At 30.5% G+C, this 72,089-nt stretch overlaps 2 protein-coding genes and 2 long non-coding RNA genes across 37 annotated transcripts in view; 2 read left to right on the top strand and 2 right to left on the bottom strand.

Moving 5' to 3' along the window:
* LOC114185539 (uncharacterized) overlaps window positions 1-12,382 on the top strand; it is a 21,635-nt gene extending 9,253 nt beyond the window's left edge. Inside the window, exons 1-6 of one of the 8 annotated variants that reach the window (XR_014995372.1) lie at window positions 8,068-8,166; window positions 8,311-8,539; window positions 8,634-8,753; window positions 11,279-11,485; window positions 11,567-11,766; window positions 12,176-12,382. Coding sequence is in view for 5 of the 8 variants with exons in the window: in XM_028073327.2 (XP_027929128.1) it covers window positions 8,157-8,166; window positions 11,279-11,485; window positions 11,567-11,766 (417 nt within the window). In the remaining 3 variants the exon portion in view is untranslated. The other 7 variants (XR_014995373.1, XR_014995371.1, XM_085673948.1 and 4 more) reach the window with 7 other exon arrangements.
* Window positions 12,383-17,562: 5,180 nt separating this feature from the next.
* On the bottom strand, window positions 17,563-22,630 carry LOC114184234 (uncharacterized). 6 transcript variants are annotated; one of them, XR_003604558.2, is made up of 8 exons: window positions 20,093-22,627; window positions 19,785-20,000; window positions 19,583-19,642; window positions 19,220-19,302; window positions 18,892-18,980; window positions 18,658-18,806; window positions 18,392-18,465; window positions 17,563-17,733 (listed from the first exon to the last, which is right to left on the bottom strand). It is a non-coding gene; the product is annotated as an uncharacterized LOC114184234 (long non-coding RNA). The 6 variants fall into 6 exon arrangements; XR_003604560.2 differs by having other exon boundaries at window positions 19,785-19,997; window positions 20,206-22,627; XR_003604559.2 differs by having other exon boundaries at window positions 20,206-22,626.
* Window positions 22,631-44,500: 21,870 nt separating this feature from the next.
* On the bottom strand, window positions 44,501-50,509 carry LOC114184886 (uncharacterized). Of its 20 annotated transcripts, none has more exons than XR_014994763.1 (8): window positions 50,316-50,509; window positions 48,930-49,036; window positions 47,753-47,825; window positions 47,250-47,298; window positions 46,896-47,041; window positions 46,748-46,810; window positions 45,914-46,646; window positions 44,501-45,210 (listed from the first exon to the last, which is right to left on the bottom strand). It is a non-coding gene; the product is annotated as an uncharacterized LOC114184886 (long non-coding RNA). The 20 variants fall into 20 exon arrangements; XR_014994753.1 differs by having other exon boundaries at window positions 47,250-47,349; window positions 50,316-50,508; XR_014994749.1 differs by having other exon boundaries at window positions 45,914-45,996; window positions 46,504-46,646; window positions 47,250-47,349; window positions 48,930-50,502.
* Window positions 50,510-63,089: 12,580 nt separating this feature from the next.
* LOC114183330 (uncharacterized) lies at window positions 63,090-70,840 on the top strand. 3 transcript variants are annotated; one of them, XM_028070308.2, is made up of 4 exons: window positions 63,091-63,287; window positions 69,110-69,307; window positions 69,394-69,642; window positions 70,546-70,840. In XM_028070308.2, the coding sequence occupies exons 1-3, from the start codon at window positions 63,152-63,154 to the stop codon at window positions 69,627-69,629; spliced, it is 570 nt and encodes a 189-aa protein (XP_027926109.1). In that variant the 5' UTR covers window positions 63,091-63,151; the 3' UTR covers window positions 69,630-69,642; window positions 70,546-70,840. The 3 variants fall into 3 exon arrangements, with proteins under 3 accessions (XP_085530068.1, XP_027926109.1, XP_027926108.1); XM_028070307.2 differs by having other exon boundaries at window positions 63,093-63,287; window positions 70,534-70,840; XM_085673942.1 differs by lacking the exon at window positions 70,546-70,840 and having other exon boundaries at window positions 63,090-63,287; window positions 69,394-69,645.
* The last annotated feature ends 1,249 nt before the right edge of the window (window positions 70,841-72,089 follow it).

The raw sequence follows: 72,089 nt of genomic DNA, 5'->3' as shown, positions 1-72,089 counted from the left end.
TCAATTGAATCAGTAACAAGACTTGCATTATTATCCATCTAGATTGTTGTTAGGCATTATAATCATTAGGAAACAAATCTCAAAATTTAAGTAGACCACAATAGAGTTCAAACTTGAGTTTCATACTACACAAATCTGAGACAAACCAGAAATTTAAACTTCATTTATTGCTCAAATTTTCTGAGTCAACATCCTTCCTTCAGTTTATTATGAAACATTATTATACAAGAATAAATAAGAAACAGAGTCCTCCATATATGAATCACAATATAAGATGTGTGATAAAGTAAAAAAGTAGAAGTTGATCTTGCCTGAATTACAAATTTTCTAAAAACCCACAGAAGTATTAAGCAAAAAAGCTAGATAGGGATATTGCTATACAAAAATGACGCATCTCTTAAAATAATGAGATCTTTAACTATCTCTCATTTTCCTACCTGAAAATGAGATGATATACAAAAGTTAGAAATAATATTTATTTACTCTTTATTTATAAGAGATTGGGACAACAATGATGATTATTTAATAGAAAACTAAAATGAGTATAATTCCACTCGCTGCAAAATATTAATTCATGAACATGTATATTGGTACAAAGATTGTCTTTTCATGAATTACATTGACTTGACACAATCTACGCAGAAAAATGAATAACTCTAGCTTCACATTGTTAATATGCTTTAAAATTTTGAAAATAGTCTATCTTATCAAATTATATGCAAAATGATAGCAGAGACCTGTTAGGAATCCAAGTGTGAATCTAAGTCCCACATTGACCAGAATTGAGAAAGTAGAGCACTATATAAGGATCAAGGCCCATAAACCTATCGCCTTAAGGTTTTGGGTTGAGAGTGGTGTCAGTGTCTTATGTGGTTTGGCTCAGATCTCATTGGTGTTGTTCTCCCCAGTGAAACCCCCTTTGTAAAACCTGACAAGTGATTGTTAGGAATCCAAGTGTGAGTCTAAGTCCCATATTGACCAGAAATGAGAAAGTAGAGCACCATATAAGGATCAAGGCCCATAAACCCATTGCCTTAAGGTTTTGGGTTGAGAGTGGTGTCAGTGTCTTATATGGTTAGGCTCAGGTCTCATTGGTGTTGTATCTCCCTAGTGAAACCCCCTCCTTATAAACCTGACAAGTGGTATCAGAGCAGATGGTTAATACCGGCTCAAACCGGCTCAAACGAGTGCAGTACCAATATGGTCCTAGTATCGAAAGTCTTCCTGACAGTGTGAGTCAGGTAAGCATGTCCCGTTAAGAAGAACGACGGTACAGAAAAGGGCAGAAAAAGGAGTACTCCTGGTTGGGCAGCTTCCGTTGGAGGGGGCGTGTACCAGTGTGGTTGAAGGGACTCACCCTTGAGGGGGAGATTGTTAGGAATTCAAGTGTGAGTCTAAGTCCCACATTGACCAAAAATGAGAAAGTAGAGCACTATATAAGAATAAAGACCCATAAACCCATTGCCTTAAGGTTTTGGGTTGAGAGTGGTGTCAATGCCTTATGTGGTTGGGCTCAGTTCTCATTGGTGTGTTGTATCTCCCCAGTGAAACCCCCTCTGTAAAACCTAACAAGTGGTATCAGAGCCGATGGTTAAAACCGGCTCAGACGAGTGCAGTACCAGTATGGTCCTAGTATCGAAAGTCTTCCTGGCAAGGGTCCCAGATAAGGGTTCCAGGTAAAGCGTGTCCCGTTAAGAAGAATGGCGGTACAGAAAAGGACAGAAAATGAGTACTCGTGGTTGGGAATGCTTCCGCTGGAGGGCGAGTGTACCAATGTGGTTGAAGGGACTCACCCTTGAGGGGGAGATTGTTAGGAATCCAAGTGTGAGTCTAAGTCCCACATTGACCAGAATTGAGAAAGTAGAGCACTATATAAGGATCAAGGCCCATAAACCCATCACCTTAAGGTTTTGGGTTGAGAGTGGTGTCAGTGCCTTATATGGTTGGGCTCAGATCTCATTGGTGTTGTTCTCCCCAGTGAAACCCCCTCTCTGTAAAACCTGACAAGACCTATTATGAGATGTCTAAATAAGACAGGCATTTAGTATATAATAGATTGAGATGGGCGAATTACCTTCTCAATCGTCCCTACTCATATTGATGTTTAAAATACTATTAAAACTATAAGAGAAAGATTTTAGAGTAAATAGAAACTTAGTTTACACAGGAAGCTTTTCGATCCAAGACTATTGAATCCAAAGTGTTCCTTAAGATTCCCAACGTGGTTTTTAAGAACAGATGAAGATGGAAGGTGAATGTGATGGAAAAGAGAGAGGAGGATTAGGGTGATGTAGTCGTATGAAGAAGAAGAAAAACATAATATAGGTTAGGATTTTGCTTTTTCTCCTCATCAATACTTCCTATATTATAATATTATATTATACACTTCTTTTGTCACACGTCACATTTTTTATTATTATTATGCATATATATATATATATATATATATATATATATATATATATATATATATATATATAGTACACACAGGCGTTATCACGACTGTGTATACACATTTTATAGAATTGGTGATAATAGTATAATGTTATTAAGTTAATATATAAAATAAATTTATATTTATTAAAAATGAAGTGAAATATTAAAAATAAAGTGAAATGAATAGAGAAATTAATTGTTGACGAATAAAAAAAGAAAAAAATATAAACAGTTTTATAGAAAATAGGTAAAATTAACCGTTAATTTTAAAAAATTTAATAAATAATTATATTATAAAGGGTAGAATAGGTATTATGAGATGTAGACAACAAAGAGAGAATCTTCTTTATATATTGTTTTATATATATATATATATATATATATATATATATATATATATATATATATATTAAAAATTAATATATTTTTAGTACTTGAAAATATGACGTTTATTTAAATTAAAACAATCAGATAAAAGGTAGCTCATTGAAAACTGTAATGTTTTAAAAAAATTAAACAATTAGAAATGAATAAAATGATAGCATTTACACGTATTTTTACATGTATATGGGCCTTGTACATATGCGAGGTATATATAATGAGATTAGCCATCTCATATGAAGAGTGAAAATATACAATTATATGTATAATATTTATATATAATATTGATAAACATATATATTATATTTATATGAGACACATTAGATGATTATTTTTAAATAAATGATGAGTAAATATGAATATATAATACATAAAAAATAGTAGAAGTTTAATGTTAAAATTATTATTGAAATTCGGTAAATTCGGTAAAATTAACAAAACTTTTGATAAAATATTCTTATAAGTTAGACAATCTTACTCTCTATCAAAACTCTACGTTCCAATATTAATTTTCATTAACTTTATTATTTTTAATTGTCACACTATTTTTTTAGGTTGAAAACATTAATGGTTCACTTTCTTCATTTTATTTTATTTATGTAACAATTGAACTAATTAATTAAAAGTATATTAAAAAAATTATAACGAAAACTCAATTAAATGTCATTTACCCTTCAGTATCATAGTGTAAAATCATAATACCAATACTATCTATTAATTAATATCAAATAATAATATGATATTTCATAATCTATATATAAATAAATGTTATTATAGAAGTACACGGTGCATACCACTTAACACCACTTAAGTCTATTTAGTTCGGTCTTATATTGCTTCTTCCATCACCTTAATCACCTTAATACCTCGACTTGGATCACAAGCCCCCATTAGCTCGGCAACTATTCTTCTTTGTCACTGCTTTATATACTTTTAACACTTCCATTATCTCTCAGTCATGGGCTATCATAATTTGCTTCTTTTTGTTTCATTTGAACATCACAATTACCTCTCTTACTTTGTAAGCTACGTATCATGCAATTGAGAAATTATTACATGTTGATCTCGTATTATATATTTGAATGAGTCCTGTTTCTTTATTTTTATCAATTTTTACAATTAGATTTCTATGATAATATTGAAAGTTGTTAATTATCATTGTAGGCATGAATTATGATATGTTTAAAACTCAGCTGAAAGAGTAAGGAGTCATATAAATGATCTAGAAAGAATATTGAATTGCGATATCTGGGCCATGAAAATGCTCATGAAAGGTCTTACCGAAAAGATGGAATCAATTCATTCTGAGCATTCCGAACTAATCAAATCTTTGAGACAAAAAAATGAGAAACGGTTGTCAGGTAATTTTATTTAAAAAATTAAATTTTTTATTTTTTGTGTGTGTGTTTTTTTTTTCAGATGTTGAATAAATGAAGACGGAAAGAGGAATGCTGTGTGAGGAAATGAAGGACAGTTTATTAAAACTGGAAACTGAGATGAAGACGGGGAGAGAAATGACATACAAATTCTTACGCCCTTCGGCAAGATAGTGAGTATGTAAAGTTGGTGTGTTAGAATAAAAGATTTCATTCATCTTTGATATGCCTATCCCACAGTGTTTTAGATCAATTATTATTTTTTATTTATAATAATGATTATTTTAGTAAACAATAATTTTTTATTTTGTAAATTAGTATCTAAATTTATTATTATAGTAATTAATAATTTTAATCATTAAAATTGATTATTAATGAAACATTTTCTTTACAATGTAACTTAGTTATAAGTAACTTAAGATTGCCAAATCTAGTAAGAAAGAAAAGAATGGGCTAGACTCTTTTTATAGTAAAGAAATATAAAGAATGTATTTTGATTTTAATGAAGTTAGAGAAACAAATATATTAAGAAAAATCTAACTATAGTATATATCATATATTAAAATGTGAAGTGATATGTTATTTATTTATTAACTTTTAAATAAAAAATTGAATGTTTTGTCTTTATAAACCTTTTATTGCATGTTAAATATTTGTATTCGCGGGATAAATCATAGATCACTAGAAAGAAAGTGAATCTTTGATATGAAAGTTAAAATTACAAGTTTTAGTAGTTCAAAATCGTAACAAATAAAATTTTTGACGATTTATAAAATTTTCAGAATTACACATATGAAAAACAGTTTGTGATAAAAAAAAATTAATTCTCAATATTGTTGTTAGAAAAGATAAAAAATTGTAGTAAAATCGCTATAAAATTTATTTTTATTTTATGATATTTTATGATATTTTTAGAGTTAAAAACCATCATAGAATATACATGTTTTTTTTATTTTATGATATTTTATAATATTTTTAGAGTTAAAAACCATCATAGAATATAAATGTTTTGATGGTTAAAAATCACTATAAAATATATCATATTTTAACAATTAAAAAACACAAAATAATGCTTAAAATATTTTTAAATTTTTTAAAATTCTAGAAATATTTATTATTTTTCATTCATATGATAACCAATATTTTAATTATCTATTTTATTTAAAATTATTCTTTATTTATTTATTTATTACAGAAAATATCCTACTTTTCACTTATCATCTGTACGATGATCAATAAATGAATATCACTGATCTTATATGCTACACTTAGATGATAATCAACAAACAGAAACAAAGAGTATTGATATTCTTGAATATCGTAATGGATGTTGGACAATTAAGAAATGAGTCTTCTTTCAAAGAATATCCGCCCCTAGTCCATACCCATGTCTGGAAAACTTCTAACATTGTTATCCTGATGATAAATTATCATAAACACAGTTACACTAACTCTAAATGATTTATGTCAAAGCAAATGGGAAAGAGAAAACGAATTATACATAAATCATTTTATACTATGTAATATGGTTAGTATTTATTTTACAATTCACAAGCGTGATAGTTAGAACACGTAATCATTTATGTGATTTTTCGGCTATCTGCTTTGACATACAAGAAATTGAATTGTACAGGATAGTAACTTCTAGTTCTCTCAAACAACAACTATGATAGTTTGAAATACATCTCATCAGAAATTACAAATTAAAAAGAGTTTAGCATTTATTGTAACAAAATTAGAAATCAAAAAGTTATTTTAACACACAAAAGAAAATCATGTAAAACATAACATTCATATGAAATTAAAGAGAGAGCATATTCACTTAGTGAGGATTTGTTTATAATAAGTGACAAGAATAAATCTTATACAATTTAAATGTAGCGTAAAAGGTCACATTTACTAATGGTTTAATCCTGACTATTTATGTTAGGTCCAATATTTTTTTCTCAAATAATAAAATACTATTTACTTTATATCATTTGTTTTAGTTTTCGGGACTGACAAAACTACAGAGAGGCACAGAGGATGTACCTGTGTCCACAAAAGTAACACTAGTACGGCAGGAAAAAGTTCTAAACATATGTGTGCACATAAACCATATCTTTGTGAAAGTGGTTTAAATTCAAAGTTCTCATATTGCAACTAGAAAGTAAGATTATGTTCGATACATTAATCACTTGCAGTTGGGAAGTGAAATCATGTCTCGTGAAGGGTTAAGAAAAACAATTATCAAATGTTTAAGATTTGTCATTAGATACAAAATTTCTAAATGATCAATAGTGAACTTTTGAAATTTAATGAAGTTATAAAAGGTGTAAAAATATGTAATACTCTTATTGTCCAATTTACCAAATTCAACTACTCATTCAACGTAGGATATCATATGAAGTTTTCAGTACATCGTAAGTTGAATGAGTCATCTCTAAGTTATTAAAGGTTAAGCTCTGAATTTAGACAGTGCTATGCAAGATGTAGTATGAAATACACTTGGTAACAAATATGTACAAATAAAAACAACATTCACTGATAGAATTTTCAATATTTTATGAAAAATATCTTGTATTAAAATGCTAGTCATTAACCAGATCAATCTTTCAATAACTGTGAGCCACTTTGAAGAACTGATAAAAAAATACATGTAACAAAAATCAATTAATTTCTCAATCGTTAATGGAGAAAAAAAAAGACAATTATAGATTATAAAAAATATGTACAACTCAAGTCTATCGTTAAAATTAGAGATAATAAAATGGGTCAAACCAACGGATCAATTCGTATAGAAAATAATGGATTAGATCAGAGTTTTTAACTAGTCAGCTTGTCAGAAGCCACTTCGTTCGGTTCATGAACCTATCGGGCCAACCCGTACGTAAAGGCATGCCAACCCGCAGTCTGTTCTCAAATTGAAAAAAAAATAATGTTATATATTATCGTTAAGGATGACAAAATGGACCGAGCATGACGGACTGGCCCGCTAGTCCAACTCAAAAAGCACGGGCTAGGCTAAGAACTTCAACCCGTCAATCCGAGACATCCAGTATCAAGAAACCAGTTTTCATGTCCAAACTCTTCCTCACTAGTTGTCACCATCAGCACTACAGGTTCCTATAGTAATGTATTTTTAGTAGGGTTAAATATGTTTTTGATCCCTTAAATTTCAGTGAATTTTGAAATTAGTTAATTTCAAAACTTTGAACCAATTTAATCTTTCATCTTTCGAAAATGAATAAAAAAAAAGAAGTTTCATGTATGGAGCATGCCCATAAAGCTTCGCAATTTCACAGGGAAAAAAAAAAGTAAAAAAACGGGATTGGTTGAATTTTAAAAGTTTGACCAAAATATAGATAAGAAGATTTAGCTTGTATAAATCTTTATTAGTTTGATACTCATTATATAAACTGTTCTAGTATAATAAGGATATATAGGTATTTCTGTGTGAAAATTCGTTAATCTAATTTTAATTTTGTTTTCTATTTAATATATGTATCTATAGTAGATACATAAGTTAAAAAAATTCATGTATTTTGGTATGATAATGATTTTAATTCAATAATGTATATATTAAAAAAAAACATAAAAATAATTATTTTTTTATTAAAATTCATCTATCAAACTAATCTTCTTTGTACTATTTTTATTTAAATTGAATATTTCAGTTATACAAAAGAGAAAATTAGATTCCTGTCTGTCTCCTTTTAAATCCTTGGTTTGTAAATAATTGTTTGGCGCTATTGGGATCCATGCCATGGCCTAGGACATAATTAGGACATAATTAGAGTGACGTTGATTTCAATTTAATTAGCCTGTTTGTCATTTTGAGATTAATATGAAGGTTGAACTTTGAGTCTTTTATTAAAATAGAAAGGGACCATCACAATGTAAAGCACATCAAACACAGAAACTCGCATAAGACTATATGAGTAACATTTTTTCTCTCGTAATGATTGAGAGAACCTTGGCATAATGATATCGGGTAAGGATTGAAATTTCGGAAATAGTCTCTTAGGGAATAAAATTGTGCATATTTAGCCTTCATTCATTACTGTTTTTTGTTTTTTTTATCATGTGAATTGAAATTTGGCTCCTATTTTACTATATTTACACCCTTATGCCCCAGACAAAAATACTCCCCATTCTCCACTCACAGAGGGCGCATGACCTCTCATCATGTTAATTCTCTTCTTCCCCGTTAACAACCAGAACATGCAGATGCTGCTGATTCTTGATATTTCTTTCCTAATTTATCATCACAACACCATTTTCTCTCCTAACTCCTCCCTTCCTCCTTCTCTAATTGGTGGACGATTGGCGGACGATTCCGACCGCCACGACCACCGCCAAGACAGGTTTGTTCGTAATTTCCGTTCTGGTTTCTTTCTCCTGTAACCTAAATTCCTATTTTCGTAATCCTAGATTTCTGATTTTGTGATTTCCGACCAGGACGACCCATTTTGTGAATATAATTGTTGTAGCTGCTGACATTAATCGCTGTTCATCCTTCCATCTTCCCCCAATTTCAATTTCGTAGCTACTGCCATTAATTGCTCATTTGGATTGGAGGTAACCGGTAACCATATCGATCCATTGCTTTTAATTGAGATGAACGATTGGTCTGGATTGTTTGTTGATGTTTGTGTAGTAAAATGTTGTTGGATTGTGTGGAGAAAGAATCTAAGTGTAGGAAATCATGGAGAGGGGCGAGGGCTAGAATTTCAGAACTGAGGCCTTGGAAGACACAAGGCCTCTTGAACACTTAGACTTTTCTTGTTATTCTTTTCCCTATTTTCCTATAACAATCCAGGACTGGAATAATTTCATCTGTTTATAAGTAATACACTCCTCTCTATTTTCCTTCATAATTTTTCAAGCACTGAACATACAGAGAACCATTAAAAACATACCACTGAAATATTCTTCAAGTAACTTGTATCACCCCATATATAGTTAATACTTTGTAACATGACTAAAAGATTATACTTAATGCCACATCATGATATTCTCTCAACATTTATGTAGTGAACAAATAACATAGTAGCCACTAGCCATATATAATGTACAAAACTAAGTTCAACAACAGAGAAGAGTATAGCTTTACTTTTTCACTTCTTTTTTTCACTTCTTTTATCATGTGTACAAATCAAAGAATATTTTGATACTGACAACAAATAAATTGACAACAAATAAATAGGCAGAACATGGCTACTAGTGAGAATATAATCACACATTGTTTCATCAATCATCTAAACAATGTGGCAAATAGGAAACATGTATAAGCATAGTTGACACAATATATATTGATATTAACTTCATATCAATAAATATACCTATAAAGAAAATCCATCTCCCGAACTTCCTTTAGTATCAACACTTTCTGTTATGGAAACATGTTGCTATACATATATGATTCTCAGATAATGTGGAAATAGCATTTAACATTAAAAAAAAATCCAATCTAATTCATTCTAATCGAATATACCACATCAAAAGTACTCAGTGGAAGAAAGCCTACAAAAAGAAACCAAACCTTGATTCCTTGGAACAGATAAATATTTCTGGCATGAATGCTCATATAATATTTCTCCAAAGAACCCTTTTGCTGCCCCATCCGATTTTGCAATTAAGCCACTGAGATGGAGAGTGAAAAATGCTTGCTTACTAAGCACTTTACCTACACTTCTTTCACCTTCCACAAAGCCAACCACGCAACAATCCGAATAAACTTGCTCAGCGCCCAAATTTTTGCAGCATCATAGAGCTTGATCCCCTTAGTTTCCATTCTCCTGAAACAAGAAGAATACTTAATATTAAGTTGGGAGACCAGAACCAGAGCTCCGGTCACAGAAAAACAGAAATTAAAAAAGAGAAAACTGTCTGAATGAGAAGCGAGCATACATAATTACTGATAACCAAGAAACATACTCACATACTCATAAATTGCTTTTCTCAGTGTGTTTATGGATTGTTATGTTATTGTGTATGATGAGTCAATTGTGTTGTGTTATTGTGTATGTTTCATGATTGAATTGATTTGTAATCTGAGTATGGTATGGCAGAATCTTTTAAGCTCGTGATTTACATTTTGGATTGAAATGAGTCAATTGCTTTTCATTTAGTTCATTTATTTTGAAGTTGTCTGCATAATTTTTAAATATGTTATACCGGCTGTCAATTTGCCAATTTTCATTACAAATGCTTGTTTGATCTTTTCTTATTGTGAGACTCTGCTTTTTTTTTTTCTTGGTCTTATTGTGAATCAGTGAGTATATAGGCATGGTGATTTAATAAGTGGTTGCTGAAAGCATTTAAAAAAATCAAGTAATCAAGTAAGCGGTAGTTTTAGTTAATTAAACTTAGCATGATATATAGCTTTTAAGTTTAAAGAATAGGGGTTGAAAATGATGGGTTGTAGAGTAAATTGGAGAGACAAAGAAGAAGGTATGAATCCAATCCAAAACACAAGAAAAAGGATTTTATCTTAGTGGGCTTGGGTGTTTAGGATAATGTGGAGGATATTAATATTTTGTTCGAAGTTTGATTAACATGCAGTTGCAATCTATCATATTTTATGAGTCAATTCTATCAGAATTTTATCTCCAAAGTGCATCAATCCCCATCATCTTGTTATTAATGAGAACAAACGGAAGAGAGGTATGACATTTTGTTCAAAGTGTACTGCTACTTTCCTGCTAATATTGTTGACTTTGGTTTGGTTCTAAAAATTATGAAAAAAGAATATATTTATTATTTGTGATGCTTCCGTGATTGCATTTCCATGTCCTCTCTTCATTACAACATTATGATTATGATGAGTATCAAGTGTAAGTGGTACTGGTACTGGTGCCTAGGGATGGAGATTGTTCTGTGGAACCTTTTTAGACAACTAGTGTGCATGGTGAGGATATAACGGGGCATTTTCTTCGCCCCCTTCTCACGCTCACCAGATAACGTTCAATTCATATAGGTAGCAGAAACTAATTAGTTCTGTACTAGGTTACTGTTATAAATTTTTTGGGTAACATGTGTCAAGCATATAATCATACCATTTAAGAATTGAGGTTACTAAAATTGTCAATTATCATTGATAGGCATGGATTATGATAAATTTAAAACCCAGCAGAAAGAGCATACTAATCATATGGATGCTCTTGAAGAAAACTATCTATACGATCGCCGGGTCATGAATTTGCTCTCTAAAGACATTAGAGAGGAGATGGAAAAATTTCAGTGTAAGCATTCCAAAAACTTAGAAGCTTTGATGCAAGAAAATGAGGAAGGGCTGTCAGTGTTGTCAGGTAATTTTATTTATTTTTATTAAAAAAAAAAGAATTGAAATTTTTTATTTATTTGCTTTTATTTATTTTTTTTTTTTTCAGAGAAAGAAATGTTGGATATGGAAAGGGAGAAAATGGATAAAACCTTCAAAAAGCTGAAAATTTGTAGAATGGAAAGAGAACCGAAGTTGGAGCGAATGAAGGATCATATTTCAGAGCTAGAAATGGGTGTGGAAACGGTATACATGGATAATGAAGTTATGATCAGAGATTTATCCGAAAAGATTGAAAACTTGGAGTAGGTATGTGATGTTTGTAATTAGTCCTGAGTTATTTGATTTGCAAATTTATAGCTGCAATGTAGGCTGATTGATTGGAGCTGGTTTGTAGGACATTGCATACTTGTTTGTTTTATAATTTGGCGTGAACTAGGCTTGGATGTGTGGGATCATGATTTGATATATAGGCTGCAGTTATTGGTAATACACTAGTATGGCCACCTATCCACACACTTGACACCTTTGCACTTTGTCATGGTGATCTAGTGTAACCGTTTTACAAATACATACATTTTCTGTGGTGGTATAGTATGGAATATGGAATTTAATTTGCATTTGACCTGGTATTATATAGGTGAAATATTATCTTTCCTTTGCTGCATATTGAATTTATATGTATTTTCTGTATTCTTTTAATTATTTTTGTGAGCAGAGGAGGGCTGAGGCTGCATGGATATGGTGGAGTGTTCAAGTCATGACTACGTTACTTTTAATTACATTTTAATTGAATTTATATGTATTTTCTGTATTTTTCAATTTATAGTCTTTGATTTTGAACAATGATTACGAGTTGTTTAGTTTTTTTAACCATGAGCATGGTCTAATAAATAGTTTCTGTATCACCAGCTTTTTTTTCCTACCTAAGGCAGTCTATTTTTACAATTTAATTGTGTTTACTTGTTAAGGTTGGCTGGTCCGTACAATGTTTATATCTTTTATTTAGTTTCCTAATAAGCTGACAAGTGTATTTAATTATATTTTAAAATCTCATTAACAAATATTAAGGAATGTCTCCCGAACATTAAACTTATTTTTCTCCTCTTCATTAATAAATATATATACTTAATAATTATAATTATTCCAATATGAAAACAGTACTACAATGATTCTTTTTTCTCTTCATTAATTCATATTTAATAGTTATAAATGAAATTTTTCTTATTAAAACACTCCCACTCTAAAAAATCATTTTTTAATGATAACTCTTATTTTACTTTATAAAAAAATATATTATAGATAGATATATTTAGATGTACTTATTTATAACATTAGTATTGTAACTGATATTATTTATAGTAATTAAGTTCTAAATTTTAATGCAATATTACAAGTTTTATACAAAAAATTTTAATATTTATTTATGTTTCATTAATTTTTTTAATGATTTAAATTTACTTTTTAAAATATTAATTAATTTTTCATATAAATAGTCGTATACTTATTTATAATACTTATTTATAATACATATTGAATAGAAGTAGAATACATATTGAATATAAAGTAAAATAAATTTAAATATAGTTACATTTAAATGTTAGTATGTGTTTTATTATTTATTACACACCTGTTTATGAAAAATTAATTGAAATTTTAAAGAATTAAAATTTATATTTTTCAAAATTCTAAATTTGATTATTAAAAAATTAATTAAAATATAAAGAAATATTAGAATCGCTTATATATTTTATAAACATATAACAATGTAATATATATATATATATATATATATATATATATAAATACATATAATTAAATTTTAAAATAATAATAATGTAAAGACATCTAATTAAAAATGCATATATCTTTTTAAAATAAAGTAAAATCTTTAGTAAAAATAATTACTTCAATCTAATAATAAAGAGGAAACACATTTCTCCCTAGATATGATTTTCTTATTTAGAATTAAGTGTGCCACTTTAAATTAAAATAAAGTGGAAAGCTATGGTTAGTCACTTGTAAATTAAACTAGGTGAACCTTCTTTGGTCTTCTCTTCATTTCTACGTTTTTCTACATCTGTAAATTAAACTTTATTTATTTTAATAAATAAACCTAGTTGGAAGCTACTATCACAATTCAGAAGCTTTCAAATGCATATTTATTGACAAAAGGAAACATTGTTACAACTAAAATTGGTTTTATTAATTAACAGATAATTTTTATCAACAAAACTCACTATCACATGTAAGATCTACTTTTATGCCTTTCACGTTATTATAATTTGTTTGTCTATTTTGTGGGATCACATAACACTCATTAAGAATAATTAATATACATTAAATTTTATAATTATTTATAATATAAAATAAATTTTAACTTTAACTAAGTTTTGACCCGTACACGTGTCATTGATTTTTCCTTTTTATTTAAACATGATTTTTATATATAATTATTTAATGAATTAATATTTGATTGTTAGCTAATTTTATTATTTAATTATTATTTTAGTATTGATTTATTTTTTTAGAAATAAAATATAAAATGCTAATACAGAATGCCTTTTCAGATGTCAAAATAAAATTTTTGGATTGTATAAAAATTTATCTGTGAGGTTATATATAGTGTGTAAAAGCATTTTTCAAGATTTATTATGGAATTTTAAATATAATATTTAAGTTAATAATTAAATGATATCATAAAGTTAAAACTTTTGAATTTGGTATATATTTTTATAATAATAATCATTTAACTTTAAATAAGTAATATTTTTTATTATTGATTTCTTATTAATGTAATAGATCATATTGATCTTAGTAGTCATTTACATTACGGTACTTTGTTTATTTATTTTTGATTAATAAGAATAACATTAATTGATGGGAAGCTAGAAGTTGGAACGTTTAAATATTTTAGTATTTAGAATATCTTTAATTAGTTATTATTGTTTGGTTAAAATTGAATTATTAATGTTTAGTAGACCAATATTAAATAAAAAATGTGTTTGTTAAGGTATTATTGTACGGGTTAATTTTTTTTTCTGTTTTCTTTTAAACTTAGATTAAGAAAATTATTATAATTATTATTAATTTTAAATAAATAATTTATTTATATAATTATATTTAAATGTTATAATTGTTTATAATTATATTTATATAAATATATATAATATTTAAAAAATGATAATAACTTTTAATTATACTAATAATAAGTCTACTATTAATATTAATAATACCAATATTAAAACAATATTATTCTATATTATCATGAGCATAGATATAAATATTTAAACCAATATTTAAAATGAACTGTGTATGTGAAATTATAAAAATATTAAGTTAAAAATAAATTATTCTAATCAATATCCCGTATAAAATAAATATAAGATAGAATTGATTTTAAAATTTGTTAACAAAATAATATATATAAAAATTTAAACCAATATTTAAAATAAATTGTTGATGTAGAATAATTAATATATATATATATATATATATATATATATATATATATATATTGTAGTGGATCTCGTACAAAATAATAATAATAATAGTATGAAAAAATTAAATAATTAGTCACAGGTATTATTTTAACAAATTAATTAAAAATAAATAACATTATTTTATAATAATATTATCACAAAATGCGTTTAAAATATCAAATAAACTTCATAAAATTTGATAAAAATGACTAAATCCATGTATTTCTAAAGATGAATGACTAAATTGATATAAAGTTTTGAAGAGGGACTAATTCCAAAATTCACTGAAACTTGAGGGACCAAAAATATATTTAACCCAAAAATTAATTATATTATCTTACATTAAAAATAGTTTTAACATCAATACTAATAATAATAATAATAATACTAATACTTTATATTTTATATTAGTACTAATAATAATAATAATAAAAATAATAATAATGATAATAATGTAAGGATATTGTACAACATAAATTAACACAACTAAAGTTGAGCTTAAAATTTGTCAATAAAAAACACATACAATATATATTCATTGCTAATCTAAATTGTAAACATAATATGCATTAAAGTTTTTCTGAAAATAATAATAATAATAATAATAATAATAATAATAATAATAATAATAATAATAATAATAATAGAACAATGTAGACATATTGTGATTGACATTAATATCATAGTGTACACATATGATAAATTATGATCTCGTACAAAAAAAAAAAAATAATAATAATAATAATAATAAGAATACCATAATGTAAGTATATAGTATATAAGACTATGGATCCCGTATAAAGTAAATACATAATCAAGTCAAGATTAAGCTTAAAAATTGTCAATAAAAACATGTATAAATACAAAAAACTTTAAACAATATTTATATATATATATATATATAATTTTCTTTCATAATTATCTATTCCTAATTTACTATTTACAATATAATTATTTATCCATTCTTTAAAGAGTAACAATTATTTTTGCATAATAATAAATAAATTTATAAAAAAATCTTCAAAAATTAATCATATATTTATTAATTGCAAGATATAAATTTAAAAGATTTCAAAACGTTTGAAATACATAAAATTCATTCATAATTAAAGAATTCAAAGTAATTAATAAAATTAATTAGTCAATTATTAAAAGTAAATAGAAACAAATCTTATAATTATGGATCGTAAAAATAAATGTTTTAATCCTTAAAAATATTTTCTCAAAATAAAATAATTATTTTTTAAAGTAATAAAATATAAAATATTTGTAATAAATATTATTTTAAAATTTGTTGATTAATAATTAAGTGAATGATTTAAAATAAAATATATTTATTCAAATAACATTAACAAAAATAATAAAAATTATAATATTATCAATATTATCGATTACCAATAAAAACTACATTCATAATTAAATAAAATTAAAATAATTAATGAAATAACCTAATTAATAAAAAAAATAAAAATTAATTATATAATTATTAATTGCAACTGTATATATTTAAAAGGTTTCAAAATGTATGGAATTAAAAACAATCCATCCATAATTAAAAAATTAAAATCAATTAATAAAATTAATTGATCAAATATTAACAAAAATTAGAAAAAAAATCATATAATTATGGATCGTAAAAATAAATGCTTTATTAAAAATATTCTAAACCATGTTTCAAATTAAAATAATTATATTTCAAGTAATAGAATATGTAATAAATATTTTCAATATTTGTTGACTAATAATGAAAAACATAATTCAAAATAAAAAATACTAATTAATTCAAATAATAATAACAAAAATAATAGCAAGTATAATAGTATAATCATTGCAACATATAAAATTTAAAAGATTTCAAAACCTTTACAATAAAAAAACTCCATTCATAATTATAAAATAAAAAGCAATTAATAAAATTAATTTGTCAATTATTAAAAAAATAAATAGAAACAAATCATATAATTATAGATGTAAAAAATAAATCTTTAAATCTTTAAAAATATTCTCAATCATGTTTTAAAATAGAATAATTATTACTTTGAAATAACAAAATATTTTCAATAAATATTAATTCAAAATTTGTTGACTAATAATTAAATGAATGATTTAAAATAAAATATATTTATTGATTGAAATAATAATAACAATTATAATAGTATTATTAATTACCAATAAAAATTCCCTCCATAATTAAAGAAATTTAATATAATTAATGAAATCAACTAATTTAATAAAAGATTTAGAAATTAATCATATATTTATTAATCGTAACCGTATTTTCAAAACGTACAGAATAAAAATCAATTCATTCATAATTAGAAAATTAAAAGCAATTAATAAAATTAATTGATCAATTATTAAAAAATTTAAAAACAAATCATATAATTATGAATTATATAAATAAATATTTTAATATTTTCAAATTATTCTCAATCATGTTTCAGAATAAAATCATTATTATTTTGGAAAGTCTAAATTTATATACATTTAAAAGAGAAATTACTATATACAACTGTCATTTAGTACGAAGGGCAAAAAATCATAAAGTAGAAGAGATCAATATTTTTTCAATCAACCTAATTTGAATTAAAATGGTAAGTTGCTTTTATTAAACTAAAACATCAATCTCAATTTTTACTATTTTTCTTCTTAACAATAATTTTCTTTTTTTACAAATGACTACTTTACTTACCAATAAGATTTCATAATATTTCAACACTTCTACTCCTTCTAAGTATGACTTCAATCTCTTCGTCAGTATAGCTTTTGCCTTTAAAACCTTGAATGGTGGCCTCTACACAAATAAATATCTCAAGTTCAGCATTAGCAACAAACAAAAAACAAATATGACACCCTTAAACCAACTCACCGCGATTATAGTGTCTGCATATTTTTTAGGTAATCAAGGTTCACATGCTCCATTTAGTAACTCAATCATTATTAACTCAACTTGAAAATGAATGACAATGGAAAAAGAAAAAGATATCATTTAACTAAGCTAAGAAATTTAACGTTTAAAGAACTGTTTAATAGTATATAGATACAAATAAAGTAAATAAAACGAAAGAATCACTGAAAAATTGAGATACATGGATATAAGGAAATAGAATAAGTTAATGTTTAGTGATACAAGAATAGATGACCAAAGGTTAGTGGGGATTTAAGTGGAAACTTGCTACCCTAAACACAAGGAACCTATGAAAGCTGTAAAATGATTAAACAAATGAATTTCAAGAAACTTTGAATCAGGAAGAATTAACATTGCATTAGAAAGCCAGAAACCAATGGATAACAAATAGGGATAACAAAACTCAATATTATCACATCAAAACTATTGCCCTGAATCCAAACGATAAAGAAATCATAATGTTCAGTGATGATGCAAATGAGGTATGACAAAAACTGGAGAATTTGTGAAAGCTAGTTCACTAAAATTAAGATTGAAAAATAACCTGATTGAGGCAACGTGTAACCCTTTTACAACATCTGGATATTTAATAACTCCAATTGGTTTATTGATAATCCCCTGAAAGCAACGCAACCTTGAAGTTATACATGCAAAATTGTCCCAAACTACAAACTCGATGAAATGGCTCTAAGTAACCACAAAATAACAACTAATAATCCCTTTATCCTGATAATAAACACAAGGCAGATTGATTAGTCAAGATAGATATTCAAGGTACAAAAAACAAACCATGGTCACTCAGATCGTTACCATTCTTTTGATTAGTCAAGATAGATATTCAAGGTATACTTGATTGGCATATATCATTTAGGTAGAGCTTGAGCATTTAGAGAGAGGAGTTTTTGCCTTCTAGAGTGCATACACTTCAGGACTATTCTTTATCGGCCCGTGGTATTTGTCTAAGAAAAATATAGCAATAGCAATGTGACATTAGATCTCAATACACACAAATATATACAAAGAAACAATTCAAATTGTTCAAACCTTGCTCCACCCTAGTCTGAACTACATCAGTAATTTGTTATCTCAAAAAAGGCCAGCTTTAATGCAGGAACCACCTCCCCAAAGATTACCTGCATAAGACGTATGAAAGATGATTGTCAACATGGAACTATAACACAATAAACAAAAATGATGTGAGACAGAAGTACGCCTATTATGATTAAAATAATAATATTAAAAGAGAAAAGTCATTGAGAAAGGTAGTTAAAAAGAAAACAAATGAAAATATCAATGCCTACCCTTTTCAAATTTATAAACACGAACACACACATTTATATCAAAGAAAATCAAGATACATTAGACTCGTTACCTTATCTGCAGAGAGTGCATCAGTGTAGACATTGCACAACCATAGTCCCTATTAGCAAGAATCTCAGGACCAAATCCATCAACCTATAAAATACAAGAATATAAGAAAGTCAATGGACATGCCAAATTAAATATATCAATACATAAAGAAAGAGTCATCTCACGAGTGATAACAATATGACCAAGTCCAAGCTTTGGAAATAGCCTTACAGAATCTAAGATGGGGAAAAAAAGTTGAAAACGAATTTGAATGACAATATTACAAATAAATCAATTACAAAATAATTCCACACTCATCCATTTTCGACATAGTCTGCTTTATCCAAATCTAATATAAAAAAAATAAAGAAACACCAAACTTAACTTTGCATAGGTCTTAAACATGAGAGAATTAGAAGCAGGTGCTATTCTCCACTCTTCAGATCTATAGCAACATTCAAAAATTCCATATATAAGAAACACAAATTATTGAGTTCAGATTTCATAATAAGAAACAATATATAAATAAAAAAGAAAAAGGTAGGGTTTATTTGAAGAATACACTGTCAGTGTCAGATGAGAACAACCTGATAATGGTCTGGTAATGGTGGTAATGGTACAGGAAGGTTAAGATTGTCCTCCGTCGTCGTAGTAGTGGTGGAGGTTGGAAGTGAACAGTCTAGTCCATGGTCTCAAAACCTAACAGAACATTCTCTCACAATATATGTGGAAAATGCCAAATGGAAAGCACAAAATGAAATTTGTAGAAGGCTTTGGGTGTACTCGTTTTCTGTACTGAACTTCTATCCACCAATCGAAAAATGTAAAAAAACAACCAGAACAACCATCAAACCAAAACAATGGCAAAGGAAAATGGAAACAAACAATCAATCACCTGACGAAGAAGAACAAAACCTTAACAGCAAAAGCCAAAAGAAGAAATATAAATCTAAGGTTTTAGAAATATGAGCGGGAGAAAAACAGGGAATGTTCGAGATTTCATCTTACCAAACCACAACAAAATATAACAATTCAGAGCTGGATAGAAGAGTCCTTGACAATCACAGCAAAAGCAATCGGCCCTTGCTATACGTGCATTTTTCCAATCTTCCACTTCTTCCCACGTGCTATTGTCCCCAATCTTCATTCTTCAACAAAGGGAACTCGAGAGAAAAACCACTTTCATTTAGCTTGTGTTTGTTTTTAAAAGTGAGTTTGATGGAGTGAATTTAAATAGATTTTAAGGGAAAGAGAGATGAAAAATTGATTATTTGGATTAAGAGAAAGATCTTGAGATTTGAAATAGAATAAGAGCAAAATTTATGAAAATGATGTGATGAATATAATAGACTAAAAATGACAATTTAATTGATAAAAATATTAGATTATTATTTTATCCTTACATATAAAAATAATTTAACTTAAATTATAAATAATGTAAATTATATCATAATCATATGTGAGTTGCAAGATTGGTGGAAATTAATTAATTAAATAATTAATTAATTAATAAATGCGGGTGGTGGAAACTTTGTTGTCACTAAATGTTAATTGGTATGGTGTGGAAAAGTACTAGTTCAAGTGGTTGAGAGTACTTAATTGTGTGAGAGGACTTAGGTTTAAGTTTCATGTGTGTTAATTGATTTATTATTTTTGTGATAATATATTTGTGGTTATTTTATTTTTGAGAGGAGAACGAATTGAGAGAGTGAGTAGTGATTTTGAGTGCACAAAGGAACACTCATTTTCCCAACTTTAAGCAAGGATTCCAGGTTAGGGGAAGTTGTCCTTGTGCATTTAAATTAACTGATATGTGTTATGATTCTGGGTCACTGCTGTTCTCAATTAATTTTTTCCCGTGTGGATATAAAATTTTAAAAGTTTCAAAATTTTTCCATATTTTAGAGAAATGGTTTGATAATAAATGAAGTATTTATTCTTGTATTGTTTAATTTTATTTATTTTAAGTAATATCCTTTAGACCCTATGTATATAAAGTCGTTGCTGAACTCTCTCTTTTATTGTTGAATGTGATAGTGATGAGAATTTATATTGATAAAATAAATAATGAAATCTTATTGTTGAATGTGATAGTGATGAGAATTTATATTGATAAAAGCAAAATTTCTCACTTGAATAATGAATTGCATAGATCAATGCCAACATTATAAATTAAAGAAAAGACATTAAAAGTTAAAGATCTACTAACCAATATGTTACTCACAAGTCCCAAGCCAGTTAGAGAAAATGCTCAACATTAAATTAACTTTGTTGAAAGGAACATGAAAGTAGGAGCTGCAATAAGTAGAAATTAGAGACAAAATAGACAATTCCCAAATGTAAAAATCCTTATGAGTAGGAATTGAAAGTTTATGAAAGAGAAAAATGGTCAACATTAGAACAAGTGTGACCTGAACAGAACACCATATAGTGAGCGGAAGGACCTTTCAAACCGTAAACCCTAAATCGTTTTTGGCTCAGACATATATCATGTGCCCAAAATGGTACACAATTCAAAAAATATGACTGTAAGCAAAGAAAAATAGAAGAAAATTATTTGTTCTCCTTACACACTTATTCATTTAACCTGATTGAACATATGGATTAAGAATGTTAAGTAACATGATTGAAAATACAAAGAGAAAGAAAAGTAACAAAACTAATCGTAAAATAAATTAATATTAAGAAGACATGGCTCTGAAGAGGGTCAATACAGAATGATACAACTTACAGCTGACCCAAAAAGACAACAAAACAATGTTGGAGAGATCCCTTAAAAATACACAAAAAACATCTTCTCTAATAAATGCCTCAACATGTTTAGTAACGCAAAGTCTACATTAAAATTACATAGCAGCATAGATTGCCCTAGATATAAATTCCTCCTTCTCCATAACATACAATAAGGCAATGACTTATATGAGCTATTGCCTATTGGCTAACAAAACCAAAAGGAACAAAATTTACTATTTATATAAAATCAACCAGTGAAATATTGCCGCTGAGTATATTATTTTGAAGATTATCTAGCAATGACAAACAGTCATGTTATATAACATGAAGAGCTATATACTTTCGTAGACATAAAATTAAGAAAGCGAGAAAACCTAATCAAAGGCAAAATATGGTGGTGAGAGATGAGTGAAACTATTAAAAGTGTAGAAGACGGAAACCATTTCAATCCTAATTGCTATAAATAACAATGGCAGAAAAAAAAAAGCATAACAAAACATGAGAGAGTGACATTGAGACCCAAACTAGTAGAGGAAGAAGAGCATATCAAAATCAGCGGTGACGAACTGAACCCGCAACGAGAGCTGAGCAAAACCAACTACCACGAAGTGACAAGAGATGAGCCAGCGGCCAAGAATAATGAAAGTGACGAGAGATGACCCAACGACCACGAAAGGTGAAAGTGCCGAGAAATGAGCGAGTGAAAAGAACTCAAGAGAGGAAAGAAGTAATACTCAAGAAAAGAAACAAATATACTCGAAATTATAAAATACATTTTCTAATCGAAAATGACGTTACACTTACATTTTCGTATTGAAATGGTATCATTAATTTATCTACAGTAACATTTCTTTCAAATTATTACAATATTACAACTTATATTATTTTAGTAATATATTTTAAAAAATATTACTACATCAAATCAAATTTATATATAATAATATTTTTAGTACATAAAACTAATAAATATTGTAATAAATGTTATTATATAATTATTAATATAAATTAATAATTTATAATAATATTTTTTTAAATATAATTTATTATATGTTATAATAGTATTTATTTGAAAAAGATCCCTATAATTTATAAAATTGATCTATAACATTTTTAATAATTAGGATAAAAGAATGTTATTAAAAGTAAAAGAAGTGTAATGATTTTTAGTTACATTTTTTAAAATGTTACAATATTATTTGTTAATATTATTTATGGTAACATTTAAAAAAAATGTAACAATAGTATATAAATATATATCTATATATATATATATAAATATTTTTAATAAATATAACCAAAACAAATGTCACTATAGTTAATATAGGTTGTTGTATAGGGATTGTCCGTAACTTTCTTATAACCCTGAAAGATTATCAAAATCTCTCTAGACAAGTGCTTAGACTGATTATTTCATAGAATTAAGTTATTTAACACATTTACTACTCTCTTAACCGTCTTTTAGTAATTATAATAATGATTTATTTTGAATGAAAATATAATGATTATTAAATACACAAAATATTATAAAAAATATTGAGGGACACTTGAGAGTCATTAGGTGAATTAGAGATTAATCTGTCAAAATCCATGCAAGCATTAAAGTATGATACATTTTTCTTATATCAAATATGTGAGGGGACTTTTGAGTATTTGCTTAAAGGATTTGAACTCTTACACCCTCATTTTGATCCACTGCATGTATTCATTTTTTTTTATCTTCCCCGTTTTTAATTTAATTAAAACTATTTTACATCAATCAGCAAAGATATTTATATTTCTATATTTAAAAATAAAAAAGGAGATTAAATAATAAGGCAAGTTGTGAAGCGTGGGAGTGTTGGAGTAAGATTTACACACTATACTTTGCTTATATATGCAACCTGCAGCAGCTTTATACGACCTGTGGCAATATGCAGGTAGAGCAAAACAGCACAAACCCATATGATACCATTGCAGTTGTTACTTTCACATATCAAATAAGATATCACAATATTTGCATCGACCTCTCTTATCTAGTTTTGGTTCTAGTTGAATGAAATGAATCCAAGTTTTTGATCGATTTTTCCATCTTTCATAAGAAGGGGGTCTCATATTTGCAAAGCCACACTAACATTGATGGAGTAGAAAGTACATGCTCAATTAGTTTTGAAACGGAACAATCATCTTCGTGTATTAATGGCATATTTAGAAAAATGTTGCAATGTTGACCGACCAAGAATACAACTAGAAAGATATCATATCATATCAAATCAAATACGGTATTCCTAGTAGCTGAGAGGCTATAACAGTCCACCTGTGAATTGGTTCGTTTGTTGAAAATTGTACCATAAATGGTTTGCAGCAGTTATGATATCCATCAATATCTATAATAGTTTCTAAACAAGAATGTATAACTAGAGATATGTGATAACCTTATCTAATAATTTCTCTGAAATAAGTACATGTGTTTGTTATTATAATAGCCTGTAATTATGGTTACTGCTGCTCATATGCATGAAAATAGTCTTAATAAAGGACAACTAGTAAGTAATGAAATAAGTATACTGTTTTTGTTTATACTAATATCTAGTTTTTTGGTTTCAAACAAGCGCAAGAGTTTATCATTTTATTATAGCAGCATGAAATTTGGATATCTTTTTTAAGAACTGTTTGGTATAAGAGAAAGACACTAAGATTTAGTAACATCAATTTGTCACTTAAACCTTGTGTTTTCCAATCCTCATTTCATGGTGCAAAGGGAGCAATATAGCATTTTAAACATAACACGTCAAAATTTTCAATTCCAAAAATCTGTCATTAATTGAGATTCGGTCTAAATATACACTTTTGTAAGGAAGTCAGTTTAACTAAAAAGTAAACAAAGTTAAGAATTTAATTTGTGTCTGATTTAGTGATCATTAAGTACCTATTTCCAAGGATACCATGAAGTTGTATGATGAGTTTTTCTTCCTCAAGAAGACCTGAAAAAAGGAGAGTTAGAAGGCATGTGACCAATTATTCTTTTTTGACAATATTCTAAGCAAATTCAAAATAAATTTGCATGTAAAGAAAAGCTTCCAAATGCACGAGTGAATTGGCACTTGCCTACATCAATGTAACAAACCTTGTAAAAATAAAGACCAAGTTTTAAGTTAAGAACACAAAAAGAATAAGATAAAATCAATAGAGAAGTATTAGTAAAGAAAATGGCCATTAATATGCATTTTACAATTAATTAAACTTGACTTGAATACATGCTTACTTCGGAAGAAAGTAAAAAAAAAAAAGCATTGTAAACAATATTACATGATTAAAAGGGAAAAAAACAAAAAAAACCAATATATATTAATGTATACTTTTATATTACTTTTCACACTTTTATATTACAAACACTAGTGTAGATATGTGATTTTAGATCAGCATATTAGATCGGTTGTGGCGCAACCGAGCTAATATATGGTGCGGGGGCATTTTTGAAAATAAAACGAGCAATATTAGATCGATTATAAGGGGAACCGATCTAATGCGTAAATATTACATCGGTTATGCAATGAAACTGATCTAATATTGCTTTTTTAAATTTTAAAAAAAAATCAGCATGGTGTATTAGATCGGTTATTTTCAGAACCGTCTAATATGTGGGTTTCTGAAACGTGCAAAACCCTTTTCTCTCTTCTTTCTTCTCGCACCTCACTGTTTCAAACCACCTTTGTTCTCGCCGCGAGCCTTGTAGACCACCATCGCGCCGTTGAGCCCTGGAGACCACCATCGCACCATTCTCGCACCTTCGAACCACCGCAGTTCAGGCAATATTGAGAACCACCGAAGGTTCTTCGCTTCCCGCCGTTCACCTCCACGGGAACCCTGATTTTCTTCTTCCTCCCTCGCCTCCTCCACCACGAACCATTGTTGAAGCCGCACATCGACCTCCATCGTTCTTGCCGCACTGGAGCACTACCGTTCGCCACAATTCGTCGTTCTCACGCCGTGCTCGTGCTTGCGTCGTCCTCGCTGCCCCTTTAGGGTTCGCCACAGTTCAATCATTGGTGCTCCATTCGCCACAGTGAAAGGTGCTCCGCTCAGTGGAAGGTGCTCTGCTCAGTGGAAGCCACTGTCGTCGCTGCTTCTGTAAGCCTCCAATTTCTTCTTCGCAGTCTCTTTGGTCAAAAGAAGTTGCATCTTCTTCTTCGTAGCAATTACTCCACCGAGCCATCATTGTTGCATTGAAAGAGGTTAGTTCGTATGCTTGTTCTTGTTTGTATTTGAAATTGAAATTGAAATTGTTGGCTGGTTTGTTTGAAATTTAGATTGAAACTATTGGCTGCTGCTCTTGATCATTTTTATCGTCGTCAAAGCAAACTTTATATTACAATTGAAATTGTTGGTTGCCCTTGTTTGAATATCAAACTTATATCATGTTTAATATTCTACTATATATAATATTCTACTAAATATGCACCACTGCTAATAATAATGATTTTACAGGACAGCGAAAGTGACATTCTTGAATGATTTGTAAAGTTTCGATGTACATATGTGTATATGAAGCATGTTAATACTCTGGCACACCAATTCATGATCTCTTAAATACAGATTAGTTAACTTCTAACAAAGTTAATGCAGACACAATCTATATTTTTGTTTCACATTGATTTTTTTAGCAAATTGGGCCATGACTATTAGTTTTTTAGGCAAATTTTTAAAAAGAAACTGTGAAACTTAACCATGAAAAGCACACCAGATGGAACTATATTCTCATCTTTATTTCAAAGTTTGGTTCTGTTGGATTACACTGTTAGAATTAATTGACGAATTAATTCTATTAGCGACTCATATGAAATATTATGATGGCCCAATTGTGATTTAATAAAATTTAAAGACTTATTGGTTATTATTATGGAAAGCGATAATAAAATAAAATAAAGATAAAAAAAAAAACCAACTTGATGAACGTTGGTTTATAAAAGAGATTGGGGTTTTGTCTTTGGCCATAAGGTTCTTTTCACAGTAATCCCATCAAGAACGTGTGAGAAGAGAAAAGAAAGGCAAAGAGATAGATTGGGAAACGGTGGTTGAAGAGCACACAAAAAATTACAAATTGAAGAACGCATATTCACAGTCACTAGTGCATATTTGACATTTTACTTCGCCTTATAGGCCTCGGTTATAGCGGAACCGAAGCCTATAATGAGGCGGTGTCATTTTTGCAATTTTGTCCAACTATATTACCTCGGGTCTCTGAAAACCGGTGCAATAAAGGGACTTTAGGCCTCGGTTAAAAAAGAATCAAAGCCTATAAGGCAGCTCAGTAAGCAAAATCTTAAAATTGCCACCAGCGTCAATTTAGGGACCGAAGCAGTTAAGGGACTTTTGGCCTCGGTTATTAATTGAATCGAGACCATAAAGCCTATTAAATTCCCAAATCGCGAAACCCTTTCACTCTTTGCGCACAAAACCCTCTTCGCTCTCTCTGCCACCACCATTGTCCAGCTCTGCCGTCGACCAGTTGCAGCTGCTATCCGTCGCGCGTCATCGCCTTTGTCGCGCCATCCATTGTAGCTGATTAATCGTCGCCTCTCGCTACCAGTGAGTTTGAAAAATGGGTTTCCCTTCGCGTTTTTTTTTTTTTGCGTTTTTGATTCGTTTGTGTTGTTGCTTTGGGGTTCACAGATCTAGGGTTCAAAACACACCATTGCCCTGTCACAAAGAGACACCGATGTTGCAACTGTGTGGGGTGAGTGTGAATCTGAGTCTTTAATTGTTGTTGTGAACCTAGTGGTTATGACTCCTGTGAATGAGGTAGGAACAAATTTGACGAATTTTGTTGTGATTGTTGCTGCATTGGAACCTTTGGTTGTTGCAGCATGTGTGCATAGTGATGACTTGTGTGTCTCCCAGTGATTAGCCAGCCATTACGACGAAAAACTATCGCGTCTCCCGGCGATCATCGCTACTGCAAGAGCTCCAGATTTTTTACAGAATGGCTTCGATTCACATTAGAACCGAGGCAGAAGAGTAGATGTATGGCTTCGATTCACACCCGAGGCCAAAAGCCATCCCCTTTTGGCCTCGTTCTAATATGCCTCGGTTCTAGAACCGGAGCAGAATATAAAAAACAACCGGGGCCAAAAGTCCTTACTGCACTGGTGAGTATCTCCCATGGATCAAGGTTAGTGCTCTATTATGTTTTATCGTGTGAGAATCCTAAATTCTAAAGATCCTTAATTGTTTTACATGTGGTATCAGAGCAAAGGTTGTAGGATTTATGATTCTCCTATTATGTGATGTTTCTCCTTTATAATGTTTTCCCCTAATGTTATAAACCCTAATTTAATTTTATCCCCAATCTTAATGAACCCTAATTATTAATTGAGGGTTTATATTCATGATGCCTATTAATCGAGGGGTTTAATTTTATGAACGATGTTGCTGCCATTAAAATATTGCATCTTGCTGCTACCATTAATTGGAATTGTATGCGTGTTTTTACTGTGACGTGTTTTTATTTTAATTGGCATTGAATGAAAGTATAAAACCGTTAGCTGTGAACGTGTGAAAGTGCTTTCTATTTTAATTTGGAATGAAGTAATGAATGGCATAAAAATTGTTACTGTGTGAATGAACATGCCAATTGGAGGTGAATGTGTTTTTGAAAACTGACGCACAAACGTGAGTGAGTTGGTTGCTTTTGGTAAATGGAATAAATGCTTTTATTATTAAATTGAATGGAAATCATTCTCCAGTGACGCAAAGTGAAAAAGTAGAGTAATGTTTTTATTGGTTTACGTCACCAAAATTAATGAGGATGCTATATAAAGTTTATAGCAATTAAATGTGTAATTATTTATTTGAAATCAAGTATGATAAATTTTGTTAGTCATCAAAGTGGTCAAAATTTTAAAGTTTTGTGATTTTAAATTATTAATGTTTTTATTTCAATTACCCATATTATGGATGCTAAATTATGAATAATTGGTTAATGGGTTAATTGAAATTCATTAATTATAAGGCATTTAAGGATCACCCAAAGGTTGATTAATTGTTCACATAATTAATGAACATGATTGTAGATAATTTTGTATGTGTCACTAGTTTTATTTATATACCCAAAGGTAGTAGGTGATTCTAGTTGATGCATATTTTAATAATCAATTATGTTATAATATGCTTAACACCATTATGTTTATGTTTGTGTATTATTGGATCTCTAAAAGGAGAACATTAGTATGCATAGAATGATTGTTTATGTCTGAATCTGTATTTACGTTTAATTTATGACTCAAAGCATTAATATTAGGCATGTGTTAATTGCAGTATCTGCTCTGGTATCTTTACACTCGCATGCTACGTCTGTTCCAGTCTTTAATGGGTTGAATTTTCCTGACTGGAGTGAACAAGTCCAATTTCACTTAGGTGTGTTAGATCTTGATCTAGTTTTTCAAGTTGAAAAGCAGGCTGCTATCACGGATGCCAATAGCAATGAAGAGAAGACCCATTACAAAGTTTGGGAAGGTCAAACAAACTTAGCTTAATGTTTATGAGAATGACCATAGCAAGCAATATTAAGTCAGCTATTCCCAAAACCGATAACGCAAAAGAATTTATGAAATTTGTGGAAGAGCACTCCCAAACTGCTAATAAATCTCTCGCTAGGACATTGATGAGTACATTGACCACCATGAAGTTTGACGGTTCGTGTACTATGCATGAGCATGTGATCGAAATGACAAATATCGTAGCAAGACTTAAGTCTCTAGGAATGACATTGGATGAAGGTTTTCTCGTGCAGTTCATTCTAAACTCATTACCGTCTGAGTATGGTCCGTTCCAGATGAACTACAACACCATGAAAGATAAGTGGAATGTGCATGAATTGCACAGTATGCTAGTTTAGGAGGAGACTCGACTGAAGAACTTAGGAAGCCACTCTATTCAATATGTGAAGAATCAAGGAGCTGTCGAAAAGAAAGTTACTAAGAAACATGGAAAGGGTAAAGGACCACTGAAGATTGACGAGTCCTCAACCAAAATCCAAAAGAAAAATGACAAATGTCATTTCTACGGGAAGTCTGGACATTTCCAGAATGACTGCATAAAACATAGAGCTTGGTTCGAAAAGAAAGGTGAGCATAATGCTTACGTATGTTTTGAATCAAACTTAACTGAGGTTTCCCATAATACGTGGTGGATTGATTCTGGATGTACGACTCATGTTTCTAATGTGATGTAGGGATTTCTTACAACCTGAACCATAAACTCAAATGAGAAGTTCGTCTTCATGGGGAATAACGAGAAAATTCTAGTGGAAGCGGTCGGGACTTATCGTTTAATCCTCGACACTAGATATCACTTAGATCTTATGGATATTTTTTATGTACCTAGTATCACTAGGAATTTAATTTCTTTGTCTAAGCTTGATGTTGCTGGATACTCTTTTAAGTTTAGGAATGGTTGTTTCAGTTTGTTTAAGCGTACTTTTATGATTGGATCTGGTACACTTTATGATGGTTTATATAAATTGAATTTGGATAATTTATATGCTGAAACTCATATGACTTTGCATCACAATGTTGGCACTAAACATAGTTTAGTGGATGAACGATCTGCTTACTTGTGGCATTAATGTTTGAGACATATTTTCAAAGAAAGAATGCAAAGATTAGTAAAGAATGAAATCCTTATGGATTTGGATTTTACTGATTTGAATGTGTGTGTGGATTGTATTAAAGGCAAACAAACAAAACACACAAAGAAAGGAGCCACGAGAAGCACTCAGCTTCTTGAAATCATACACACTGATATATGTGGTCCGTTTGATGTAAATTCTTTCAATAAAGAGAAGTAATTCATCACCTTAATTGATGATTTTTCGCGTTATAGACATGTCTATCTACTGCATTATAAATCCCAATCAGTGAATGCCTTGAAAGTTTATATAAATGAAGTGCAAAGGCAATTAGACAGAAAGGTGAAAATTATAAGGTCTAATAGAGGTGGTGAGTATTATGGAAGATATGATGAAAGTGGACAACACCCTGGTCCATTCGTTAAGTTCCTTAAGAAACGTGGTATTTGTGCTCAATACATAATGCCAGGCACACCACAACAAAATGGTGTATCATAAAGGCGTAATCGAACCTTACTGGATATGGTTAGGAGTATGTTAAGTAATTCATGTTTACATGTATAATTGTGGATGTATACTTTAAAGACTGCAATGTATTTGTTGAACAGGGTTCCTAGTATTTGTGGACGAGTAGGAAACCCAGTTTGAGACACCTGCATGTTTGGGGTTGTCAGGCAGAAGTAAGAATATACAATCCGCAAGAAAAGAAACTGGATGAAAGAACAATCAGTGGATATTTCACTGGTTATCCAGAAAAATCAAAAGGGTATATGTTTTACTGTCCTACCCATAGTACAAGAATCGTTGAAATTGGAAATGCTCGGTTCATTGAGAATGGTGAAACCAGTGGGAGTGAAGCTTCATGAAATGTAGAGATTAAGGAAGTTAGAGTACAAGTTCCTATAACTAGTACTTCTTTATCAAGAGTTGTTGTTCCACATGTTGTAGAAACTCACAACAATCAAGAAAAACAACAAATTAATGATCCCGAGGTTAACAATGAACCAATAGTAGAACAACCACAAGAAATAGTATTAAGAAGATCTCACAGAGATAGAAAGTATGTTATTTCGAACGATTATGTGGTTTATCTATAAGAGACAGAAAATGACTTAAGTATTGATAATGATCTAATTTCTTTTTCGGAAGCCATTAATGGTGATAATTCTGATAAGTGGTTAGATGCCATGAAAGATAAGCTTAAATCAATAGCACATAATGATGTATGGGACCTTGTGGAATTGCCAGAAGGATGCAAGAGAGTTGGGTGTAAATGGGTCTTTAAGACTAAGCGTGACTCTCAAGGCAATATTGAACGTTACAAGGCCCGACTTGTTGCCAAAGGTTTTACTTAGAAAGATGGCATTGACTATAAGGAAACATTTTCGTCCGTTTCTAGGAAAGATTCTTTTAGAATTATCATGGCATTAGTAGCTCATTATGATCTTGAGTTGCATCAAATTGATGTTAAAACTGCTTTTCTGAATGGGAATTTAGAAGATGATGCCTATATGGACCAACCAGTGGGGTTCGCTGAAGAAGGAAAGGAACACATGGTAAGAGATCGATATATGGACTTAAGCAAGCTTCTCGTCAATGGTATCTTAAGTTCAATGATACTATTGTGTCCTTTGGATTTAAGGACAACACTGTTGATCGGTGTATATGTCTGAAGGTCAGTGGAAGTAAGTTTATATTTCTAATTCTGTATGTTGATGATATCTTGCTTGCGACTAATGATCTTGGTCTATTAAGTGAGACTAAGAGGTTTCTCTCTAATAACTTTGAAACGAAAGATATGGGTGAGGAATAGAAATATTTCGTGATAGATCACAAGGACTGTTAGGTTTGTCTCAGAATGCATATATTAATAAAGTTTTAGAGAGATTCAAAATGGATAAATGTTCAGCATCTCCCGTTTCAATACAGAAAGGAGACAAGTTTAGTCTCATGCAATGTCCAAAGAATGATTTGGAACGGAAACAAATGGAAAATATTCATTATGCATCTATTGTTGGGAGTTTGATGTATGCTCAAACATGTACGGGGCCAGATATTAGCTTTGCAGTTGGTATGCTTGGTAGATACCAAAGTAGTCCAGGACTGGAGCATTGGAAAGCTAAAAGAAAGTTTTAAACCCACAAGGAACAAAGAATCACATGCTTACTTATAGAAAAACTAATCACTTTGAGGTGATAGGTTATACAAATTCAGACTTTGACTGTTGTGTGGATACAAGAAAGTCTACATTTGGTTATATGTATCTTTTAGCCGGAGGAGTGATTTCATGGAAACTGAATTTGTGGCATGCTTTGAGGCCACAGTTCAGGCTAATTGGTTGCAAAACTTTATTTCAGGACTTGGAGTAGTCGACAGTATTTTCAAGCCGCTGAAAATTTATTGTGATAATTCCACAGTAGTCTTCTTTTCTAAAAACGACAAGTATTCCAAAGGTGCTAAGCATATGGAGTTGAAATACTTTGTCGTTAAAAAAGAAGTTCAGAAACGTAGAGTGTCAATAGAATATATTAGCACAGATCTTATGATTGCTAACCCTTTAACAAAAGGGTTACCAGCCAAATTGTATGCTGACCATGTAAAGAATATGGGCATTAGGTCTACTAGTGAATGTTAAATGTTAATTGTTAATGTTATTAATGTTTATGTGACACTCTGATCTCCCTAATGTATAAATTTCTGAAATCTGTGTTTTCTTCTTTATGTTTGTGCATGCAAATTATGATGAAGAAAATAAATTATGTTATGTTATTACTTTGTAAAATGACATTATGTTTGAACCTATTATGGACTTCTCGTTTTAAGGTCATATTAAGGAGAAATGGATGATATAGTAGTACATTGAAGGGATCATGTCGACCGAATGATGTGTGACCGCATGACTCTTATTATTTCTGTATCTTTAATTATGAATAATGATGGAACCAATTTATGCAAGGTCTTTTAATGCGGATTATGTTTATGTATTAAATCACATAATGTTATGACATCATATGAATCAAGTGGGAGAATGTTAGAATTAATTGACGAATTAATTCTATTAGTGACTCGTTTAAAATATTATGATGGTCCAATTGTGATTTAATAAAATTTAAAGACTTATTGGTTATTATTATGGGAAGTGATAATAAAATAAAATAAAGATAAAATAAAAACCAACTTGATGGACGTTGATTAATAAAAGGGATTGGGGTTCTGTCTCTAGCTATAAGATTCTTTTCACAATAATCTCATCAAGAACATGTGAGAAGAGAAAAGAAAGGCAAAGAGATAGATTGGGAAACAGTGGTTGAAGAGCACACAAAAAATTACAAATTGAAGAACGCATATTCACAGTATCTCCCATGGATCAAGGTTAGTGCTCTATTATGTTTTATCGTGTGAGAATCCTAAATTTTAAAGATCCTTAATTGTTTTACATACACTGCTAAGTGCTTTCTCACTCTATGTGTGAGTGCCTCACAGCCTGAGCCGTGAAAGTGCAGAAAGAAAGGAAGAGAAAACAGGTGGTAGAAGAATTTGTACAAGAAATTAAAACATATAAACAATTTATCAAATTTTTTAGCTTCATTGGAAAACTACACATTTACCAGAAGAGATACACATTCAAAAAATTAAGGAGAGAAGAAAAAAGAAAATAGATCAAGGGCTAGCAACGTTGTCGTCAGTGTTGATGTCAATCTTGATCTTAATCTCCAGGAATCCCTAAACACAACAGTGTCATTTGTTCTCTAAAACAAAATCAAACAAATGAATGAATCAAACTTAAAACTAGATAAAATGAACGGAGGAAAAACGAGAAACATTATTGGAATAGAGAAGAGAGAAGAGATTCAAATACCTTGGATCAATCAACCACAGCAAAAGAAGACAAAAGAAATTTAGGGGTCAGAGAATTGAAATCTTGGAATAGAGAGATTGAGAATATTACGATTGAGATAAATTTGGATAAAAGCCTGATCCAATTTTAAAATTTGGATTTTCCATAGTTTAAAATCTATAAATGTAAAATAAAAATCTGATCTAAAAAATATATAATGATATAAAGTAGAAAACAGAATTTATAAAATAGTTTTGTAGTGGACCAGCTCAGTTTAGAATTGGACCAGATTGGGTAAACCAATTTTTTTGCCCACCCTTAATGTTTGGATAGAATTTAGACTTTATTAAAAATATAATTTGTGAAGGTTTTGAAATTAAATATCGTATTATATTTGATATAGCGATTAGTGTTGCGTTGTTGGCGCAATCTGTGATTAACGGCAAGGGCAATGAGGGAATAAAGAAAAGAACAGAAGATATTGCTGCAATGAAAAGGTTGGTTAAGCAAAACGAAGAAGACTACTACTTTTTGTGTTTTTTGACGGAAAAGCCCAAAGGCATAGGGTGGAAAAAGCAACAGAAAAATGTGAGTGTTGAAAAAATAGGAGACACAAGTATGGAGAGAAGGAATAATTTCAGCATACTTAACAATGACCCAATCAAATTTCAATTGGAAAATATTAGGAAAGTGATTTTTAATAATTAAATTTTGACAATTTTTTTACAACTTTGAGATGCCTTCTCGGTTTATAAAAAAATTGTCAAAATTTTACAACTTCCCTTTCGATTTAATATTTTGCACGTTGAAACCCTCTCCTTAGCATGCACACCACTGCTTTGTTCATCATTGTTGGTTTGCTCGTCGCACCTGCTTGGGTAACCACGATGTTATTTTTTTCAAGTCGCTGAGGCGGGTCTACATGCTGCCACCGCTAGTCTGCTCGTTGTCGCTTCTGATCTTATTACCATCGGTGCTACTTGTCGTCAACAAAAGATTTTTCTTTGTGATGCAGGACTAACGTAGGGAACCCTAGGTACATTTTATAATTTTAATTTTTTTATAAATTATATTCAATTTTGAGATGGAATTTTTATAATGCAAGGAACCTTCGACATGTTTGTATGATAACTTGTAGATGGAATCTCATGAAGAAAACCAATTTTGAAGAGAAAGATACAAAGGCATGGCAAAAGGTTGATAAGAGAAAATCTCAAAAAGTTGGGGTAGATGAAGATTAACGAATAATGAGCTTTCTGAATACTTTTTTTCACTTTGATGACATATATTAGACCACTTGTTGAAACAATCGATGTAAAAATATTAAACTTATTACGGCACTAATGTTTAAAATTAAAATTGGATTGAGTCAACTACTTATATATTAAGAAAGAAATATCACCATAATTATTTGTTCAATGTTTCTTAAAAAATTATAAATATTATGGGATAAACAATATTATTTATCATGTATTTCTTATGTATTTAAGTTTGATTGAATTTATTATTTGTGAAATTTGTGAATTTATTGTAATTAAGTCTATTAAATAAAACTTAACATAATATAATGTTCTAACTCAATCCTAATTCAAATAAAATTTAACCCAACCCATAAATTGTAATCCTGATAGGGTGGGTTTGCAATTTTGTGTAATAAGTGTAAACAATTTAAAATTCTCAATCATTCATCAAACATTTATATAACAAAAGGATATCAAATAAGAATTATCTATTAACAATTTTTAAGAAGACTCGGATTTAATAGGTTTAGTCAAAGATTAACATATGACTCATTCTAAGCTTCCAAGGTATGTAATCATTGACTTCATAAGACAGGATAAGTTTAAGAAATACAAGACTAGGCACATATATGTGTTCCAGATATGTATTAATTTTTCCTCAATTTTACAACGTAAAATTTTAATGTACTTGATTTAGACACTGAATAAAGTTAGACATCTTTGTTAAACATAGGTGTATTTACTTTATACATACATTCAAATAAAGGTTCACACATTATCAAACATCGTGACCATAACTGATTACGTATCATATAAGCATTATATAATCATTCCAATAACATTTAAATTAGTATAACATCATTTATATCTATAACATCACATCACACCTTGAACTGAGCTGAATAATTAATGAAAATTTAAAAATATTGTTAGATCTAGATATATATTTAGACGAGATGATTTCTTTCTTATTTTAAGGAGAAACAACTTGCTTGAATGAGTACACCATCATTTGAACAACTTTACCATCATTTGAACAACAATTTATTGTTTAAGCGAGAAAATAATAGAGACATAGACCTAGATCTTTGTCTCATTTTTTTTCTGAAGCAGGAATATATTGTTTAAATGAAACCGTACAAAGAACTTTATACATTAACTTAAAACATCACCAAAACCCACCAACAACATATTTTATTTGCTTAAACATTCTTAACAAGTTCAAAATACCAAATACCAAAATACGAATCATCTTCCAAGAATTTTTACTCAGAAAGGTCATTTAAAGCTCAATACAACATTCAATGACATTATATCTTCAATTAAAAACACATGTCAAACAAATATTACAAAATATAAGCATCCTACCAAGTTTCAAAACTCAATAACAAGTGACTTTCTCTTCCAACATGCACAACCAACCATGGTCGTTCAACATTTCAAAGTCAACTACAAAATTGTCATTAAAATCTAAAATTTCACACATGCATAAATTTAAGAATTTGGAAAAAGAAAGAGAATAAAGGGAGCGGGTATATCCACAATTACAAAAACTTTTGACCTCAAAAGTTCTCTTACAAAAAAACAAAGAGAGACAAGGACATGATTCACACACATTTTCATGTATCTCAAAGGTAAAGTCACTAGACGTGAGATTCCAAAGCACCTTAATCATGTAGATATTCCTACCACACAATTATTTCACTTAGGAACTTACAATGTCGATCAGTCTACCTTTAAAAGACATGTTATCCTTTACTTGTAATGTATCAGACTTTAAAATATGTTTGGATCAAGTACATTCACTATTAGTTGTGAGACATGGAAGATATTGTGGATATTGACCACTAGAAGAGAAAAACCAAGTCAATATGCAACAGGGCACATCCTTATAAGAAATCAATAAGGTTCTATAAACTTTCTTGATTTGATAATCCTTTCCCACACTAGCAAAAGGTCTGACTCTTTAAAAAATATGTTCCCTAACAGAGAACTCCAAGGATCTTTGTCTCTAATTTGCATAAGATTTTGGTTTATTTAAAAGTCTCTCTTGAATCATATTTACATTTTCATTATCCTGTTGCAATAACATTAAGGTCCAATGCATTTCCTTCCGTACAAAGTTTCATAATGAGTCATATAAATACTTGTTGATAATTGTTTTTATAGGTGAGTTCTACTATTGAAAAATTCTCATACCAATACATAAGTTCTAAAAAATATTTTGATGATTAGATCGTTGTTTATAGTTGTTCGTTGGTCTGCAAGTGGTATGCTGAACTAAGTTGGAGTATAGTTTTTAAGTCTTTTTTGAAGCATCTTAAAAGTGAAGTACAAATCTCCATTCAATATTATGTTTGACGGCACCTTATGTAATTTCACAATTTAATCTATATATATTTGTCAACTTCGACAAAGAAATTATAAGATTGATTGGGGGGAAATGTGTTGACTTTGTCACTTAGTCTACTATATCTAAAATCATGTCATGCTTCCTTATTATATGTTGCAAATGAGAGACAAAATCTTTTGAGATATTGTCTCACATCTAGAGATGACAACGAGGCGGGACAAGACGGAGGCGGGTTTCGCTATCTCATACACATCTCCATAAAAAAATCCATCCTCATCCCTCCGTACCCAAACCAAATAAGTATCAAATTTTTGTTTCATACTCATCCTCCAAGTAACGAGTATATACTTGTACACACATACTCATACACACCTTCTTACTATTTCCCTATTAATTAATTAATTTTTATAAAATAATAAAAAATTATAGTAAAGAAAACAAAATATTATCAAATATTTAATATTAAGAGGATGATTGTTTCTTTGATATCAAATATTTAGAAAGAAATTATAATTGTATACATTTCAAATTAGAATACCAAATAAAATTTAATGAGAACCAAAACATTTAATAAATTTGCAAACATTAATGCCTAGTTAATAAAATTTAAAAATATATTTTTTAAAATATAAAAGGATAACAAATATTCAAATTAAAATATATTAAATGTTTGTTTACTTCAATTTTTTAAATTCTAATGAATCTCTCTTTTATATACTAATAAAATTTATAATACATCACTTGATAAAAATCAAACAAAGAACAAAGATTAAACTAATAATAATAAAATTTTAACATAAATCTTATATTTTTTGAACTTCAATATATGATGGATGGTTATAAAAAAAATTCATGTCAATTGCATTAAATTTGTATATTATTATAGCAAATAAAATTTATTTATACAAGTGACAAACTCAAATTATTTATGCAAGTGCTTGTATAAAATTTATTTATACAATCATCTTAAGAAATTTTAGAAAAATAAAAACAATGAAAACTTCTCACGATTACTGTTTTACCAATGTTTATACAGATAACACATAGACAGAATACAAAAAGTCAAAGTACAACCCCAACCCTAATCAGAAAGATGGTTCCCATACATGATAATAAAAAAAATTATATTTTAACACTTGCAAAACATGTGGCTGCAAATAGTTGATCATCCTCCTTTTGATCAATAATCTTAACTTCTTCCTCTTACTGTTTATTTGTGCTCATGCATATAACTGCTTCAAATTCCATCATTTGATTGCTAACATTTAGGAGGGTGCTTCTCCCTGCACCTCCAACACTTCTTCTGTACCCCCAAAAGTTACAATAATGCCCTTCATTAAGATACAACTGAGAGTGGTTGCAGTAAATTTCATTTACTGTGTCGCCAACTTCTGCACCCCCAAATACTATTTCTTCTCCGTTTGTCTCTCTTTGACTCTGCCTTCATTTAAAATTTCTCAGTTTCATTCTCGTTTCGTGTGGTCCCTTTCACAGTTTCATTCTCGTTTCATTCTCCTGAGCTTTCAATTTTGTGTGCTTCATTCTTTCATTGTCCGGTGGTGTGGTCCCCTTTTGGAGGTTTGTATCACTTTTATTCAATTTCTTTTAAGTTTTTTCTCTCAGTGTGTCAGTGTCTCACTCTCTATGCTTGTGGTGGTTCAAGGTTAGCTATTTGTTGGTTGTTTGAAGAAAGGTGTTATCGTGAGTAACGTGCATCCTCTCCAAGTGTGGTACTTTCGTTCTGTCCAGGTTAGAGTCTTGAGCTGAAGTTTTTTTTTTTTCTGTGTATGATGTGAAACGGCATTCGTATTCCGTTTCAGAATATATGAAACAGCTTTCACATTCCGTTTTGAAGAAATACACGTAATTTTTTATGAAACGGATTCCCGCATCCGTTTCACACATTTACGAAACGGATTACATAAACCGTTTCGGGAAGAATTTTAAATTTTGTGGGAAACGGAATACGAATTCCATTTCACAAAATCGTGAAACGGATTCTGTAATCCGTTTCATAAAAAAAAGAAATTTCTGAAACGGATTACAGAATCCGTTTCACGATTTTGTGAAACGGAATTCGTATTCCGTTTCCCACAAAATTTAAAATTTTATCCGAAACGGGTTACGTAATTCGTTTCCTGGAAGTTTTATATTTTTACGCATCCACACATACCCTTGCACACATCAAACACAAGATAAAAGTGATTCCCATCACTTCTAAAAAAACCCTAATACTTGTAACCAACAATCCTAATAATTTTGAGTGACTTCACAAAATGTCAATTTTCTACTTTGTCGAAATTCTCTTGTTAACAACTGAAGGCTAATGAATAATTTGAATGAAATAGTTTCTTACTCCGGTTAATGAATTATGCTGGTAACAAAATAATAAGTAAAAGTTATCTACGTACTACATACACTGGTGTGTGATGGTTCAATAATATAAATATTAGACAGGAAATTTGAAAAACCCACCAAAAAAACCCAAAATGGATACTAAAATCCGTTTCACCACAATTCAAAAAAAAAACGGAATGTGTATTCCGTTTCATACACCTCCGACACGGAATTCACAATCCGTTTCAGCACGATTAAAAAAAACAGAAACGGAATGCGTATTCCGTTTCATACGCCTCCGACACGGATTCCACAATCCGTTTCTGCACACTTCAAAAAAAAACATAAACGGAATGTGTATTTCCGTTTCATACACCTCCGACACGGATTACACAACCCGTTTCAGTAAAATTCAAAAAAAAAGAAGAAACGGAATAGTGAGCTACGACTAACTTTGTTGATTGTTAATTGCGGATCCGTTTCGCTCCAACTGATGAAGGACCCTGCAACTGTTTGCAGAAGAACTATAATGAGCTACGACTAACTTTGTTAATTGTCTTCTTCACTTGCTGCACAGACCAAACGTGCACCCACCTCGCCAACTCATCACAACCCCAAATAATAGCATACCAATGACCTATTCACGTGCCTATTTAAGGCTCTCAGATTGCAACCCTTTTGCACCACCCATAAATAAAACCTCTTCTTTCTTCAAAGTCTGAAATCAAAGAGTGAGAATCAAGCTACAAAGCCCTGCAAGCATAGAAGTCAAGGGTTGCTTGCCAAAAGGTTCGAGGCATAACTTTGCTCCTAGCAGATTCGTCAACTACAAGACTCTCGGCTCTGCTGGCTGTTCCAGAATGCATTCTGGAAAACCTTGAATAGTTCAAGATTCTTCTCAATATTTTGAGAGTTGATCCAATCTTGGTGCACCCTCAATGCCTCATTTGGAGTTGAACGCATTCCAACTCCAAAGTCACCAATCGATAGAACCCAGCTGGGGAGCCACTGGTTGATATTTATGTCGTGGTTGATATCTTTATCTGAAACTCTCAGTTTTTAACGTTAATGTTTATTTCCGCCAAGGTTTCTTTTGAACGTTAATGTTCGATCTTAATATCATGAATAGAAGAAAAAAAAAGTTAATAAAGAGACAGTCAACTAAAAGAACGTGTGGAAGTAGCTTCCGTTACTGAGGTGTGCGTAAATTTTTTTTCAGTGGAGTGTGTTAAGTGTCTGTGTGATATGGAGGTTAAGTAATGGAACAAAGGCATTTGTTTTGTCAATGATTATATCCTGTTTCTGCACTAATATAAAAGAGCTCTTCTATGAAAAATATTTAGCACTAATTATGTTTGTTAAGAGTACAACGTAAAAGTGGAAGACTTTAATTTATGTTAAACAAAATAACGTAAAACATTTGAATCCAAAAACATTACTCACTCTTAAAATATATCACTAACGTGAGAACTGGTATCAAAATCTTTTCAATCGTTGATAATATATCTAACCTTGTTGAAAAACATGTGTTATATGAAGTAAACATAAATTATAAACTAATATACATTAATTACGGGAACTAAAAATAAAAACTTTAGCGTGTAAAGGGTGTGCATGAATTGCAAAACGCATAATACTGTTGTATAAAATTTATACATTGATAATTAAATTGGGCATGTAAATACTAATAATAATATTAATCAAACCACACTATGAAAAGTTTCGGGCCAAGCTGACGTCCATATAAATTAAAAAACAAAACCCAACATCTGAAACACATTTTTATTCTAGGTGCAAATCCTAACAAGTTTAACCAAGCACGTGTTTTCTGTGTGAAGGCTTTTCACGTGATATCTCGTACCAATAGAGTTGAACCTCGTAATGCGCCTCTTCCATGTAGTGGAGACGCAGAAGGGAGGGCGCCGGCGCCGACGACGGTTCGCCACGACTTTGATGTGCGTCAACAATGAGGCTTTGGAGAGAGCCATGTTAGACAGAGAGAAACAGGAGTTTCTTACAATGACCATACAAGACTTCTCGTCTAACGATCGTCGTACGTGCTACATCAGACCACGATTGACAAAAAAGAAAAAGTTAAGAAACTGATGCTAATATCCGTTTTATAATTTTCTCAAACGGATCATAAGTTTCGTTTTGTAAAAAAAGCAAAATAAAACTCGAAACGAATTTCGAGATCCATATCAGAAAAATATGAAACAGATATTGATATCCATTTCATTAAAAGCAAAAAAAAATTAATGAAACATATGGAATGAGCTTGGAGAAGCTTGAAGCAGATCACTGATACAACCTTAAGAGAGGGAAAATAGGAAGCACCATTGGAGAGAGCATATTCAGAGATGGAAAAGAGAAGGACCACCTGAGATAAGAAACATAGAGAAGGAGAGAACGAAAATAGAAGAAAGAACATAACAAAAATATTGGGGGTGCAGTATTGTGGTAATAAAAACAAAACTAGCCGTAGTAAATTCTTCAACCAGTAAAATACTTATTAGGAACAAAATGGTAATTTTTGGGGGTACAGAAGAATGTTTGGGGATGCAGGGAGAAGTCCCCCAATTAGGAGCATGTGTCTTCCAACATTTGAATGGAGGTGACCCATTTTGTCGAAATGTTGGCAATATAGGTAATATTTTTTTTCACCCATTTGTTTGTTGTAATTATTTTCATTGCTCTAAATGTTAGCTGAATGATTCTTCTTGTAGTTTTTTGCTTGCCGGCTCTTGGCCAGAAGAACATTTTCAATTTTCTAATCTTTCTTAATCAATCTTTGTTACTTTTGGGCCAGAGGGAATGTATCACTTTTTCAACAAAAGAATAAGTTCTTTATACATTTATGAGATAATTACCATAATTTTCTCAACAGTTTGGAATTTGCAAAAACACGCATAACAACTTTATCTTGTTAGCATGAGCCAACAATTTGTTCAATCATTCCTTGATTGTGTTAGACTTTTTCGTCCTCTGAAACTCAAATTGCCTCATTAAATTAAGTACCAACATTAAATTAAGTACCTACATATGCTTTGAATTCTTTCATCTCCGACATATATTTTTAGATCATCCCAAATTGTTTTAAATGAGAGCCATGATCCTACTAAAGATGGTTAGAAAGACACCAACAAAAAGGCATGGCTTTGTCTTTACTTTTCAAACTTTTCTTTTCTTATGATTTAGGTTGTGGTGGGATTGTTTGACAGCCAAAGAGTTTCTTATTCCTCACCTATAATTTCTCAAATATTCAACGCTTTTATATAAACATTTATTTTGATTGGTCAAGATCATAATTTTCCTCATTAAAAACTTAGAAGAAAAGTTGTTAGAGAAAAACTTATTTCAAAATCTATTTCCAAAATCCCTTAAAAGAACAATTATCACTGCCAAAAAATATATAATTTTATCGAAAGTTTAGTTTTACATTATCCAGAATTAAACCCTCCGTTAAGTTTGTATTTAACAAAGATTTTAAGACCTTTGTTAAGTGTTGTAGGTTTTGGGACCTCCGCTAACTACCTAGGTCTTGAAACATCCGTTAATTATCCTGGATTTTGAAACCTCTGTTAACTATCCTGAATTTTGAAATCTCTGTTAACTATTATGATTTGTCATTTATACACTCCAATATATTTTTTCAACCACAATTATTTACGGTATATAGTTAAAAAATTTCTCCATCGCTGTATTAAAGATGTTTATTACAATGAAGTGCTTGTTTCAATCATATATCAACATCAGAGAACCAACCTTACTTTATGTATAATGTTTACGATGAATAATGAAATAAAAAGGAGGCAAATATTGCAAAATTTGTTTCTTTGCTCTCTCATTATTTGCTACAATTAGAACCACGCAACCTATAGATAAACAACATACTATAAATATATTCTATAATGTAATCTACATGTTCCTTTCTAAAGCAACCCAATACAAACTCTGCCTCTTTCATGATCATTGCAAATCCTCTAAATTTTACACTAGAAAACACATGTTTGTGCTTTCTAGAGCCATGACAGCCCATGAATTTTCCTGTCTTCCTCAGAAAAGGAGCGTAATAGACATCATACATACAATACAACTCAGCATTCAGCATTATGGAAACAAAAATTACTGTAATGAGCAGAGTCAATAGATCAAATTGCATAATGAATGGCAAATGAAGAAAACTCAAAGGGAAATATGAGACAGATAAACATGCATTAGAGAAGAATTCCAAGAGAAGTACATTGTAATTACCATTGCATTGCAAGCAGCAAGGTAATCAGTCATTGATAAAAGAAGTACGAAATTTCACCTAATCAAACCTAGAAATGCATGTTAGACTAAGCTAAAACAAGAGCTGTACTAAACTAATGAAAGAAAAATCTAACAAATACTTCAGGGAATTTTAACCGGAAATTCCTTCTCCACAAATACTGATTCTCTCCACAAACTGCAGAACTGTTCCTGAAAACCCCTGAAACTGTTTTTGCCAGCAGACCCAAAATCCAAGCCTCCGAATTTCTTTCTTATGGCTTCAAAGGTTTGGCCTTTTCTGAGTACAGTGCATACTGGCGCAACATGAGGAAAGTTTGCACTCTGGAGCTTCTGAGTGCCTCAAAGGTTGAGATGTTTGCTCCACTGAGGAGAGAGGAGTTGAGAGTGTTGGTGAAGTCGCCGAAAAATTGTGCAGCATCAGGTAAGGTTGTGGATCTGAGTCAGTTGCTGTTTGAGCTAATGGAGAACATCGTCTTCAAAATGGTGTTCGGGCGTGCCAAAGATGATTGGACTTAAAATTGATGACTCACGAGGTGATGAACTTGGTTGGAGCTTTCAATTGCAGATTACATGCCCTGGCTTAGGTGTTTGATCTTCAGGTATCAAATTCAATCATATGTTGCAGCCAAAACTTGTTAACATATGCACTCATTAGATCATTTTTCATAACATATGATGAAGTGGTGCAACATACATACATACATACATACATATACATATATATACATATATATATATATATAACCAAATGAATTTGAATAAAAAATCAGTTTTGGTATCACAAGTGATCAATTATATATCAGTAGCAGGAAACAACTCATGAGGAGCTTTGTTTTCTGGTGGATACAGATGCTGAGATCAAAGACTTGTACTACCAATCGTTCACCAATTACTTACAACCTAAAAATACATATATTTACCTTTTTCTTTATTATAATTTTCATTCATATCCTTATTTTCGATTTTCATAACAAAAGAAAAGCAAAGGATAATAGTAGGTTGACATATATTTTTTTATAATGAAAAATAATATGTTAAATGAGTATAAAAGTGTGTACAAGTAATTTTTTTAAAAAAAAAGTAGTGTTGTCTGTGTTTTCGTCTAAGTTGTCTCTGTCCCACCAATCAATTATAAATCAAAAGGATAAGAATATGGATGTAATTTTTCTAAAGTCCAATCAGGGATAAGTCATACAAGTATTACGAAGACGGTGGTCATGTTTTATTCAGCTACTCAGATTCCATTATAGATACAAAAAATTTCTTGTTCCATCAGTTTTCTAATTTCAGGAAATAAAATCTTCCAGTAAAATTAAATGTAATGATATTATTACCTGTAACTCTCTTGAAACGCATCCAGTGCTTCCCTCCAATTGCTTGTAGAATCCAAAACATTACCATGAACCTTTTTATTTTGCTGCTAAAACAACAGTATATGTAAGAAGATGCCAAATTGTATGCATGTTCTCAAGGCTTGGAAGAAGCTTTGGCCATGTTTGTGTTGGAAGGTGGAGTGTAAGAGTAGTAACTTGAAGGAATTGTTGGCTAATTAGATTTCAAAAATGGAGGCAACCTGTATTCTGGCCATGGTGTTCCCGGTGGAAACTCAAAGACGGGAATGTTTCCCAAATCAGGAAGTGATGAAGACAAAAGTTTTCTGCTAGCTTCAACCTCACCAGTGTTAAGTGACAACACAACGAAGAAAGTCAAGAAGAGAAAACGGAGAGAGGCCATGTTTTATCAAATGATGTTGTTGAAGCTAAGAAAAAAGTGGTAGTGTGGTGCACCATGGTCTTCTGCTATTCTAATATGAAAATTTCAAGCTATATATAAATATAAACTTAACAAGAAGATAAAATTTTCCTGGACATCCTAGTACTCATCACTCCCCTTAACTAGCAGGATCATGTGAAAGGTGAGTTACCATCTAAAACACCATTGGCAACATCAGTGGCTTCTGCACGAGTTGGTCTTAAGTTGTCAGTCACTATCCATAATGCGTGTAAGCACAGCAGGTTTCCCAGCCATATTACACTTGTAAAGGGCTGATTTTTGAAAGAAAAATCCCTACAGAAGCAAATAGTAGTTGATTAACACCTCAACAATGGTCCATCTATGAATTATGATTGACATTATGAACATTGAAATTAAATATCAGTTCAAAACACCAGATGCTGCTTTTGTCATTCCCACAAAAATACACCAGATGCTGCCAAACCAGCAAGGAATGACTGTAACAAAAAAACCATAGCAAAGAAATTCATGAGCTTAATGAATCTTTCATAACTTCATAATAATTATATCACAGAGGCTGACCTGAATGAACTCTGGTTGCATGCAGGACAGGTCTCCCACCATTCCACCTTGAAAATGAGCATTTGTTACTCCATAAACACCACTAAGTGCACATATAACAATGAATATATTTCAAGCCCTCCTTTACCAGCTGTTGCTGAATTCACCTGACAGATTGGTTTGAGATGAATCAACACCATCCCAGAGGAATCAATTATCCAAGTTCTCAAATTAACGAATAGGACTTACAGTTATCACCAACAACGTGCTTATAAAAACAAGTATGTATCCAAACATATTCCGAATTCGTGAATTGAGTTTTGCCTCATCATACGCTAATATATAACAGTAATATAGATAGATCAAGGTACGAACCTCTAGCCGTGAAATCTCACTGTTGGCCATGCCTGCCATGGATGCTTCTCTTCAATCAAAAAAGATTTATCACCTCAAGGCTTCAATGTGTATGTATAATCTATTTGACGTATTGAAGATAAACCACCTCAGATACCACCTTCTTGTTTTGAGTAAAAATAGAATAATATATTCTGAGAATTAAAAAGTCTAACACATGTTTTCAAAGCAATTATAAAATCTTATATTTCAGGTACTATCAATCATGCTACAATTAAGTCAAAGCATGTGTTTCCCCATATGAGCACTCCACCACCACACCTACAATATAATAATTCAAGTGCAGGGCAGATATTGCAACTAATAGCGACGCATTAAAATTTGACAATTGGCTGCCACTGTTTTAGCTTCAACTTTCAAATGATGATTGATGAAGAGAGATCTTGGATAAATCTGGGAACATGTTTTCAGGAATTTGAATACACATTACAAAAGAAGAATTTACAGCATGGCTTCTACCTTACCTGTTGTGAAAAGATGAAGAAAATATTGAAGGGATAAAGAGCTTCCTATCTTAGTAAAACACTGCATGTTGCCCTGAAATGATGAGAAATATAGAAAGATATGTAAATTTGAAAGTATACATATAGAAAAATTAATTATTTGCTTTCAGGTTTATTTACAAGATATAGAAAAATTATTCCTCAAATTTGCTTGGGGCGTTCAGTCTTAGTAATTACTAAACTATAATCGTAAGTTCAACCCCCTTTAGTAGCCATGTTTTATTGGTTTTATTGCTCAAATAAGAATATATATATACACACACATATTCCTGTCTATTCAACACAAAATAAGACCAAGAAACATTTCAGAAATATAATAAAATAAAATGGAAAACTGTTTATCAAAGTCCTTTTGCATAAAAGTAATCCTTCAGCTAAAAATTGAGATTCCCACTGTACTACCCTCAAGAACTTCCCCAAGAAGCTAGAACTAACCGTACTTTTCATCACACAACAATGCCAAGCAAAATTGAGGTTTCAATATTAGAAAGCAAATAAATTTTAACCAGAAAAGTACTAACAAATACCAACTAAACATAGTAAGAGTGAGTCAGTGGAATCTAAAAGTTCACAAATTAAAACCATAGGTCATAGGTTATTAGCTGCTTACGTGAACATGCTCCAAAAAGAGATAACACAACCATCAAATTCTCAATAGCAGATGTGGATTGAAAAAGTGGTAGACTCCAAATCCATGTGTCGTGTCTCCAAAATAGCCTCCAGCATAATATTCAGTGGTTTTGATAAAAGCTTTCGATTTATTGTACTGACATAATTTATTTTATTTGTTGACATGTGAAAAACTAACTTAAAGTTGATAAATTGATTAAAGTAGCATACATGGGAAGTAAAACTATTTACTGATCCGATAAACATGAAATTAATTATACAAAAGGATTTAAATTACGTTCAAACACTATTTTAAAATAGATATATTAAAAATGTTATTAAAAACTACAACTTAATTACATTTTTAAATTAATCAAATGAAGATAAAGGAAATCATAGTCCTTCTTAACTCTAGTTACTTGAAAATGAAAAAAAAAAAAAAAAAAAAAAAAGACTTGGAACACATACTAGAACAAACTTAGCTGTAAGAACCTCACATAACAGGGAAACACTCATTCTTGATTCTTACCAAAAGTCATTCCCGCCTCAACCTTACTTGAAAGCAGGCCTATAAGAGATATCTTCCCACCAAGCTTTTACATGGGGACGTTCATTGATCATGGAAGCACAAGGGGTCTGCATTAAGTACCGAGTTTCAGAGACATTGCAAAGATCAACAATGCTATAAAACTCACCAGCAAGTGTTGCATGTGCAACACTAGAAAAGTTAGTGGGTGGGAGCTAGCTTATTAAGGGAAGAAAAAATACACTAGAGTTTAATGGCTTACGTTCTTGGAGAGAAAAGGAGGTTGTCACCATTTCTACAGCACAACAATTCATCCAAAATAAGATTTTTGAAAAACAACATCTAAAACCTCAGGCGTTATTGTCTACTCTAACCTCCCAAGAAACAATGAATGCTAATTGAAGAAGAAAATAACTTTACAATGCAACCCATTAGTAGACAAATCGAACAAGCCGCATAAATCATCAACAGAAACCAATCAATCAGTTATCTAACAACCAAGGCATCTAAATTAGAACTTGGTAGTTTAAGTTCTACTTAGGCATGCAAGAAGAAAGCAGAAAACTCATAAAGTGGTAGTGGAACCAATAAATCAACAACTAAAGGGGATAACAGACCAGATCCTCCCAAGCGATCCCATATAGAACCTATAAACACCATAACTGTGTCTCAACCCCTGAAGCGACTCCCCATTGCTGTAAAACTACACCCGTTCCCTCACTATCTTCGTCGCCTTCCTTCCCGCTTCAGCCGGCTATCCGTTGAACCACTGCACCGGCCTCGCTGCCACCACCTTTGAAAACCCCAAGCGCTTTACATTCTCCTCCCACAAATGCTTCACCGCGGAAAAGGATCTCAAAATCAAACCCTTGTTCTTGGACACAAAGTACAGTGCCACGACCACGAAAATCAACCCCAGTAAAACTTTCTCCAAGGAGGACACCTCGACGTAGAAGAAGTAGAACAAGAGCGAACACACAACGAGAAAAGGACCGCCATGGCGAAATAGGCGGATGACCTGTGGGATTGGGTTCAAGGACGCGTTTGGGCTTAGGGTTTTGTCAACTCGTTGTTCTTGTCGTCGTCGACATCAAAGAATAGCTTTTCCTATTCCTGCAATTCATGTTCCTCTTTGGTGACGATGGAAGAGGGGCTGTGGATGGAGGATTGGATTGAAGAGGAAGAACAACTAAGGAACGATATCAGGGAAGTTCCCAATCGAACATACAAAGCATGAATCGGATCCAATCACCACTCCATCGCCACAATTTGTCCAGAGCAACGTAAAACACGAGATTTATGAAAAAAATAAGTGAACTAGGGTATTAGACAAAGAGAAAGTAAAACTACATTCAGAAGATTGAAAGAGAGAAAAAAGTGCAAGCGTACCACGCACAGAGGGAAAAATTTTATTCAAATTGGAGCAAGAGGTAGAGGCATGACAGATCTAAAGACATAGAGTTTGACATTTTTGAAAGGAGAAAGCATGTTTCTACTGCATACGAACGAGCATCACCACAAAGCGAGAGAGATGAATATTTACAGGCTTCTACTATAACTATAACTATAACTATGAGTAAATAAATTGGCAGGGATATCATTCAAATACTCTTATCTAAATTATTATTGACACGTGTCATTTATTTTAGTTTTTTGAACTTTTTGAGTGTAGCAGATTATTTGCACTTTTTCTCGTAATATGCAATGGCACCTACATTCATTCTAGATGCCGTGACTAATCATTTCAGAATAGAAAAGTGATCGAAGAAGCTTTTAGCTAATATTAAAAAACTAAATTTTGTTAGGACGAAGTCTCGCAATTTTTTGTGCTTTCTCTCTTGTTCATCTTAATTTTGAAATTTAACTCTTTTTTTTTTAGAATATATATATTCGGATAGTGTATATTTCAATTATTTTTTAAATATTTTTGGATTGTAGATGTTTGAGAAAATATTATGTTTTGGTTTGTGCTGCTCTGTGAAAAAAATATACAGGTTTAAATGTGGGAATCACAATAAAACAGAAAATTTATTTAAAAAAAAAAAAAACAGTAGAATAGACATCGGTTGTTACCAAGACCAAAGCAAAAAGGTACCCTATGGCTTCGGTCATATTTGACCCGAGACAGAAAATGGACTATATGGCCTCAGTTCCAACCATAATCGAGACCAAAGAATCTGCGAAAATTTTAATTAAAAAAAATTATTTAAAACCTATGGCTTCGGTCCTACTTGACCCGAGGCAAAAAATGGACTATATGACACTGGTTTGCTAACAACTGAGGCATAAAAGGGACTATATGGCCTTGGGTAACAACCGAGGCCAAAAGGTCGTCCTAATATGTCTCGATTTCAGACCCGAAGCAAAATGAGGAAAATAACCGGGACAAAAAGCCCTTACTGCACTGATATTTATATGTTTTGTTTTGACTTTTGTTGTGTCTGTCAAGGTTTTGTCATCTTGATCAGTGACTCTTTGTTTCCATTTTTGCATTGATGTGATTGATTTGTTTGCATGTCTTATTGCCGTCGGTCCTTCATCTTTGAAATGGATTTTTGTTTGTGATTTTTTTTTATTTGGATTGTGTTTATTTAGTTTTATAGGTTTTGTTGTTAAGGTTTTGTTTTTGTTTATAGTGGTGATTGTTTTCTTTCCATTTCCATGCGCCATTGTTTTGGCTTGATGGTTGTTGTGGTTTAATAGTTTTTATGGTAAAGTTTTCTTAAATTGTTTTTTTGTTGTCATATTTTTCCCGAATCTTTGAAATGACTTTGTAGTTTGTTAATTTTTTTTTATACTTTTGTAAAATATTGATAGTTTTCTAAGGTATGGTTTGTTTACTTTTTGTATTTTTTTTTATTTTCTTTTGTATATTTGAAATGACTTCAGTATGATTTTCTAAAATTCCAGTTTTTATTTTTTTATTTTTATTTTTTTATTTTTATTTTTCTTATTTTTTGAAGGTTGTAATCGCTTAACTTTGTAGAGATTATTGTGATCTTTTCATGATTGAATTCAAAATTGCTTTTTTATTTGTGTTCCTGTTATTCGAAATATAGGAAATCAATTTGTGTTCCTCTTACTAGAAATATAGGAAATAGAGATGGCAAATAAATCCGTCCCCGTGGGTATTGTCTGAACCCGTTCCCGTTTTGACGGGAATCCCCAATATATTTTTTATCTTATCATAACTTTTATGTAATTATGTTAAAATGATTTATGTTAATTAAAAATTTTTTATGCCTCACATTTGAATATTTCTATTATTTTTTAATATTTTTATTTATTATATATTTTCCTTTCACATGAGAATGTTTATACTCTCAATTTAAGGTAATATAAAAAAAATTATTTACTTATTATTATTAATTTTTGTTTAATTTGAAGAACTCTTTTGTTTCATTAAAATAATTTTAGTTATTTTTCAACTATTGAGTATATATGTTGATATTTGAAAAGTTTTCCTAGTTCTCTAAGGTATTTTTCATCTGATCATACCTTAATTATACATTTGATTTTCTATGTCAAAATTTTATTATTGTGTTTATTATTTGTTCTTTGTGTCATTTTGATCAAATGATGTATTATAACTTTTATTAGTGTATAAAAAAGAGATTCATTAGAATTTACAAAATTGAACTAAACAAACATTTAAAATATGGAAGAAACAATCATCCTCCTAATATTGAATATTTGATAATATTATGTTTTCTTTACCGTAATTTTTTCTCTTATAAAAATTAATATTGAAGTTGTTAGAATACGGGTACGGATATGGGTACGAGATTATACCCGTTACCCGGAGGGGATGGGGATGAGACAAAAGTTTGATACCCATTGGGTTTGGGTATGGGGATGGAGATGAATTTTTTTTGTGGGGATGGGTATGGGATAGTGAAACCCGTCCCTGTCCCGCCCCGTTGTCATCCCTAATAGAAAAAGTTATGATGTGTGTAAAAGAAAACAAAATTTCTTGTACTATTAATGTCACGTGGTGTTATGATTTCTGATATTGCTCAATCTTTTCCCCTGCTTAGTTGTTCTCCTTCTTTGGTCTCAAGTACAAATGCGATAGTTGATTGACGTCATTTTGAGCACAAGTGCAAAGTTTTTTTAAACTTTCATCAGGTAAGATTTTAGTGTTTAATTAGGGTGCATGACTATTACATTGGATTTTAGTATTAGTCCCTTCAAATACCGGCTAAGTTGTGTTCCTTTGCTAGTCTTATTCCCTCCCTAAATCTTCATTGCGGATGAAGATGAAAGTGAAGGTTGTGTTTAATTTTTTTTTTTCATTTGGTTCATGAATCAACCTCAATACTCTTTATTTCCTCTTGATTGAAGAATTAACAAATGTATAGTAATAAAGAAACAAAGCATTGTTATTTGTTGCTGACATAGTGTGGTGATGACTGCATAAGTGGTTTAATTTCTACGTTGAGATAGTTAGGCACACTCATCCATGGAAGTTGAAATAGTCCCATTAGAAGCCAAAGTTTTGCTCCTCAAGCCAAAGTTTGAGGCTTTGAAACCTCATGAAATGTCTCATTTTACGTTATTGGATCAAACAATCTTAGATCATCCTCTGCTTCATATTGGATCAAATTAAAAGCTTGGGTATTTCTTACTAATTTTTTTAAGAAGTTGCATTCCTATGTATAGTATTAGCATTATGAACTCATTTTTCATTCTTTTAGTCATATTATTGTAAAGGTGTGGAATTTAATTTTTTACATTGAATTTGTTTACTTTTGGTTGTAGTGACAAGAGCTCCTCAGTATTATGCTTTTCCTTGAATTTGAAATTGAGAGGTAGATGCTACTAACATATATGACATAGTAAAATTGTTTAATTTTTAGATTATAAAAGCAATGTTTTATTATGACTCCACAACAAATTTTAGAACGTACCATTTTGAATGTTTAATTTTGAAAAAAAAAATAATATACAAAAAGTGTAGATTTCATATATGTTTTTCGCTCCACCATTTTGAATTGAAATCCTCTTTTATACTGTTATATCGCAAGTGCTTATAATTGGAAGCAAGTATTGTAGAATCAAGAAAATGTTGTGTACTCGAATATTATCTACTTTATTAAGAAAATGCTTAATACAGTGATTGTGTTAAGTTAACAAATAATGTTTTTCAAAAAAATCTATACTTTCAATTTTTTTATTATTTGTTTTATTTTTATTAGCTATACTAATATCGTTATTTACTTCCAATTTTATTCACCTTTTAATTGTGCATATTAATCTTAAATATTTTTTAATGACGTTGATATTAATATTTTGAACGCATTTTATTTTATTTATCTAAAAATGTGCATGCATTTAAATTTTTTAGAGTTATTTGGGTTCTAAAATTATAGTTTATTTATCTAGAAATGTGTATGCATTCAAATTTTTTAGAGTTATTTAGGTTCTAAAATTATTTAAGTTGAATGCCTTTATAAATTTTTTTATCGTTTAAATATGATTTGTCAAATGATGTTTTGATGATTTGGGAAGTTTTGCAGGTTTGTTGACACAAATTCTCCAAATTAGTTAGACATAAATTTTTTTTTGTCTTTATTATATACTAATAGGCCTAGATGTTAAGATTCTATATGAGTATTCTTTTTCCATATTTGTTTTTAAACTATTGAATTTTTATTGCCAATGACATGAGGTGTGTTGTTTGATGATATTTCTTTATTTCACATACATCCATAGACTTATTTCTTGCATAGTTATCTGATTTCATTGTTAAAATATACAAATTTGAAAAGATATAAATAATCATAGTAATTAATGTGTTGAATCTCTTGAGTTGTCATTTAAAGGCTGAGATAACCTTTCTACATCAAGTCATGGAACTGCATAATACTATGGATCGTGTATGAAAAAACAAGGCTTTGGCATTTAATTTGCTATATAATTTTAGTATGGATTTTGATACACAAATCTACATACAAATTAGATCATTGATTTATAATTATTTGATATGATACACCTTATTTATAATTATTTGATTAACCTGATTAGTTCATTTAGCTTTTAATCATAAATCTCTCGAAGTGAATATATGATACATGGGAACCACTTTTCTAGACTTGTGGGCAAACTATCTTTTATAAATCTGGCTGGAAGTGAACGAGGTGCAGATACTACAGATAATGGCAAGCAAACTATTTGAGTTTTTTTTTTTAATCTTCAATCACATCTTTTAACTAAATGCCAATAGAAAAAAAATCATATTTTGTTAGCCGAATGTTGGTACTTCATTTGAGTAACTACAAGACTTACAAAACAATTAATGTGTCTACTTTGTTAGATTTCTTCTTTACATTTTTTTTTTCAAATTGGCCTAAGAAATGAACTGAATATGTTTGTATGGAGTTGGAATATGTGAGTGTTGGGTAGCCCTCCAACAAATTTCTTAACCTTATCAGTTGATTAGTCTTAAGGACAATGCCTAAATAACTTCAAGGTTAGTTTATGAGGGTGTGATGCATTTTTTTAGTATTATGTGTAGTAACCATATGCTTGCATTTTTTTTCAACAAGCAAATCATTTCGTCAATCGTTTTTTGTGTTAGCGGGACATTGGAAAGTGTTTGGAGTAGGTGTGGCCATTTTGCGCAACATGGAAATGAATTTGGAAAACACCTAATCTTGAATTTTTTTTCTCATTGGAAAAAACAATTTGTGTGTCAGTGTTGTCCAAGTGTAATTAAAGCAATGTATTGATTATTAAAATGTTTTAAAATTGGAATTTATTCCGTGTTACTTTCACCCTTATTGCAGTTGAGCTATTGACAACAAACAAATTGTCTGAATTGGCGTGCTTGGCATTATATCTTATGTATGAGAAAAAAACAGGGGAAGAAATCTTTCTAGTATCCATACATCAGAGAGCTTGATCGTGAACGAGGTAGGGACCAGCTTTCAGTGGAATCACCTCTTCTTTGGTCAAAATCTAAGCTGGACTACCTGTTAGGAAGTCCAGTTAAGGTTAGCCCCCTCTCTCCTGATTAGTTTAGTTTAAAGCTTGATATGTTTCAAATATAACCAGGCTAAATTATGTTTGATATAGCTTATATGTTTTAGTTATTTTTGTTGTCCTGAATCGCTTACAAATATGATTCATGATTAAAAAATTTGTTTGGTAATTCACAAGTTGAATGTTGATTTGATAACCTGCTTTTGGAAACACTAATAAGTGTCTTTCGCAAGTTAATAATTTATATCAACAATTCTATTTATAGGTTGATATCAGTGGTTTGGCCTTTGTGTATCGTTATACAAGCTCACTGAAAACACAAATTAATTTGGTTTTCTTACTTTATGTGTTTGTAGAAAATACATTTATCATGAATAGAATGCAGAAGTTGTCTAAGGAGGGAAATTTCTATGGACTTTTATGTTATTAATATTCAACAAAAACCTGATAATTTGTTTGAACTCACAACTTTCTCTCTGTTGTTTTGGCAGTCATGCAAAGTTAGGTCTTTATAAAATGCTCCTTCATCGAGCACCAAATGCTCCTTCTCTGTTGATTGCACTTGAAGGCCACTCTGCATTGCATACATTCATTCTAAAGCTTTTATCAATGTGCCGATGGGAGATGTCTGCGCAGCCAAAGATTGTTGTCAAAATTGAAAGTGAAGAGGATATGTTGGCTTTGTAGGTGATTGTTGTTTAGGACAGTTCGAGCATTAGCCATCATTTTGTGTAATATATGAAAAATTGCATTGGGTACTTGGCAACTACAATGCATTTAGAAAATTGTTAGCGGGACATTTTTTTTACACTAGATACTATCGGTTGAATTTATGAAAATCATAATATTTGGGTGTCTTCTTATTTTTTGAGTCCCACTCATTCTGAAGTTTCTAATGAGATTTAACCAATAATAAAGTGTATTATAAAGGATGCCTTAGAAAGAGTGTGTTGTTAACATTCTTTATATCTTAATCAAGTATTGGATCACAATGAATTTTGATTTTTGATTGGAAACCAATTGCATATTAATCAAGGTTAACTTCCAACAATGATTATAACAGACAAAAGATGAGTAGGAAGAAGAATTATAATGATAACACGAGTTATTTGAAGATATTATCATGTGAGAAATTGAAATGTACTTTTATCAATAAAGATATATTTTTTCAAGTATGAATGAATAATGCACATCTGCATCTCCAATTATATGTAGTGTATTTTTTTTTTTACTAAAAGATTGTTACAATAAAATAAAACAAATAAAGTTGGATGGGTACACTACATAATTTCAGCTTCAATTTGTTTTTTCAGGGAAATCAATTTTACTTCTATAGCATCTTTTTATTGTCATGTTCTTTTATGTTTTTAGTTTTACTTCTACTCTACTTGAATATTCTTCTTATAAACAATAAGTACATTGTTATTACATAACAAAAGGATGTCAAACAAGAATGGATATACACATGGACAAGAACATGAAAGGTTGTATTTACTTAAATCATAAAATAAAATAAAACACAACTACAAAATAGAATCAGTTTTCTTCAATACAACAAATATTCATTTACCTGAACATTACCTATAACAATTCCATAAACTTATAACCACGTATCAATTTAATTATTATTATACATTTTAATATTCAAATATTTACATAAAAAAATAATTTAATATATATTATCATATAATTATTTAATTATTTCTTTAAATTATTAAGCTTTTCAATATATATATATATATATATATATATATATATATATATTTAAAACTTATTCATTTAAATATAGTAATTATATAATAATTACTATATTATTCAATTAAGAAAGAACATAAAAGCTTTAGATTTAGGGAAATGATACTCTGACCCGAAATTTTTAACCCTTTTTTTACCTGCTACGTGGCACTATGGCTTTATTTTAAAATGTTATTGAAAAAAGAAACTGAAGGACATGCTGCGACCCGCGTGTGCATGAGGAAAGACAACGTGCGAACCACCTCTGAAACCGAAACATTTGAATTTTTTTTCTCTCAGGCGCGAACCATCTCTCAACCCAGTCGAAGCAACCAAGCGGTGCCTTCAGCTTTTGCAGAAGCGGTGGTCTTTTCACTCAACCCACTTGTACAAAAATGCGAAGTTGGTAGCGGAAGCAGAAGGAAAAGCACTTGGGCAGCGGAAGAAAAGCAGAGAACGAGGCTGTGTGCGAAAATTTCATTCGTCGAGGTTTGTTGTGGTGTTCGTGGGCGTCCTCATAGGTAGAAGAACGGAATCCCTAAAAAAATCCAAACTTCGCAACGGAATAAGCGGTAGAACGAAGACGACGTCGACAGTTCGTTTTTAAGGTGGAGTTTTGTTTTCGCCCAAACCCTTCACTTTCGTCCATTATTGCGTTACTGCATTGTGTAAACAGATGAAGTTCTGGTTTTGGTTTTTTTTTTTTTTACGTGTGTCGCTATTATGATGAAAAAAAAGTTTGTGTTCCTTAAGTTCATTTTCTTTACGGTTGCCGGCGCCAGGTAACAGAGAGGAAAGGTGAATTTATGTTTTGTGGAGGTGTTTCGGTGTAAGGCAAAGTGAAAATTGTTTCTGAATTTGGTTGTAGGTTTTGTAGTTGAGGTCCATTGATTTGATTTTGTCTGTTTATTGGTTTTTTTTACGATGTTGTTGCAGCATGGCTCGAAAGGGGAAATAAGAGGGGAAAAAGAGGGGGGGGGGGGGGAAATCGGACGTTGAAGAAGAAGACAGGGTTAGTGCTGTTAATTATTATATGGTCTTCGATTTTGTGCATGATAATATGGTTGTTGAGCATGATTTAATTTCGTAAAATTGAATGGAAGGTTCGGCCGATAAATTTTGTGAACACAAAGCACATTGTGGAGATAAACAACGTGTTGACTGATGGAGACAGAAGACGTATAGGACTCACCCCTTTCAAATGGTGTTTGGAGTTAGAGAGGTCTTTAGATATCTGCAGTCCTCTACTAGTTGAGCTACTTCGGCGATGGGATGAGGGTGAACAATCCTTTCACATATGGAAGCACCTTGTGCCTTTATCTGTGGTTGATGTTTGTTTTAGTTTGGGGTTAGGTGTAGTTGGTGAAAAAGTAGAATTTGATGTATATGGATGTGGGTTAGTTGGTTCACTATTTGGTGGGGAAAGAATAACTATTAAAGGTATAACAAACATGATTAGAAGTGTAATAGGAACCGAGCGGGATGATGTAGCTAATCTTTCTCTAATTTGCGAAGAAATAGCGAGAGAATAAAATTGTATCGTGTTTGTAGTGAAATAACTACATATTTACCATAATATATATTTGTAACTAATCTCTCACTAATTTGTGAGGAAATAGTGAAGGAAACCATTTGTAGCTTCTTTGTAGCAAAATAGCTACAAATTTACTAGAACATATATTTATAGTTAATTTCTAACTAATTTGTGATAAAATAGCGAAGAAATAAAACTATACCTAGTTCGTAGCAAAATAGCTATAAATTTACTAAAAAATATAGTTGTAGTTAATCATTCTCAATTCAAATCATACTAAAACTATTTTTAATTTTAGTAAATATATATATATATATATATATATATTTAAGTTTAAATATTTAAATATTATTTTTAGTTTAAATATTTTAAAATTATAATTAATTTAAATAAAATTATAATTAATTTAAATATTTAAAACAAAATTAATTTAAACATTGAAAAATTATTTTTAATTTAAATATTTTAAAATTATATTTAATTTAAAATTTTTAAAATTACTTTCAATTTAAATATTTTAAAACTATTTTTAATTTAAATATTTTAAAATTACATTTAATTTAAATATTTTAAAACTATTTTTAATTTAAATATTTTAAAGGTTAAAATACTCCCTTGGTCTATATTTTTGTTAAAAAATCTCAAATAGGTCCTAAGATTTTTTTTAGTCTCAATTAGGTCCATATTTTTGAAAATGTGTAACAATTGGGCCCATTCCGTCAATATAGAGTTAACGGTGTTAAGGATATGCCACGTGTCAGCTTCTCATTTTTTTGAATTTTTGAATTTTTTTTAATTTTTTTTTAAATTTTTTTTGAAAATTATTCATGCCACGTGTCACATCAATATTGTGCCACGTTTCAAATCAGTAAGGTGACACGTGTCAAGTCATTGTTTGAATCTCAATTTGGTCCATATATTTGTTATTTTAATTATATTTCAGTCCATTTTTTTTAAATTTTAAATTTTATCCTTTCCAAATTGAGATCAAATTTAACTTTTCTATAAATTTTATGATGATATTTTTATTAAACATTTTAATAATATTAAGTTTATTTTATATTTTGTTTTAAAATTTTAAAATATTTATTTTAACTTGTTACAAAATTGTTTTAAATAATTTATATACAAATGTTAGAGTTGGTTTAAAATTAACAATTTTATAAATTTAAATATAAAATTTTAAAATAATTTTGTAAAAAGTTAAAATAAATATATTTTAAATTTTTTTTAAAAAATAGACTGAAATGTAATAAAAATAACAAATATATGGACCAAATTGAGATTCAGATAATGATTTGACACGTGTCACCTTACTGACTTGACACGTGGCACAATATTGACGTGACACGTGGCATGAATAATTTAAAAAAAAAAAATTCAAAAAAAAAAATTAAAAATTAAAAAATTTTAAAAAAAATCAAAAAAATTCAAAAAAATGTGGAGCTGACACGTGACATATCCTTAACACCATTAACTCTATACTAACAGAATGAGCCTAATTATTACACATTTTCAAAAATATGGACCTAATTGAGACTAAAAAAAATCTTAGGACCTATTTGATATTTTTCAACAAAAACATGGACCAAGGGAGTTAATCATTCTAAAAAATAGCTAGTTCGTAGCAAAATAGCTATAAATTTACTAAAGAATATATTTGTAGTCAATCATTCTCAATTAAAATCATACTAAATCTATTTTTAATTTTAGTATATATATATATATATATATTTAAATTTAAATATTTAAATATTATTTTTAGTTTAAATATTTTAAAATTATAATTAATTTAAATATTTAAAACAAAAATAATTTAAACATTGGAAAATTATTTTTAATTTAAATATTTTAAAATTACTTTCAATTTAAATATTTTAAAACTATTTTTAATTTAAATATTTTAAATTACATTTAATTTAAATATTTTAAAACTAGCTAGCCTTTATTGACTTTGAATTATAATTGGGTATTTTAGCCTTTGGAGACCTTATATTAGAAATATTATGACAATTTGTAATTCGAGTGTTTGTTATGTATGATGAGTGAATTGTAATTTGAATCAATTGTGTTACTCGTTAGGATTTCAAATTTTTTCTATAATAGGATTTAGCAATCATGGATGATTCTATTAGTAAACCTACGGGAAATGACACAAATGTTGATGAACCAGATCATGTAACTCAGAATGAGGTTGAACCATGTTTAAAAATACTCTATTGCTATTAAAAATTGTTATTTTTATTAAGATGATAAAATGACTATGAAGGAAAATAAATTACAAATACAAAGGCATGTAACAGTAACCGCATTTTTATGGTTCAATATATGTATTTTTGAGTCACACTTTTGAAACCACGTCGTGGCCATTCGCAGTCCACTTGAGACTACAGGGAACCATGTTTAAAATTACTTTATTCATATTAAAACTTTTTATTTTTTTTTAGATATTACAAAATCATTCTTAAGGCAAATTAATGACAAACATATCCCTTTAACACTACTTCCCCAAATTGCCATCCATTAGAGGTGATTTGCGAAACCCTCCAACCAATTTCTTCTTCCCCAAATCACCATCCATTAGAGGCGAAACCCACAACTTCTAAACGTCGCACACGATTCATCCACCGTTGGTTCCCCTTCACAACCAAACCCTTTATCGTGCATCATCGCCATTGGAGCCTGCATCCCATTGCCGTGTTGTGACATCAGAATCCTTGGCCACCGTTGCAATTTCTGGTTAGGGTTTCACTCTCCGCTTCCCCTAAGACAAATCAGAGTTGCAACCAAGGTTATCAAACTCGAGAGTCTACTTAAACTCGTGAGAGCTTCATAGACTCGATTCGTAGACCCGACTCGTAGACTCGTAAGAGTCTACTACACCCCTACTTCGTATGAAAAATTGTATATAATATCATATCAATTTAGAATTTAATCACCACGCATTAATGTAAATAGTAATCAGTAGTTCAATAATTATAAAATAACTTAGTTCAACACACATGATTGTTATATAAGTTCAAATTACAACAAACATTTAATTAATACAAAACACAAAACATAAATAACTTCAACTTTTTGACTCCAATAGCCTTTTTACTTATAGGTCAAGAAGGTCTAGCAAGTGAAGATGCATTAACATTAGGATCACAAGAATTTGAAGTCCTCCCAGTCCCAATCCCACTTCCAGACATTGTAAACTAGTTTCAATCGACTAAAATAAAATTATTTATTTTTCTAAAAAACCAGAAATACAATAAATAAAATAAAAAAACAAAACTACATAATAATATATATATATATATATATATATATATATATATATATATATATATATATATATATATAAAACAATATATAAAAAAACATTTCCTCTTTTATATCCACATTTTATAATACCGATTTTACCCTTTCCAATATAATTATTTATTAACTTTTTTAAAATTAATAATTATTTTTACTTATTTTTTATAAAATTGTTTATCTTTTTTTCTTTTTGTTTATCTAGGATTTCTCTTCTCTATTTATTCACTTCATTTTTAGTAAATATAAATTTATTTTATATATTAACTTAATAATATTATATTATTATCACGTATTAATATATTACCATTTATATATAAAAAATATATCGCACAATATACATATATAAAATAAAATATGTATTTTATAAAAAAATGCATTAAAAGATATATTTATGTAATAAATAAATTAAAATATTAAAACACGACTTCAAATATAAGATAAACGAACATTTTAAAAGAAATTAAAGCAAATTATATATATATATATATATATATATATATATATATATATATATATATATATATATATATATATATATATATATATATATATATATATATATGCACGCGTAACAGCAGGAAACACGAAAGTCAGAAAAATAAAAAAAATAAATGGAAAAATAAAAGCAAGATATAATGTTTAGTAAAAGGAGAAAGAGAAGAAGGGAATGCGTACGCATGAGGGAACAACGAAAGAGGGAAAAGAAAAGGGAGCAGTGACGCCGCTGAACCAGAGACCCGACGGAGCTGCGACGCGAAGTGATCGGAACTGCGACGTGGACGAGCGGAGCTACGGCGTCGAAGGTAATGAAGATCAAACTCAAATAGGTCAACGTTCGATTAGGGTTTTCCGTTTGGGATTTGGGTCTCGATCTCTGCTTACAATTGGATTTTCGATTTGAGTCGTTGGGGTTTTAATTTGGGCTTAAAATCTGAATGCCAACAACATATTTTTCTGTCATTTCATCCCGTTTTTTGAACTCGGTAACTCGTTCTCAAACTCACGAGTCTGGTACGAGTCAGCTAGTTAACTCCGAGTTTACTCCGAGTTTGACAAATAACGAGTTTATATGCGAGTTAACTCGTCAACAGTGTCATGACTCGCAGACTCGTACGGGTTTACGAGTCAACCCGCGAGTTCGATAATCTTGGTTGCAACAAACAAACTGGTTTCATTCCCACTCTAACCTCAATTGGTAATCCCTTTGTGTTTGTCACGATTTTGCTAATGGTTGGATTGGATAAGTGGAATGTAAGAATTGATTGCTCTGTTTTTTATTTCATGTTTGATTGAGCGTGAATGGACTGGATCAGTGAAATGGAAGAATTGATTGTTCTATTGGATTAGATCTGAAATTTTGAGGAAGCTGATGGTTCTTTTCGATTTTGGTATTTTGATGTATTCTGTTGGATGAAGTTGTGTAATTATATAAAATCTGTTGGGTTGGCCCGTTGCCACCTAGTTAAAATTAACTATTAAGAGAATCAAGGAAATGAAGTACTGTACTTTCATTTTTCCTACGATACAGAGAATTTCTTCTACAGGTGTAGTACCCCAACATTTTAGAGGAGTTGAATTCCTCCATTTGCAAAAACAATATGTAAAATCTCTACAAAATCACCTTCCTGTGATAATGGCAGGTCATCCCAACATAGACAAACCTTCTAATGGCATCTCTACTAAGTTCAATTTCCTGGATTCAGTTTCCCTTCTTCCCCTTCAAAAGTCTTCTTCTGCTGTACATATAAGGGAATGACAAGATTAGTACCAAAAATAATGAAAAAAAAAACAACTAAGCCCGACTTAATCACAACTTCTTAAAATTCATAATTGTTATCCTTTAAGCTCTATTTCTTCCACTAGCCACTAAAGCAAATGGTCATTAGTTTTATTGTCAAACACCACTGCTCTTGGAATACTCTGATTTCCACATGAAAATACCACATACAGTGTTGTGGTAAACTCAAGAACCCAACCCTGCTATTTCAAGCACTAATATTTAGAATTTCTGATGAATTTAAATAAGTAATGGAACTAATTGTTGTACAGATTTTGTTTTATAATTCCTTAGTTTTATCCTCATTAATAGAGTCCACCTTCAAAATCAAAGGTGATAATATGTCTGTATTAACATTCAAAATCAGTAAACAAATGAAAGGAATCATCATAAGTATTTAGCTAACACTAAAAAATTTCTAAATCCATGGCCACTATTTTAAACTCGCTATCATTAATCTTATTTTGTTAAGAATATCAGACTAGACAGCCAAATCAGGTAGTGATGAGAACCTGAAGCCAAGTTGACTAAGGTGACTGTAATATGTAAGGAGAAGGAGTTGTGGTACACCTGCCAACTGCCAATCTGGCAGTAGGGAAGGAATGTGAGTGGGTTGTGTGGAGAAAGAATCTAAGTGTAGGAAATCATGGAGAGGGGTGAGGGCTAGAATTTCAGAACTGGGGCCTTGGAAAACACAAGGCCTCTTGAACACTTAGACTTTTCTTGTTATTCTTTTCCCTATTTTCCTTAACAAACAACTTTGTACCCAGGACTGGAATAATTTCATCTGTTTATAAGTAATACACTCCTCTCTATTTTCCTTCATAATTTTTCAAGCACTGAACACACAGAAAACCATTAAAAACATACCACTGAAATATTCTCCAAGTAACTTGTATCACCCCATATATAGTTAATACTTTGTAACATGACTAAAAGATTATACTTAATGCCACATCATGATATTCTCTCAACATTTATGTAGTGAACAAATACCATAGTAGCCACTAGCCATATATAATGTACAAAACTAAGTTCAACAACAGAGAAGAGTAAAGAATATTTTGATACTGACAACAAATAAATAGGCAGAACATGGACTACTAGTGAGAATATAATCACACATTATTTCATGAATCATCTAAACAATGTGGCAAATGGAAACATGTATAAGCATAGTTGACACAATATATATTGATATTAACTTCATATCAATAAATATACCTTGTAAAGAAAATCCATCTCCCGAACTTCCTTTAGTGTCAACACTTTCTGTTATGGAAATGTTGCTATACATATATGATTCTCAGATAATGTGGAAATAGCATTTAACATTAAAAAAAAAATCCAATCTAATTCATTCTAATCGAATATACCACATCAAAAATACTCAGTGGAAGAAAGCCTACAAAAAGAAACCAAAAAAAGAGAAAACCTGTCTGAATGAGAAGCGAGCATACATAATTACTGATAACCAAGAAACATACTCACATACTCATAAATTGCTTTTCTCAATGTGTTTATGGATTGTTATGTTATTGTGTATGATGAGTCAATTGTGTTGTGTTATTGTGTCTGTTTCATGATTGAATTGATTTGTAGTCTGAGTATGGTATGGCATAATCTTTTAAGCTCATGATTTACATTTTGGATTGAAATGAGTCAATTGCTTTTCATTTAGTTCATTTATTTTGAAGTTGTCTGCATAATTTTTAAATATGTTATACCTGCTGCCAATTTGCCAATTTTCATTACAAATGCTTGTTTGATCTTTTCTTATTGTGAGACTCTGCTTTTTTTTTTGTCTTATTGTGAATCAGTGAGTATATAGCCATGGTGATTTAATAAGTGGTTGCTGAAAGCATTTAAAAAAATCAAGTAATCAAGTAAGCGGTAGTTTTAGTTAATTAAACTTAGCATGATGGGTTGTAGAGTAAATTGACGAGACAAAGAAGAAGGTATGAATCCAATCCAAAACACAAGAAAGCGGATTTTATCTTATTGGGCTTGGGTGTTTAGGATATTGTGGAGGATATTAATATTTTGTTCGAAGTTTGATTAACATGCAGTTGCAATCTATCATATTTTATGAGTCAATTCCATCAGAATTTTATCTCCAAAGTGCATCAATCCCCATCATCTTGTTATTAATGAGAACAAACGGAAGAGAGGTATGACATTTTGTTCAAAGTGTACTGCTACTTTCCTGCTAATATTGTTGACTTTGGTTTGGTTCTAAAAATTATGAAAAAAGAATATATTTATTATTTGTGATGCTTCCGTGATTGCATTTCCTTGTCCTCTCTTCATTACAACATTATGATTATGATGAGTATCAAGTGTAAGTGGTACTGGTACTGGTGCCTAGGGATGGAGATTGTTCTGTTCAACATGGAACCTTTTTAGACAACTAGTGTGCATGGTGCGGATATAACGGGGCATTTTCTTCGCCCCCTTCTCACGCTCACCAGATGAATATTCTCTCCTTTCATCTTCATCACAGTAACCTTTCTCGTTAATCTCCTAAGTTTATGTTCTGATCTCAAGATAACGTTCAATTCATATAGGTAGCAGTCACTGTGTTTATGGATTGTTATTGTGTATGATGAGTCAATTGTGTTGTGTTATTGTGTATGCTTCATGATTGAATTGATTTGTAATCTGAGTATGGTATGGCAGAATCTTTTAAGCTCGTGATTTACATTTTAGATTGACATTGGTTTTAATTTCACATACAACTAGCTAGCCTTTATTGACTTTGAATTGTAATTGGGTATTTTCGCCTTTGGAGACCTTATATTAGAAATATTATGACAATTTGTAATTCGAGTGTTTGTTATGTATGAGTGAATTGTAATTTGAATGAATTGTGTTACTCGTTAGGATTTCAAATTTTTTCTATAATAGGATTTAGTAATCATGGATGATTCTATTAGTAAACCTACGGGAAATGACACAAATGTTGATGAACCAGATCATGTAACCCAGAATGAGGTTGACGTTGAAGATGATATTGATAATGAGAGTGTTGAACTTAATAAGAGAAGGGATAAGGGAGTAATTTCTGATTGTTGGAAATACTTTATTAGGATTGGGGTTGGTGATGATGGAAAAGAGAAGGCAAGGTGTAGTGGCTGCAACAAAAAATACAAAATTGAAAAAGATGGCACTTGAAGTTAAGGTAGATGTGAGGATGTGAGACAAATGATTATGGACGGGCAAGGAAAGTTGAAAGCAAAAAAATAGATCAAATGGTTTCTTGTGAATTGTGTGCCTATTTGATTATCTGACATGGTTTACCATTCAGTTTTGTGGGGTATGAAGAGCTTAAAACTTGGATAACTTATTTGAATCTTGATGCCACTTTAGTTTCTAGAAATACAATTAAAAGGGATTTTTTGAAAATATTTATGAAAGAAAAAAACATGCTAAAGGAAGAGTTCAAGAAAATTTCAAATAGGATTTATTTGACATTGTCAACACCCGATTTCGTTCGGGCATTGATGGTATTTTTCCCATCAGCAGAGACTCTGGTAACCCATCTGACAATAACCATTGACGATATTTTTCCCATCAAAGTAGATAGCTTTCATTACTTAATCGTTTCTTTATCTTAGTTTTGGTTTTCCAGTAAATTCAATTGGAGTATTACTTCTGTCAAGAAAAATAAATTAGGAAGTTATTGCTAATGATTTGAAACTGAATAGAGCTTGCAATGACAGTAAAGTCTGGTACCTTTTTCAACAATTTGGCGACTTCTTCCTCCCTGATTTTTTGAAATGATTGAACCAGTTTCGGGCTCAGAAGTTCATAAGCCCATCCTTTCCTCTTCTGACTTCAAGTTTCCAAATGCAATATCAATGCATCCATAGAGTAATAATTTTGCAACAGTGTTTTAGGGGTCGGTTGGAAAAGGCCATGCCATTGCAGACGCATTAGCAAATCATTTAAATGAGACCATGCATGGTTTCAACCTCTATTGGTACTCCATAATATTTAGGAAGAGAAAACATAAAGAGCTTAGGGAATAAAGTGGTGCAGTTAGAAAAGATGAGAGTGTTTAGACAAGTGTAAGTGTAAAAAGGTGATGGTTGAAGCATTATCATTATTATTATTATTGGGAGGCCGTATAGTGTTTGGTCTTTGTTTTTGGGACTGAGCGATTTATTTCTAAGATACAATGATACAACTATATATATGTTATATATGTTATTATAGAAGTACAAGGTGCACACCACTTGAGTCTATTTAGCTCGGTTCAATATGCTTCTTCCATCACCTTAATGCCCCCACTTGGATCACAAGCCCCTCTTATATATGTTATTATAGAAGTACAAGGTCCCCTTTAAGATCAAACAATTCCATCGAATTAAGTATGATTGTATGTGTGATAGCATCTACTATACCAGGAATATCAATGAACCCTATTATTGAAATTGCTCAAGATACCCTTTTTTAGCTTCTAGAATCTATTTCTTAGTTCAACTCTTATCTTACTAACTGGAATCAAAGAATTAGTAGATATGCTCCGCCCAAAATGGGAATGGGCTAGGGTTATGAACTTAGAATCGAAAATCTGATGATCGAGTCGATTCCATGATTCTAAGTTCATTCTATACCGGACCCAACACTCTTTTTTATCATTGCTTTATATACTCTTAACACTTCCATAATCTCTCAGCTATCAATTTGCTTCTTTTGTTTCATTTGAACATCATAATTACCTCTCTTTGGAAGCTATGAATCATCTCGTACTATATATAAATAAGTCTTGTTTCTTTATTTTTATCAATTTTTACTATTTAGTTTTCTATGATGATATTGAAAATTGTTAATTATCATGGATAGGAATGGATGTGAATAACATTAAAACTTGGCTGAAAAAGCACAGTGATAACATAAGTGCTCTTGATCGCAATATGCATCACGATAGCGAGTTCATAAGTATGCTCATGAATAACCTTTCCGTGAAGATTGAATCGAGTCATGCTCAGCATTCTGAAGCCATAGGAGCCTTGGGGCAAGAGAATGAGCAACTGTTGTCTGGTAATTTTATTTATTTTTATTTACAAAAGAAGGAATTAAAATTTTTTATTTATTCGTTTTTATTTTTGATGTGTTTTTCTTTTCAGATGTTAAATCAATGAAAACAGAGAGAGATATGATACGTAGGGAGATGAAGGAAATAAACAAAACTTTAGAAAAGCTGGAAACTGATAATATGGAGGCAGAAAGGATGTTGGAGGAAGCAGAAGACGTTATATCAAAGCTGGATGCTGAAATGGAGACATCAAAGAAGAGTAGTGCAGATACGATTGCAGGTTTATCTTCAAAGCATGCTAAACAGGTTAAAAAGTTGAAAAGTTGAAAATTTGAAATAGGTATGTGATATTTTATTTGATGTTTGTTAATATTTAATGTAATTAGTCCAGATCTGACCTTCATATTTAATTTTTAAATTTGTAGCTGCAATGTATGCTGATCTGGAATGAGTATTTGAAAGTAACCAATATATATGAATGAAAAGTTAACGATTTAGATATCCAATGTATACTGATTGATTGGTACTTGTTTGTAGGACATTGCATACTTGTTTGTTTTATAATTTGGGGTGAACTAGGCTTGGATGTGTGGGATCATGATTTGATATATAGGCTGCAGTTATTGGTAATACACTAGTATGGCCACCTATCCACACACACTTGGCACCTTTGCACTTTGTCATGGTGATCTAGTGTAACCGTGTTACAAATCCAGACATTTTCTGTGATGGTATAGTATGGAATATGGAATTTAATTGCTATTTGAGACAAATAACATTAAGAAACTAACAATACCACTTAGTAATAATAAAATAACTCAGGTAGGTTCTTTCTGATTCAGGCATCTTGTTATGTATATGATAGTCTAGTATGGCCACCTATCCACACACACTTGGCACCTTTGCACTTTGTCATGGTGATCTAGTGTAACCGTGTTACAAATCTAGACATTTTCTGTGATGGTATAGTATGGAATATGGAATTTAATTGTTATTTGAGACAAATAACATTAAGAAACTAACAATACCACTTAGTAATAAAATAACGTAGGTTCTTTCTGATACAGGCATCTTGTTATGTATATGATAGTGAACAATTTGCATTTGACCTGGTATTATATAGGTGAAATATTATCTTTCCTGTGCTGCATATTGAATTTATATGTATTTTCTGTATTCTTTTAATTTTTTTTGTGAGCAACTATCCTTAACTATCCTTATTCTTCATTAGTTAATAATGCAGTTTTCAATTTGAAGTGGAGCAGAGGAGGCAGTTTTCAATTTTAAGTGGAGGAGAGGAGGACTGAGGCTGCATGGATATGGTGGAGTGGTGAAGTAGTCTTTGATTTTGTAAGGTTTTTTTGTGTGTGAATATGATACAATACGGGTTAACAAGAAAATAAGCCTACAAGAAACCTCATTGGCTGAAAATCTTTACTTTAAAATGATTACGGGTTGTTTAGTTTTTTTGAACAATGATTACGAGTTGTTTAATTTTTTTTAACCATGAGCATAGTCCAATAAATAGTTTCTCTGTATCACCATCTTTTTTTGTTCCTACCTCCTAAGATATTTAAAAATGTATTTAAATATTTTGAAAATTATAAAACTTTTTGTTTCGGTAGTATAAAAACAAAGTTGGTTAGGCAGTGTACTTTTACAATTTGATTGTGTTTTTTTTAAGGTTGGTTGGTCCGTACAATGTTTATATCTTTTATTTAGTTTAGAAAGTTTTGAAATGAAATTGATGATGAAAATGAAAGCAATATTGTGATGTGAAAACTGACTCTATCATTCTGAGCCAAAAGAAATTAAGTTTTGTTAATTTACTAACAATCCATTAATACCCTTGCCAAAAGAAAAAGGCCTCCTTATAATGGACTTGCTTAAATATTTAAAAGTTTTATTTCTGAATAAATATTATGATATTAATTAGGTAAACAGTCCCTTTAATGTAATATATTTTATTTTTAGAATAATAATAAAAAATTGTTTAAAAAAATATTTTTGTTAATTTTTTTTAATTTTACTAATAGTTTAAATTTATCAAACAAAGAGAAAAAATAGTATTAATATGCAATTATTTTTTTGTCAAAGCTCTTAAGTGAATCTAAAATATGAGTAAAGTTGGAATAATTATAAAATTATTATAATTTTCTACCTATTACTAAATCCTAAATGCTAAACACTTGTTTCGTTATCTCAATCATCAATAAAATTAATAAAACTATTTTTTTTTTGTATTAAGACTATACTTTTTGTTATATAAAAAATAAGATATATTAATAATTATTAAATTGAATCGACTATCTGTTTAATATACTTTAAATTATTTTAGAAATATCATTATGTAACAAAAAAGTACTTTTGGATGTTACCAACAATTAATTCTAAATTATACATTTTACAATATTTTTCAGAATTAGATTTTGAAAAATATTTTTTTAAATAGTTCTTGATTGAGTCATGTACAAAAAAAGGATTTCAGCCCATTTATAGCGTTGATTGGACTAGCCTGGCCTATTAGAAAATTAAGGGTGTTTTTTCCTGCATTCCAATATTTCTTCTGCACCTTTAAAGAGTCATACTCTTTCATTTATGTTTTTGAAAAATTAAATTAAAATAAAAAAATGAACGTAATAATTAAACAATTATGAAGTTCTAGAGTTAGATGACCGTCTAAACAAAGTTATTAATTGATAGTATTTGTGCTCTTTCATTTATTCCCTTGAAAAGTTAAATTAAAAAAAAGTGTTCAAATTAAAATAAAAAAGTGAATTAGGTAAC

This window comes from Vigna unguiculata, chromosome 5, assembly GCF_037176805.1.
Source record: "Vigna unguiculata cultivar grain cowpea cultivar isolate G323 ecotype 2 chromosome 5, ASM3717680v1, whole genome shotgun sequence".
Lineage (NCBI taxonomy): Eukaryota > Viridiplantae > Streptophyta > Magnoliopsida > Fabales > Fabaceae > Vigna > Vigna unguiculata.
This window is presented reverse-complemented; position numbering and strand designations above follow the sequence as displayed.

What these genes read in the sequence shown, in the direction of transcription:
- LOC114183330 (XM_028070308.2), top strand. Translation starts at nt 63,152, where the DNA reads ATGCGTACGCATGAGGGAACAACGAAAGAGGGAAAAGAAAAGGGAGCA. An exon ending in GCGGAGCTACGGCGTCGAAG is followed by an intron (nt 63,288 to 69,109) that starts GTAATGAAGATC and finishes TATCATGGATAG; the next exon opens with GAATGGATGTGAATAACATT. An exon ending in GAATGAGCAACTGTTGTCTG is followed by an intron (nt 69,308 to 69,393) that starts GTAATTTTATTT and finishes TTTTCTTTTCAG; the next exon opens with ATGTTAAATCAATGAAAACA.